The sequence below is a fragment of the Abramis brama genome (assembly GCF_963993115.1).
Source record: "Abramis brama genome assembly, chromosome: 20".
Lineage (NCBI taxonomy): Eukaryota > Metazoa > Chordata > Actinopteri > Cypriniformes > Leuciscidae > Abramis > Abramis brama.
Window position 1 is genome coordinate 18,169,997 of NC_139982.1, and position 72,089 is coordinate 18,242,085.

At 37.1% G+C, this 72,089-nt stretch overlaps 4 protein-coding genes and 1 long non-coding RNA gene across 7 annotated transcripts; 2 read left to right on the forward strand and 3 right to left on the reverse strand.

Moving 5' to 3' along the window:
- Positions 1-1,976: 1,976 nt before the first annotated feature.
- Positions 1,977-4,739, reverse strand: LOC311071150. The gene is made up of 3 exons (XR_014603772.1): positions 4,255-4,739; positions 3,666-3,745; positions 1,977-2,327 (listed from the first exon to the last, which is right to left on the reverse strand). It is a non-coding gene; the product is annotated as an uncharacterized lncRNA (long non-coding RNA).
- Positions 4,740-6,362: 1,623 nt separating this feature from the next.
- Positions 6,363-29,511, forward strand: trpm1b (transient receptor potential cation channel, subfamily M, member 1b). Of its 3 annotated transcripts, none has more exons than XM_084095692.1 (28): positions 6,363-6,585; positions 7,920-8,144; positions 14,871-14,947; positions 15,375-15,576; positions 15,851-16,064; positions 16,418-16,542; positions 16,695-16,866; positions 17,448-17,622; positions 17,928-18,051; positions 19,635-19,707; positions 19,796-19,896; positions 19,994-20,164; positions 21,010-21,144; positions 21,289-21,339; positions 21,503-21,643; positions 21,728-21,757; positions 21,851-22,143; positions 22,333-22,561; positions 23,811-23,936; positions 24,773-24,904; positions 25,157-25,285; positions 25,410-25,661; positions 25,747-25,939; positions 26,319-26,339; positions 26,489-26,633; positions 26,823-27,025; positions 27,133-27,265; positions 27,369-29,511. In XM_084095692.1, exons 2-28 carry the CDS (start codon positions 8,067-8,069, stop codon positions 28,846-28,848), a joined length of 5,205 nt encoding a protein of 1,734 aa, XP_083951818.1. In that variant the 5' UTR covers positions 6,363-6,585; positions 7,920-8,066; the 3' UTR covers positions 28,849-29,511. The 3 variants fall into 3 exon arrangements, with proteins under 3 accessions (XP_083951818.1, XP_083951819.1, XP_083951820.1); XM_084095693.1 differs by having other exon boundaries at positions 25,747-25,921; XM_084095694.1 differs by lacking the exons at positions 6,363-6,585; positions 7,920-8,144 and adding an exon at positions 13,447-13,568.
- LOC311071334 (ras-related protein Rab-8B) lies at positions 29,512-42,952 on the reverse strand. Its single transcript, XM_084095696.1, has 7 exons — positions 42,750-42,952; positions 38,839-38,899; positions 36,729-36,789; positions 33,952-34,029; positions 33,623-33,712; positions 33,294-33,410; positions 29,512-31,306 (listed from the first exon to the last, which is right to left on the reverse strand). The coding sequence occupies exons 1-7, from the start codon at positions 42,871-42,873 to the stop codon at positions 31,214-31,216; spliced, it is 624 nt and encodes a 207-aa protein (XP_083951822.1). The 5' UTR covers positions 42,874-42,952; the 3' UTR covers positions 29,512-31,213.
- A 1,429-nt stretch (positions 42,953-44,381) lies between these two features.
- On the forward strand, positions 44,382-46,099 carry rps27l (ribosomal protein S27 like). The gene is made up of 4 exons (XM_084095303.1): positions 44,382-44,470; positions 45,428-45,536; positions 45,626-45,736; positions 45,889-46,099. The coding sequence occupies exons 1-4, from the start codon at positions 44,465-44,467 to the stop codon at positions 45,915-45,917; spliced, it is 255 nt and encodes an 84-aa protein (XP_083951429.1). The 5' UTR covers positions 44,382-44,464; the 3' UTR covers positions 45,918-46,099.
- Positions 46,100-46,686: 587 nt separating this feature from the next.
- dnaja (DnaJ heat shock protein family (Hsp40) member A) lies at positions 46,687-55,608 on the reverse strand. Its single transcript, XM_084095291.1, has 8 exons — positions 55,485-55,608; positions 55,026-55,183; positions 51,463-51,637; positions 51,213-51,317; positions 50,873-51,100; positions 50,547-50,777; positions 50,264-50,364; positions 46,687-47,392 (listed from the first exon to the last, which is right to left on the reverse strand). Exons 2-8 carry the CDS (start codon positions 55,155-55,157, stop codon positions 47,177-47,179), a joined length of 1,188 nt encoding a protein of 395 aa, XP_083951417.1. The 5' UTR covers positions 55,158-55,183; positions 55,485-55,608; the 3' UTR covers positions 46,687-47,176.
- Positions 55,609-72,089: the final 16,481 nt, after the last annotated feature.

Below are 72,089 nucleotides of genomic sequence, written 5' to 3' on the forward strand. Positions count from 1 at the left end.
ATTGGTACAATATTAAACGAGCCAATTATTAATTAAATAGCATGACTCTTTTTGTATTTTCTTCTTAGCTCACAGTAAGGCTGTCTTTAAGGTTTTATCATAAAAGTTAATAAGTTATCATTAAAAATAAACTTCCCTAAGGAAAAAATGAATGGAGGTTTTACTTCTGGAACTTGACTGTTTCACTCTATCCGTATAAAGTTTACACACGCTTTTTTTTTATTTTTTATGTTTTGGTATGCTGAAACTTAAAGGTAAAATTATTTACATATGCACAGTTTTAGAAATTCAAATAATCTTTACAAATTCTTTATAACTATATGTATTTGTAGCAAAATGTGTATACAAGCCCATAACTCCATCCCTACCCTAAACCTGAGCAATTGATAATATAAAAAGCTCATAGATACATGTACAGCAATAATAATTTAAGTGATGTTTGAATGTTCACAAGGTTTTCTTACATTTTAAAGCCTTGGGTAAATTTCTGAGTATTATAATGTAAAATTATGTAAATACGTTCAGGCATAAAACTCTAATCGAGCACTGATTGGTTCTTCCAAATGTTCTTCAGTACTTCCTAATTGGTTCTTCAGTAATTCTTAACCCACGTAACCATATATCTTGTACCCTAGCCTGCAGTCTCCTTGCTGTGCGATTATGAAAACTTCTGTCCATCCCTCCTCCTCCCCAGCACCACCTGTAGAGATCTACTATGAAGGTTTTACCATTTTCTTGCAGCAGCTTCTTGCTTGTCCGCCAAAATCAAGCCTATGTATATTCCATGCCCCATGCTAATAAATGCTAGTTGAAATAATCCACTCCGAGAGTTGTCATGACTGAAATGCATTTAATAAATGTGAAAAATGGCATGGAGTATATTTAATGTAATTAAATCTAAGCAGCCTTTTAATTCCAGGTCTCAAGAAAGCCAACTAGAGGCCACTGGCCTCAATTTCAACAAATGTGAGTGATGTTTACCTGAAGGTGAGGATGATTAGGAGAGGCGCGTGCCTGTGATGGTCTCACACTCAAAGTATGCAGTGATGTGGTAATCAACGGGTGCGTCCCTCACTGCATGCGATACTGGGACTTTGTTATGACTGCCAGTAAAAAAGACCAATTGTGCACTTAAGTTCACAGGTTTTTTTTGTTTGTTTTTTGAGTATGAGGAAATGAAAAGAAAAACAAACAAAGTTAAATGAACAAGATTAGTGATTCTAAAGTTCATAACAGTCTCTCCAGTGTGTGTTTTGACATATCCAGTACGTTCTGCTGTACTTCATACAAGATTGACTAGTTGAGCTAGAGCCACAGGTTCAAATCCTCTTGTCTCAAAGCTCTGCTGGGAGAAATTAACATGCCGTGGCATGCCCTGATATGAGCTATGTGTAAAGTTTTCCTTTCTCTCTGATGCTTGTCCAGCCTGTGTTTCCTTTTATCCTGATGACATGAATTTTGAAAGACCCAAACGTCCACCTTTTGTACCTTCTCTGAGATGATTCTCTCAGAACATGAGAGTCTGTGGTGTACGTGATCCACCATTCGTGTCCATCAAGTTACCACTTTCCCGACCCCCACCCCTCATCAAAACACACGTTGTTCAGAGGGTAAGGAGCAGAAATGCACACTTTATGCCTGCTGGGGCTGTTGTCTGTGGCCATAGTAACCAGGTGGGGCTGTCAGCTTCCAGGTAGCACAGACACCTGCTGCATTATTCATCTCTGTAATGCGTACACTGTAAAAAGAATACTGTGAAATTTACAGCAACTTGCTGGCAGCAATTAGCAAGTAAGTTGCTGTAGTTCATTTCACAGTATGCTTACTGTAAACTTAATTACAGTAACTTTAAAAATACTGTAAACTTTTTTACAGTAATAATCACAGTACTGTGTTTCATCACCTCACAAATTTTACTACTGTAATAGGGATTACTGCATTAATTTTGTGTACTGTAAAATGAAGACACTGTTTTTATCACAAAAATGCCATTTATTGACAACTTTTCACACTTTAAATTTCAAAATTCATAAAATAAATAGCAAAAAAAAAAAAAAATTTTTTCAATAGGTAAACATTTTTCTGTTAACATTTAATTTAGTTTTGTATACAACAACACTTTTCGGAACATGCAAATCAATCCTGTTCAAATGTATTAAAATGTTTGGTTAAAATTAGAATGAATAAAAGACAAATTAAATTATTTTAAAACAGCAGGATTTCAAACAGTAGAATTTAGTCCCTGAATGTTGTTTTTCTCCCAGAACTGTATTTTCCTTCAAAACGGGGCCTAAACTAGTCAACGTCCTGGGCTGGAGTCTTCTACCCTGCAGTGGAAGAAATTAATTATTAATGGAAAAGTTTATAAGCAAGACAGATGGGTTGATGACAATATATATAAAAGTTTGATTGGATCATTTGATTTAGCCAATCAACATGTAATACAATGTCCACTTCTCTATAAACCAAAATGCTTACTTAAAACACACATTTTATATATTAGGGCTTGGAGAGAAAAATCGATTAACCTAGCTATCGTGTAGATTCTAAAATCTTTTTTTATTTTTTTTTTATTCCAGAATCGATACCAATTCAAATTCAATTGCTTTATTTTTGTCCTTGCTTGTAGATGAGGTTGAAAGAAGTTAGCCACTTTCTTTCCAAGAGAGGATGAAATTTGTCGTTAAAGTGGCGTAATATCCAGAATGGGTATAAGAGACATGAGACTGAACGCACTGAAAAGCCTTTGCACTGCTCATATGCTGAGAGAGAGATTAGACAATAGAGCGGCACGATTCATCTTCAAAGAATGTGATCTCGGTCATCAAGACCTTTCAATTCGTCTGTCTATTAAACTAAATCATAAAACAACATTCAAATCTGTGTTGGCGCTACCGTTGACCCAGAGAGAGAAACGTTAGTCATGAAACAGCTTCACAAACAGTCTTTTAAATAAATATTTAAAATTGAATATATTTTTAAATAATTGTTAGACATAAAACTTTTATTTTAACTCACCATGCAAATGGTAGAAAAGTTAATAATAAAAAATAAAAGTTTGATGTTTAACAATTACACAACAGTCCATATAAACCCAAATAAACACTTTGAGAATTATTTTACTAGTCGGGTAGGTGGTTAAAGAATGACTACTCAAATATTTGTTCCTATTCCTAGCCAAAAATATATCAATAACAAATAAGTGCTTATCTCTGGATAAATTCTAATGTATGATATTTATTTAAAAGACTGTTTGTGAAGCTGTTTCATGACTAACGTTTCTCTCTCTGGGTCAACGGTAGCGCCAACACAGATTTGAATGTTGTGATATGATTTTGTCAAAGTTTAATAGACAGACGAATGGAAAGGTCTTGATGACCGAGATCACAGTCTTTTAAGATGAATCGTGCAGCTCTATTGTCTAATCTCTCTCTTAGCATATGAGCAGTGCAAAAGCTTTTCAGTGTGTTCAGTCTCATGTCTCTTATACCCATTCTGGATATTACGCCACTTTAACACTTTGGACACTTTGGAATCTAAGTGCAAGATGACGTAAAACTTTGTTCACACACAGTGAATCGATAAAAAAAAATATACTTAACACTTAATATACTTATACACTTAAAATTGGGATCTATTGTGTATGTTTAGTGCCGGGATCTTACCGAGCATGATGAGCCTTGGACTGGAGTGCTTGGCAGGGAAATCTGAGCCTCAACGTAACATCTGCTTGGGTGGAAGTTTCCTGTAACACAAAATAAACAGGAAAAAAAAACTTTTAAAAATCACAAATACAATAAATGGTAAATAAATGAACTAGTAAGATCTCGAAAAATCTTAATACAATGCGAGTATATTATTATGCTTCCACGAGTCATGAATAAAACTTTCGAATCGACCCGCTTAAATGTCTCTTCAGGCGGCAACGTTAGCATTAGCATGAAAAAAAAAAAAACGAGTGAGATTATTCAAACGGCTACCGCGCCAACACATACATCAAATACACAAACAAGTTAATTTTATTCAACAAGGCTACACGTTACTCTTTAATCAAATTGAAGACGTTATAAATCAAATGTAATGTTGCCAGATAAGACAAATCTTTACAGTCGCCTATACGCCTATGCTCCCACATGTGAAGGACATTTGAAGGAATGGCACTTCAAATTAGGCTATCAACAATCTCGTTTCTGCAGTTTGACCTGCGATGAAGTTCAGAAAAATCATGATCCTATGAAAAATGTGTTATCTTACCTCTAGATGCGTTTTCTGTCGAGTCGGCGACTCGGCTGGCTTCACTATTCTGCTTCACGCGGACGCGGTGTCGTCGGCGCGGCGGTGACAGTTCAGTTGACGTTAGCAGGGCAGGCAAGAGAAATATCCAAGCGTATGGGGATCAAATTTCAGTCTAGCGCGCCAACATATACATCACATACACATACACATACACAATTCCAATTGAATTTTTATTCATTATGACGTTATCGAATGTTGCCAGATTAGAAAATCTATCGAAATTATGTGCAAATATATATACATAAATGCACACAAACACGAGTTTAGGAAGTGTGACGCTCGTTTACTTGGTGCACTCTTAAAGTTGAACAAATAGGTAACTTTACAAGAGTAAACTGGAAATAAATCAGCAAAGTTACCTTTCTGAAGTTAAAATTCCAATAAAAGTGTGGAATCTCGTAGCTTTTCAGCTGCATGGCAAAGAAATTGCTGTATTGTGATTCACAGAAAAAATATTTTTACTGTAGAATTTACCCGCCATTGAAAATTGACCATGATGCTTTGCAGATCTACAGTAACATGCTGTATACAGGTTTTACAGTAAGCATTTGCTCATTTTACAGTAATAATGCTGTGAAAACTACAGAAATTTGTTACAGTGTAGCTGCCTGTAATCTGACTACGCAGGCACAAATATCTCTTTACGCTGGTAATATATTGTCTGTAAGGTTACTTTTCCACATTTACTTTGAACCCACTTCTTTTATTCTGTGACTTTGCTTTGTTTTTGACATAAAGGAGGTTGAAAAATGGCCTTGTTATACATTTCTAAGAAGTGTTTTCCATAGATTGCCACATATGGAACTAATTTTGAGGGGTTTAACCTGCCAGCCAGCTGTTTACTATGTTTTCATTCTTTTTGGAAACATGTCAGGGTGAAAACATTTGGAAATTAACAAGTAGAAAACAAAACAATGATTTCATGACAGCTGTTGATCTACAACACAATGAACTTTGTGTCTGTATATGTTTGTTTAGTCGGCTTGATGGTTCGGGTGACTGGTTGGATTCATTTTTCCGATGTGGATCAAGCGGTGATTCGGATTTTCTGAAAGGTTATTGGACCTAAATGTGAGCTTTTGGGTGAATCTGATGGGTCCATATACAGACTATGTACATGACCCACTGCAGTTTGCCTTGACACTGACTCATGGACATGACCACCGGCAAGGTGCTTGTGATAACTGGTTCTGCAAAGATACCTGACATAATTGCCTGAAAACATATGAGTCATTTTCAAACTGTTGACAAGGAGTACAACAGGAGGAGACGTTCAAACGTAAAGCAAATTAGTATCTTCAGTAGCCTGGACTGTTGACCTAAAACTTATGCAAATCAGCCAGACAAAGAGATCAGGAAGTGCAAGTTCATGCCAGCAAGTTCTAGTTAGAATAAGTGAGATATGTGAGAAACAATGCTGTGTGAGCGCAATCTAGTGGTAAGAAATATATCACAACCCCAATGTAATGGGTACAGAGTCTGTTAAACACCTGATAGACAGTGATAATAATCTAAATATATATATACACACAAAATCAAAAGTATTTTATATATTTAATATTTACAAATTATTTTATTGTACTTAACAGTGCCTGTCTGTCTGGTAGACTGTTTCTAAATTAAGGCAATCTTGTACATTAGCTTTATAGAAAACAACTCATTCTGGATGTGAAATTGGACTTGGATGTGTCCCTACCAGCACAGATGAAATGTTCATGTTCTTAATCCTGCATTGTCAATTAAGGTCTCTGGTCAATGTTAGTGTATGGAAATCCAGATTAAGATGATGGATTGGGTGTCAGCACATTCCTGAGAGGGGAGATCATGTGATTTGTCTTCACATATTAAATAAAATAAATAAAAGCATTCTAACATTTATTTTTTCAGGACAGGTCAAAGGTGTAGGGTAAATACATTTACTGTTTCAAAGTACAACCCTGTGGTTTCAGGGGGCAACATGCATTTTTACATTTTTCATGCTAAAAAGCCATATAGTTTGGTTTCAGCAACTACATTCTGTACATGGGAAGCCTCAGTGTTTTTTGGAGAGCTCTGGTGAGCACAACAGGCTCAGGAGTTGTAGGGAATTAGAATGTGCGCCTGAGCCATCTGCGCCCATAAAGCTCATTTGTGTCTGCTTACGAGGAGAAATTATGCATTATCTGTTCTTAAAGCAATGGAAACACTTTGAGTATTGTTTCATGGAGGGAAGGCACTTCTGTTTGAGGAGAAACTTCATTGTTTAGACCACAATATAATCTGATGTGAAGATCACAGAATTCAGCACAGGTAAGAGCTAGAATGACTGCTATGGACTCAGCTCATCTTTAGGCACTTCAGATTTTATTGTTGTGAGTTTATTGTAGGCCTATGTCCAAGATTCAATTAGCAAATGTACTCATCTGTGGCATTTAATCAAAAGTGTTGGAGGAATTAGTAGATGTTTTCATTTTAGCCTGTAAACATATCAGTGTTTGTCCTGGCTTGGTTTAAATCCCCTTGTGCATGAAGCCATTTTTTGGATTGATTTTTATATTAATTATGATATTTGTAATTTTAGTAAGCACAAAGCCTCACAAATAATACAAAATCAAGCTATCAACAAATCACTACTCTTATGTAACTTTAGAAACTTGTTTATTGCTAAAAAGCTGACAGGTTCCACATTTTACCTCTACATAATGCTGTCATTTTATGCATTAGATGAGGCATCTTATAAACTCATATTATACATATATACACTCATAAATATTCTAATATGCATTCTGATATTTATTTGTTCTGGGCAGCCACGACTGGTCAAAGGAAACGAGGAGCATTTTATAGTGAAATGAGATGTAGGGTAATCGATATAGTGTTTATAATACAATATAAAGTGTGTGTAACATGGACACTTTAATAAAAAGGGACCCTGAACACACATAGAATAACAACAATAAGCACAAGGGGGCAGTATTCTATTTTACTTTTTCAAATGTTCACACTGCATTTACAGAAAGGTTCCTCTCAATGTAATTTATTTGAAAGGTTTGGAAGGTGCACATCTGTTTCAGGTTTCATTTGTTTGATTCTTTTATTTCTGTGTGCATGTATTTAGAAAATGAAAAATGAAATTCATTTAATACTTATTTATTTCCAATAATCCCTTGGTTGTAGAGTGCTAGACTCTTGTATTGGACTATTAAGATGGTTCACTTAACTTTAACAAAAAAATATACCAGGACATTTGTAATAAGATCATCATGATCTAAGCAGGTAAATATTGTTATACGGTTTGCAAACCTTTCCGTCCTCACAGACTTTCTCTTCACTTTACAACTATACTGCAGTCCTTCTGACATATCACAGGTAGTGTACCTGTTATCTTCCTGCAACTCAAGTCTTCAGTCCAGGAGACATATCCTCACAAAGTTCTTCATAACCTTTTTGGGCCACAGTGTCCCAAAGTAGAATAACCTTCAATAACCATTTATTAAATCTCTCCCCCATTAAAGTCGCAAGCTCCCAAGAGCTGGCTGCATTAATCCTGATTACAGGCTGTCAAGCGGAGGAAACGGGGTCTATGTGTCAAGCGTGTCATAGAGAGATGTTTTATCCTCATCTGCATCTTTCTGTCTTGTCAGTTAAGGGCGGGAGAACCCAAAGAGTGAACATCAGGAGATGAGCTTTTGCACTGCTAGTGCTGGGACCGCTTTAGAGACAGAGCAAAAGAGGGTCTTAGAGGGTCCAACACGGTTATGAGTCTTTGAGGTGCAGCGTGAACCGGACACATGGAGAGGGGCGGCAGGAGAGCCAGTGTATCAGTCACACGGGCCTCCATTAAACGCACACCATCAGGGTCACAGAAGGTAAGAGTGTCCACTGGTTTTAGTGATGTTTAGGGCTGTTTCCAATAATATGATTTAGAGATCTAGAGGTGATTGAAAAGAGTGAAAGTATGTTTTTCTTTATGAGTGAAGTCAGGAGTATGTGACATGATACTGAACCAGGTATTCACAGCAGGATTCTTATCATTAACTAAAACTTAAACCATAAAAATACATTTTCAAGTACTAAAAAAACTAAAACTAAACACTAAAACTTTAAAACGATTTAGACATAAACTTGAAGGGTTTAGTCTTCGTCCAATAAGAATGGGGCAGAGTGTAGAAGACATTCCAATCAGCTTGGGCTACATATTGTTTACCTTTTTAACCTAGATGTAGAATCATTCTGCTTGTTATTATTTCTGTGCATATGCTTCTTAACTTGTTTTTGAATTGTTAGTGAGGCTTGGTAAACTGTTATCATATTATATTCATACTCAATTTGTACAGTTGAAGCAGTTTAGATCAAAGCCTTCATGAATCAGTGCTGGTGTTCCACAGGGGTCTGTTTTGGGTCCTCTTTTATTTATTATTTATCTTCTACCCCTTGGTAATATTTTAGGAAATTTGGTATTCAATTCCACTACTATGCCAATAATACCCAACTTTACCTGTCCTCCAAACCTACCTCCATCTATCATCTCAGATTGTATAGCTGAGATTAAAGAGAGGTTTACATCAAATCTTGTTAAACTTAAAAGCAGTAAAACAATTTTTTTTTTTTTTTTTTTGGTTCAAAACCCAATCTGGCCAAATCTAAATTTTCCCCTTTGAATATTGATAATTTGCCAGTATCTGTTTCTAAACAGGTTAAACGTTTGGGTGTCATCTTTGACAGTACTTTTTCATTCGAAGCACATACTGTAAACAGTGTAATTCGCTTTGCATATTTCGGTGTTTGGTGTTTTTAGCCCCCAACGGCGCCTTCCAGGAAGCGAGGGGATGGGTAGGTTTAAGGTTGAGGTTAGGGTTAGCTGCCTGGAAGGAGCCATTGGGGGCTAAAAACACCATCGAGCGCATATTTCCACATACGTAATATTAATTGACTTAATCCAGCTCTCTCACTAAAGAGCACTGCAATTCTTGTTCATGCTTTAGTTACTTCCCGTATTGATTACTGTAACACTCTTTTTTTTATGGCCTGCCTTCAAAGCTTCTCTACAAACTCCAGCTAGTACAGAATTCAGCTGCTCGTATTATTTGCAGAACTCCTCTAACTGAACACATTACTCCCATATTACAACACTTGCATTGGCTCCCATACAAATATTGTACTGATTTTAAAATCCTTCTTCTTACTTACAAGGAACTCAGTAATCTTGTCCCTTTATACTTATCTGACCTTCTTCATATCTACACTCCTAGTCGTACTTTAAGATCATCTTCTGCACTCACTCTTGTTCTCCCTCAAACTCGCACAGCTTCTAAGGTTCCGAGCCTTTAGTCACGGAACTTATTTATGGAACTTGTTGCCACAGGATGTGTGAAACAATGAAAGTCTTCTTGTTTTTAAATCTTGCCTTAAGACCCATTTTTTTAGGCAGGCTTTTATGTGATTGCTTTGATGCTTTTGTCCAGTCTCGCTGTAATAATGATTATTTGTTGTTTAATGTTGATTGTTTTATTGTGTTTGTGAGGTGTCCTTGAGTGTCGGCACCTATAAATAAAATGTATAATATAATATAATATAATATAATATAATATAATATAATATAATATAATATAATATAATATAATATAATATGCAAAGGGGTAATGTGAAAAATGAATTTGTAAATTTAAAAAACTGATTTCCCTCTTTAAAACTTGCAGATTATCTCTACAGTTGCACCACTAACCACGGCTGCTCCCATGAAGCTGAAAAGCAAATTTAACTTGTTGCTATGTTGCGAAACATGAAGTTAGAGATACATTATATAAAACAGATTTGCATCTTTTAAATCTCTTACTAATCCAAATCCTAATCTTAACGATCGCATGAGAAACCAAAAGGGCGGCTCTAAGCCCGAACAAGCAACGCAACTTTCTCCAGCAGCACCAGAATGAGCGGCACCTCTGTGGTTTGATGCTCCTCTGCTGCCTCTAATCCCCCATAATGCCCAGTATGAGCACCAGCAGCTAGGCAAGATTAAGCACTTTAACTCCCTACTTTCAAATGTCCAATTTCATGTGATTAACAATGAAGTTATAGCCTTCAGAAGGAATTGAATATATCTTTACAGCGGTAGACTCTTGTGCCAATGCCAAGAGGCACATTTTGGACTCATGTAAAACATGTAGGAGTTGTCAAAGTAAAATCTACTCAGTATCTTCCAGTAGATGGTAAATGAGTCAGAATACATCAATCAAATTCCTGTGAATGTTTATGAATGTGTGATTAGTGAAACAATGTAATACTGCTATTATTGTTTAGCAGTACAGTGAAAAACAAATTTCACAAAGAAAAGTAACTAAAATAATTGGGAAAAGATGACAGCACCTGCAAATAGACTAATGCAGAAAGTTTTTAAGGGGTTGTGTCCAGTCCAAGGATATGGTTATTTAAACACCTCCTTTGACATTTGCATGCATCCTCCAAAAATTCACAATAATTTCTCTTTTCGGTCTCTGTCCCTTCCCCCCTCCCAGACAGAGAAAAACACTCTCACACAAACATAGTTGTCTAAAAAATGTGTCTTATGACTAAGAAATCTCAAGGCTAATCAGTGACATGTTGGTCTCATGTGATGATGGCTAACTGGATTTTCAAACCCACAGAGACAATGAGTCTTTTTAGAGACAGAGTAAGAGGGGGAAAGTACTGGTTTAAAAAGGTTAGGCATGTTAAACTTGCCCAGAACTCTACAGACCATTGTCTTCGAACTTGGTATAACCTCAATAATACTGCATTGGCAACCATCAGAACAAATTACGGCAAACAAAAAAACATATAGCTTTTCAGTTTAAGATCTTAAAATGATGTTAAAAGTTCTTTACAAGCAAGATCTCAATCTCAATTTATTTATAAAGCACAATAAAAAAACAGTAGTTGACCATTGTGTACAACGTACAACAGTATGACAGTAAAATGCAACATAAACACATAAATGAAACTTAGACTAGCCCCATTTAACTCTTATAAGCCTTTTTAAAGAGAGGTTTTGCGTTTTTCTTACTCTCCTTGAGATTTAAGAAATTTAGGGACATCCATGCTTTAATACCTGACAAAAAAAAGAGATTAAAGCACTCAAACCATGGCTGTCATTTTGCGTAAAAGGCACATTGATTTGCATATATAGAGAAAACAAAATAGGGGATAGGATAGATCCTTGGGGAACCTCAGAGGTCAAGACTGATTTAGAGGATGAACACCCATCCACAAAGACCGAGAAAGTTCTACTGTAGTTTTCAAATAGGATTTAGGGCACAAAATTAAATACTCACAAAGTGTTCAAAGATATTTGTCTTTCTCTTGCTAGATGTTCACAAATATAGAGCGAGATAGATAGACAGATAGTGTTTTTTTTGGGGGGGGTTTACAACGTTGTGAGTTGAACTGTGAGCACAAATCAAATCCCACACTGCTCATTAGTTCTAAGGAATGGGTCCCGGACCGTTGCCCTCTCATGTGATCATCAGTGTCTGGTTTTGAAGAAACTCAAACAATGCACGAAGTGTGTTAACAGGCTATGCTATATCAAATTTTAGAAAGTATGTATTTATTTACCATGTCTTTGTGGGTTTTGCCTTTACAATGTGAAAATGCAGACTTGACCACAAACTGTGGGAAAGTTTTGCATAAACTTTTAATCTGATTTCCCCTTTTCAGCTCTCACAAATCGCAGCTGCAATCCTATTTATGAACAAATGCCTTTTTAGTTGAGCAACAATGTGCGAGATGTCTGACTATGTGGAAAAGACTCAATGGTGTTGATTGTTGCCAGGTTTGCTATAGGCCTTGTTAATTTGAGCAAGAAAATCAGGTTTTTCCTTCCAGAGAGCTTTTGTCCGTTTTCCGAGGAAAACTCTAACAAAGCTGATGAGTGCTCAGCAGATTTGAGTTTTAATTGCTGTGGATAATGAGTTTAAACAAGCCGAAATAAGTGCGTCATACTGGCTGAACTACTGCAGTGGCAAGAGCCCTTTGTCTTCAAGAGCTTTAATTACCAGTAGTCCACGTGGGTTTTGAGGACAGTATCAGACTGCTGAAAGAGTGAGATGGTTGAGGAAATAACCCATTGAAAAGCACTTTAAACCAATGATCTCAGCACATCTATTTGACCCATGAAGGGCTAAATGGACATCTTCATTTTGGGTGTAATCTCCCCATGTTTGCAATGGTTGACCAAGCAACCCTGCTGAATAATATAATATGTAACCAGCCCAATGTCGTTAAATAATCTCCCTGCATGGCCAAATTGGTCAGACTGGTCTGTTTTGAGGGCATTTTAAGCTGGTCATGCTAGTAGACCAGCTAAACACCAGCTTAACCAGGTTGGGAGACCAGCCAAAACCACCTTAGAATGATTTACTGATATTCTTTTACCAACTACTGATAGCTTCATAAATCCAAACCACTAGTTTATTTCACAATGTATTATTAATATTTTCACAATTGGATCTTCTTAAATCAACAGATGAAACATCTTCTACTGAGTAGTGTTCCTCACTATGGTTGGTGGTTAAAGACTTCTCTATTTATTTGTATAAAAGATTCTTCCCTAAAATAATAAAGTCAGTAGAGTCATCAATGCTTAGACGTGATTGTTAGTCCGTCAGAACCATTTTCCCTCCACAATATGGTTGGTGAAAATAGAGATTAACAACAATTAGTGTTGGATGACCTTGCCCCCAACTGGAGTCCTGTCATGTTTTAACTAGGCCTCTTTTCAAAAGAATGCCCAATTCTCTCAATTATGCAAATTGGGCTTGAAATCAAAGTGGTCAGAGGAGGGTGACACTTTCAAATGAAAGGCTTGGTGAGTTCCCATTCCTGTCCATTTCTAGATACAAACCTGACTCTCATCAACTTGTGAAGAGTGTTTGAGGTAGAAAAGCCGTCGCAAAAGGTTTTCTGAGCTTAAGGAGTACGTTTCATGGGGGTTGTGAAGCTATCAAAGTAGATTTGTTGTGCTTTGCTCCAGCGAGGGATGAAAATACCCTGTGGGCAAGGAGAGAGGGGTCATGGGACTCCCAAAAGGATTACCTTGAACTGGAGTCATGGGACGTGCCCCGAACAAAGAGCCTGCTCACATGCTCATCATATGAACAGCCCCTCATAAAGTGATGAAGTTTCATGTCCTGTGGGATTCATTGAGCGCTGGCGCTCTGGGAAAGAGCACCCCTTGCCAGCAGAGCTCCAGGAGGGACACGGATGCAGAAAGTTTCCAGTTGGCACTTTCTTAACATCGACTAGAGGCTCCACAGGTAGGACCCCTGCTAGCTAACGCTAGTTGAACAGAAGGAACCCATGGATCCATGGTCTACTGATGCTACTGTGAGGATGGGATAGGAATGATCAGGACTGGGTTTAGAAGATCGTAGTATTGAAATATAAAACTTGAGAATAATTTACCAATATTTTCTTGTGTTTTCTCCCTGCAACAGCAATGAGCAATTTCCAAAAAAACATCTTTGTTAACAATGTTTACATATATATTAGTTTTCATTGCTTTACATTTTTAATTGTGCAATGGAAAGTCATGGTTTGGTGGGTTTCTAACATGTTCTGCCTTTCTTATCTTGACTACTGCCCTGTGACTGATTTTTCAGAGGAGATTTGCCTCAAAAGTTTTCTTCTTAATTAGGGCTGAACCAACAACAAAAGCCCAGACAGATATTGCTTTGAACCAAAAGTTCATTTCTTCCAGAGCAAGAGGACAATCACAAAGCTGGCACGGCAAAATCTGACATGGTCTTTTGCAAAAGCTAAAAATGTTGGTGGGTTTCCATGGCACTGAACAGAAAAAAAAGAGATGAATATCTCTGGTCTGGAACAGGGTTTGAACTCTAATTTGCTATGCACTAATAATTACAAGCAAAACAGGCCACAGGCTAGACTCTCTGGATGGTCTTTCATTCAACTGATATATCTACACATCCTGACCAAAAGCAACAGTTGATTTGCAGTGTTATAACTATGGGGGAACTGTAAATGACCAGCATTATCTGTGTATATTACTAAAAGCACACTGATCTGTGATAATGGTGAACAAATGCATTTCACAAGAAGTGCCCATAGTTATTAATTTTTATGCATTTGCCATGTACATATTTTCTCTTCGATATTTTCTGTATATCTACAGCTTGCGCGTACTGTACCACTCATACTTTAGTAAGGATTATCATTGCAAAGAGGATTTACTCCATTCACTCTAGGCAAACTCAAGGGACTAAAAGCAGTTCTTGCTGTAACTGATGTTGAAATATGAGGTCTGATGGTAAAAATGATGGTACATTAAATACTGTATATGTGTAATGTTGAAGGTTTGTGCTTGTATAATTGTTTCTAGAACCAAACTACTATTTATTTTATTTTAATTTCATAATAATGTGAATTGTGAAACTTTAAAACCTAAATACGAAGACTCTTCCACTTTATTTACTGCCTTCTCTGCTTCTGAGGGTCAGAAAGGTGTTTTATTTTATTGATCTGAATTGTGAAACATTAATGTATATTTTCAGATAATTTTACACCATATTTACTACTTTTTCTTCTCTGTTTCCTAGTGCCAGAAAGCTTGGATTGAGAGAACCTTTTGCAAAAGAGAATGTATGAATATATTTCCAGCCAAGGATCCAACCCGGTGAGCTAAAGAACACGCAACCAAGTACATATAATGACACCATTGTGCAAGACAAATTACCTCTATGACTCATTTTGTTTAGAGCCTTTTTAGTCTCTTATGTAATGAGGGGTGATTGTGTGACATCATAAGCCCTTTTACAGATCACTGTGTGGGCATGTTTCAGGGCTGAATATGAAGGGATCGGTGTAGTTCAGTCCACCACACTTCCTGTAGGTGGAGGGATGCCAGGATGTGCGCTGATGCGTGTACCAACACCAACCCCGGTTTAGACACAGCCCTGATAGGTGGTTTATATGTGTAGAAAGAATAGACGGTACCCTCCAACCAAATTATTTCAATGATGAAATGTCAGCTAATTGAGCCACAACTTGTTGCATGCAATAAAACAAACCTCCAACATTACTTCTGCTGTGATTTTCCTCAGGTGCGCCTGTGGTTATCTAGTGACTCAACATACAGCCATTGCAGCAGGCGCCGCCACCAACAAGCCATCAGAAGAGAACCATCTTGTGCAAGTGGACCCTCCTCAAGAAAAATGGTCGGTGGTCAGACATACCCACACCAACCCTACTGACGCTTACGGCACCATTGAATTTCAAGGAGGAGGATTTGTCAACAAAGCCATGGTATCTATTCTGAACATTATTGGGTGAATTCATTAACTAGTTGCGCTACTTTTGCACCTGGTATTTCAATGGAAAACGAATTTGTTAACTACCTGTAAGTGCATGGCAATAAACAAACTAACTCTATTTAGACAAAGTCTAAATAACCAACCAAACCGCTTTTGTGGTTACATAATTGCAGGAAAAGATTCATGAACCTGCTAGCATAGTTCGAAAATAAACAAGAACGACAGTTAAATTTGCCTTTAATCTTAAAATGCAATCTTTCCTACAGTACATTCGGGTGTCGCATGATACTAAGCCGGACAGCCTGCTGCATCTCATGGTGAAGGAATGGCAGCTGGAGTTGCCCACGCTGCTCATATCAGTTCACGGTGGTCTCCAGAACTTTGACCTGCAGCCCAAACTAAAGCAAGTCTTTGGGAAAGGCCTGATCAAGGCTGCCGTGACTACCGGAGCATGGATCTTCACTGGTGGAGTAAGCACCGGTGGGTATTTATGGTCTACAACAGGGACAAGCAAATCCAGTCCTAAAGGGCCACTGTCTCGCAGAGGTTAGCTCCACCCCCAGTCAAACATACCTGAAAAATCTAACCAAAATCTTCAGGATTACTAGAAAATAAAAGTAGGTGCGTTTAATTTGGGATAGAGACGAACTCTGCATGACATGATCAGTGGTGCCCACTCCTGGTCTACAAGTACGTATTCAATCCACACAGTTGAAATCATCCAACATTTGGATCCATCTTCAATCTGGTTTTCTTAGGGATATGTGATTTGTTTGATATCAGGTGCATAAGAGTGTGTCCTTAATCTGTTTTATGTTACTCTCACAATGTAGGAGTAATCCGGCACGTTGGAGATGCTTTGAAGGACCACTCTTCTAAATCCAGATGGAAGGTCTGCGCTATAGGCATTGCTCCATGGGGAATTCTGGAGAGCAAAGAGGATTTAATTGGAAAAGATGTAAGCATGATCTATCAGTATATAATACAAATCATGATGGTGCTCATAAACTTGTACCTTAAACTAATATTCTGAGGTGTTTTGCTACGTCAACTAATAGTAGAAGCTTCATACTTGTCTACTGACATCCGCAATGTTTTGTTCCTCTTCAGGTGAACAAACCGTACCAGGCCATCTCCAACCCTCTGAGCAAACTTGCCGTTCTCAACAATAGCCACTCGCACTTCATACTATCCGATAATGGCACATGTGGGAAATATGGTGCGGAGGTCAAACTTCGCAGGCAGTTGGAGAAACACATTTCACTCCAGAAGATTAACACGCGTAAGTGCAGTAGCATCAGCGAATCTTATCTGCTTTAGGTCTAATGTACCTCTGATCTCCTAAGAGGGTGCATTTGAAAGCTCGCTAAGGGTTTGAATGACACAAGATATATCCTGATTATCAGTGATGGGGTCGGGGACCAATGGAGATATGCTCCCATGCCATTACAGGTTTGATCAAGGCTTTGCTGTCTGTGACCTGTGGGTTTCCCTTTGTCATCCTATGCCTGGAGCTTGTGATAAGGCAGGGACAGCAAAGGGAGGCTCAGCTGTCACCACTCACATCGTCATCGGCTGATCTAGGATCAGACCCGGGAGCAGCAAATTAAAATGATTGTACTCCCCACATTTCCGACTTTTAAATACCACTCCTTTTGTTAATCACAAAAGGGCTTTTTGATTTTTTTATGTGCATGCATTTGGAGTAATTGAAAATAAGATTTAAAAAACAACACCCAAAAGGCTCAAACATTCAGGCTAATGTTTTGTAATAGTATTATATTGATATGTGCACAATCCCTGTACTAAGAAAATCAAAATATTTAGGTAAGTGAATTGCTTTTTTGTGTGTATGCGTGTTAGGATTGGGCCAGGGTGTACCGGTGGTGTGTCTGATTGTGGAGGGGGGTCCCAATGTCATCTCCATTGCCCTGGAAAGCCTGCGTGAGGAACCGCCTGTGCCTGTAGTGGTTTGTGATGGCAGTGGTCGAGCCTCTGATATTATTTCCTTCGCCCACAAATACTCAGAGATTGAAGGGTGAGTGTTAATAATCATTATTAAACAGATCTCTGGAATACGTTACTTGATTCTGATTTTTCAGTTGCAAAATTCCACAATTTATTATTTATTTATTGATGCATAGATGTAATCAAGATATTGATGCATAGATGTAACCTTTTGCTTCACCCTGAAAGGGTCCCGATTGGCCTTTAGGGGTTTATGTTCCAACAATGACCAGCTACCTGAACATAATCCCTTAAATTTCTAGTACAGACCCATCATTAATAGGAACACTGATAATCAGTTGCCCAATCTGTTCATTATCAAAACTGTATTTTCAGACTGGTAAACGAGGACGCAAAAGAGCAACTCCTGGTCACCATCCAAAAAACCTTTAACTACAACAAAATGCAGTCGGGGCAGATTCTGTTAATGGTCATTGAATGCATGAAGAAGAGGGAGTTGGTAAGTATTTACAATGGCTTAAGATCATGTAACAAATGTAGACCAACATTCATTAAAACAAAACCATTCATTTTCTTTCTTGATGAAATAAAAACTTTTTTAACCAGTCTAAGATGCTCTTAGGTTGTCTCTCAGTCTGGTCGGGTTTTCTGGTTTTAGATTGGCTTTTCAGCTTGTTCTAGAGAGACCAGTTTGGCCAGGCTGGGAGACCAGCTAGATCAGACTAAATATTGAGTGAATATTTTTTGTGCAAACTTTCATCAATAAACATTCCCATTCATTATTCATTTTGTCATGTGTTTTTCTTCATGTGTCTCTCGTGCATTCATCTACATCTGCTCCCTAGTTGTATTAATCAGGTACATCACATCACATCTTTACATTTACATGTAAAGTATTTAGCAGACACTCTTATCAGAAGCGACTAATGATTTTGCTTCACATATGAGACTGTTGTGATTAACAGATGACAAGCATGCAATTTACAACATGATCTGGTAGAAAATAAGTGCTTTCTGAGTCCATTAGTTAGAATGGACTTCACAATCACCAGATATTTACCCAGTGACCCAGTGCTCGGCTAATGGTAATATTTGTGCTGCTGCAGCTTTAACTGAGGGTAAGTGATATGTTAAGTATTTAGTAATACTGCTTCAGGACAGGAGATAATCTGTAGCTCTATACATCTGGACTAGGATCAGTGAAGTGCCACCTGTTCTTGCTTACCAGCTACGCTCATTCACCCTGTTCCTGAATATGAGCAGATGGGGGAGGGAGGGAGGGTGGATCCATTTCTCTCTAATCCACACTGTACATCTCCTGCTTATTACAGTGATATCACATCACGTTGTCTGGCATTAGATAGGCTAATGGCTTCCACAACAGTGTTTTACATAAAATGAGATGCTAATGTATGTTAAGAGCTCAAGTCCATGTACATACATAAAACCTTTGGTTTATATGGATATTAGGGACATAAATGTACTTAAAAATTTCAAGCACACTATTAAAAGTGACTATTGACAGCTTAGCCGATGCTAGTATGAAAACAAGCATGCTAATGTTTTTACACAAAGCAATTTGTGTAAAAAATGGTTTGCTTAAACAGAGATTTTTAACATGAAATTGACATACATTCATTCTCAAAATATTAAGTGTTTAGGTTTAGGTGTTGCAACCCATTGTAGCCATGAGATACTAATCTAACTGCACACTCAACCATACGTTTCTCATTAGCAATGAATGCTAACACTCAGGAGTGTCTTGAAATAAGGCCACTCATCTACGTCAACGTGATTACATTTAATATTACCGTGCATGTGACTGCAGCTCCGAGGTAATTTAATTTGATACCAGACATCTTAAACAAGGAAAGCAGTATTACTTAATTTGAGAGCTATGAAGTTATGCAGAGTTAATACTTAATTCTGATCAAATTAAGCCAAACATTCATCCATGAAAACAGATCTTCCATTAATTTTCATCACCATAATTCTGAATGAGCTCACATCCTTGCCCAAAATAAAGGTATTAAAAAGTGTCAAGTGTTAGTTTTGCTGCCCCATTTAACTTGTTATGTGTAGATAACGGTCTTTCGAATGGGCGCTGAGGGACAAGATGACATTGAAATGGCTATCCTGACTGCATTACTGAAAGGTATTGTGAGAATGCAGACCTTCTAAAATTTCACCACAGTTTTGGTCCATGGTTAAAAATGAGCTCAAATGTGTTCATTGTAATTCAGGAACAAACGCATCAGCTCCAGATCAACTGAGCTTGGCTTTAGCTTGGAACAGAGTTGACATAGCACGCAACCAAATCTTTGTGTATGGGCATAACCTACCAGTGAGTGAAACATGTGACTTTTCAAAATATACCTAAGAAATAAGACAATAATGATTTCCCAGATACTTTTCTTAAGTTGTAAAATGTGTTTTCATAGCCGGCGAGTGCCCTTGCTAGCATCTCCACCAGCACAGCACCAAAAGAAAAGCAGAAAGGAGCAACTCAACGTATCAAAGGAAAGGCCAGAGGAAAAAAGGGCAAAGGAGGCAAAGCCAAACCAGAACAACCAGAGGAAACTGACCCCAGAAAGTTAGAACTACTCAACTGGGTAAGACAGTGTGGTCTCTCTGCACCATATTTTCCACCATCATTAAAGTATTTTGTATAATAATATAATATAATATAATATAATATAATATAATATAATATAATATAACCCATTTTTATATGAAGTCTTGCTGGTTTTCCTCATGAACATTAAGTACACAAAACTTGAAATTAAGGATTTGTCAGACTGATTCAATCCAGTAACTCCAAACTTCTTGAGTCTTTGGCTGCGTCCGAAATCGCATACTCTCTTGAGTAGGTACTTATTTTGAATTTGAGCAATTACTTCAGGGCTGCTAAAAAAGTATATTCTATATAGTAGCCTATCATATGCACACCAGAATCTCGCTGGAAGTAGAAGGTCATCCAGGTACTTCTTTACTCTTTTATCAGTACTGTGAATTTGGACATACTGCTTTTGTCACATACTGTTTTTCATCTATACTATATTAGGGAAGTGTATGATTTCGGACGCAGCTTAGGTTACCAATTCATTAGAAGAGCCAGATCATAATCAAGAGTCATTTGATTGTGAATCAGACTTCACTGTTTGTGCTGTAGGTTTTTGATTCACTAAACAGAAGTGGCTCATAAGAGTCATTTGTTCATGAATTGAATTACATTCATGCAGCTTACTTAAAATACATTTTTTCTTGCCATTATTTTGTCGTACACTATCTGCAGTAATCACTGGTCTTTAAGTGAGACATTTGGAATAGGGTTTATAGTCCACCATTACCAAACTAGATAATCTCACATATACGACATACTTAGCTTTAAGTTTAGTGCTTCAGTGTGTTTAGCTTTTCCTCACTGTAAATTCTTGCTCACTGTCGCCCTCTTCAGGTGAACTCCCTCGAGCAGGCCATGATGGATGCTTTGGTTCTGGACAGAGTGGATTTTGTCAAGCTCCTGATAGAAAACGGTGTAAACATTCACCATTTTCTAACCATCCCTCGATTAGAGGAGTTATACAACACTGTAAGCACCATAACCATTATCATTTTGGAGCTTATCACAAAAGAAGCACAATAGAGGATGAGAGCAATTCATTAATCCACTGGGGGGAAAAATGCAAAATGCTTGAGTGTGTGTGTTTTGTTTTTGTTTGTTTGTTTTTATCAGAAACTTGGTCCTGCCAACACTCTACATATTGTAGTAAGAGATGTTAAAAAGGTAAAGCTATCTGACTTTAATTCTATATTCTCATTAATTCAACTCGACTGCTTATGTTTTTTGAAGAAAATGTAAAAATATAATATTTCGTGCATGTATTTTCAGTAAACTTAATATGACGAACATCTCAGGAGAAATAACATTTATTATTTTGATTTCAAAGGGGAATCTCCCACCGGATTACCAAATCACATTGATTGACATTGGATTAGTGGTGGAGTACCTGATGGGCGGAGCCTATCGCTGTAACTACACAAGGAAAAACTTCAGAGCTCTTTACAACAATCTTTATGGACTGAAGAGGGTGAGACGTAGAGGTTAATAAAACTAGTGAATGTTTCAATCATGTACAAATATTCGAAATAATTTAATGTCCCTTTATTTGTAGCCTAAAGCCTTGAAGCTGCTTGGAATGGAGGTACACGTCAAATATTTGACCTTCTTTTAATTATATTCTCTGACAGAACGCACAATATCTTTATCAATATAAATATCCTGCTCACCTCATTAGGATGATGAGCCAAGGTCAAAAGGCAAGAAGAAGCAAAAGAAGAAGAAAGAAGAGGAAGAGGACATTGACGTGGATGACCCAGAGGTCTGTCGCTTCCATTACCCGTTTCATGAGCTGATGGTCTGGGCAGTGCTGATGAAACGGCAGAAGATGTCTCTGTTTCTGTGGCAGAGGGGCGAGGAGGCTATGGCTAAAGCTTTGGTGGCCTGTAAGCTCCTCAAAGCTATGGCTCACGAGTCGTCTCAGAGTGAGATGGTGGATGACATATCTCAAGATCTCGATAACAACTCCAAGTGAGTTAATGCAAAGTCCCTTTCAAATAAGGTTCACTACTATGTAGACAATAGGCATGCAAGTGCAACTGCTAAATGCATGCTAAGTTAAATGCTAAGTGTTATTTTCCCTACATTGTTTTACAGTGTTACAGTAAATCAAAACAATTGTATTTCTACACTGTAAAATTATTCTTCTGACAATTTTAGGGAGTTTGGAACCTTGGCCTATGAGTTGCTGGATCAGTCCTACAAACATGATGAACAGCTAGCCATGAAACTGTTGACTTACGAGTTAAAGAACTGGAGTAACTCCACCTGTCTGAAGCTGGCAGTGGCTGCCAAGCACAGAGACTTCATAGCCCACACCTGCTGCCAGATGCTCCTCACTGACATGTGGATGGGCAGCCTGAGGATGGGTAAAAACCCAGGACTGAAGGTGAGGCATTTTCTTTGAGCCATTTCAAGTTCTTCATTTGGAAATGTACATATTCATAATAATTTATTTTACTTGTAAATACAAAGTTAAAACTCTAGATGGTGCAGGCTAAACTCAATCTGCTTGCAATCACATCATTCTATATAGGGCACAGCTGATTGGTTCCTGTTTTATCAGTAGCCAATGAGCTCGCTGCTCAGCCTTCAAATACTTGGCCAGCTGTATCAGTTGCAGCATGCTTTCAAAAACCCTCCACCTTCCCCAGCTCCACCTGTATAGATATGCTATGGGTAATTCATGTATGCTATATTACACAGCAACAGCAGCAATTCTTACTTACTCACAGCAGCTTGTCATGCAGTGGCAGCATTTCACAAAAACCTAGGGTATGGCATGACTCATTCTGGCCATACAACAACAACAACATTCCCAAGCTATCATTATATCATTATATCCAAACAAAATGTGGACAAAAGTCAACCATACTAAAATAATGGGCAGAGTCCACGGATTATGCATAGACTTGACAACAATAAGAAATCAATGCAAATTCTAAAATAGCCCTAAGCATACACTGTGTCCTAACCAGACGCGGCACATGAGAAAATGTATATTTTCCATGGTAATCAGAGTTTTTTGTATTAACCAGCCACAACGGAGATTCGCGACAAATCTATTTTCCAAACAGTTTCTATTTCTTCGCCGTTGTGGCTGGAACAACATATAAAGTATGACAATGATAATCTCAGGTGCTGATTATGTGCTTTATTTAATGTAAAAAGAATTTTATGTGAGTTTGAATATCATAGACATAGCCTACTGAAAGCAACAATTGATAGGCTAATTTACCTCAGATCTTGAAAATAAATTAAAGGAAAAAACAATGTTCAAACTGTCAGCTTATAGTGAACAAACAAGTGTATTCTATGATTAAAAAAAAGACTGTTTCAGTCACTCAGTATTTATTTTAATCGTGCTAAAATGGTGTAAGATTTAAGAACTGATAATGTAGCCTATCCATTTTATTGTGAATGCAGTGAGTGCGCTTACAGAGAATGTCTCGGGTCTGTTTAGGACACAGAGAATTCACATAAAAATAAAAGTAAACAAAATGTAAAATAACCATATGCACACCAAAGAATGAAACAAAATAGTTATAAGTTTGATATAATATAAAATATACATTTATAATTGGTAGTAAGCTATTTCTTGTTTGTAATATGCATTTTGCTTCTGTCAACTCTTCCAGGTGATACTCAACCTCTTTTTCCCGCCTTTTATCCTGCTGTTGGATTTCCGTCTGGGTGATGACATGTCTCATCAAGTCACTGTGGATAATGAGGACAAGAACACCAAGGATGATAAGTCCAGCCGGGTAAACTGCACCACTCCTTCTATTCAAACAAACCCATCCTCTATTAGATCAGTGTAGTGTACATAACTGAAAGCACTTGGCCTGACATAATATGAGCCTAACCCATCAGTAAACACACAGGTATTGCGTGACACATCCACACATGATGTAGATAGAAAGCGGAAGGAAAAAATTCAATTAGTTATAAGAAAGCATTTGTGACCCTGGATCACAAAACCAGTCACATGTCGCACAGGTGTATTTGTGGCAATAGCCATCAATACATTGTATGGGACAAAATTATCGATTTATCTTTTATGCCAAAAATCATTAGGATATTAAGTAAAGATAAAGATATTTTGTAAATGTCCTACTTTTGTGAGTGAATGCAGCACAATTACGAACATAAATGGACAACTTTAAAGGAGATTTTCTCAATTTTCTCTCGATTTTTAGACACTCAGATTCCAGATTTTCAAATAATTGTATCTCAGCCAAATATTGTCCTATCCTGACAAACCATACATCAATGGAAAGCTTATTTATTCAGCTGATGTATAAATCTCAATTTCAAAAAATTGACACGTGACTAGTTTTGTGGTCCAGGGTCACATATAGTGTGCAGATACTTTTACAGTCTATTACAAACCATAGATTGTAATTATGTAATTATGGTTAATCTGGGGGGGGGGGGCAGTCAGGGAACTCTAGATGAGAGGTTAATGCTGCATCAAACGGCTTCTTAATCTTATGTTTGGTCTGGTTAAAACAAATCCAGGATGATTTAGTTTTTGGATTTTAGCAACTGCTGTTTCTATGAATCCTACATGTTGTGAAAATTCCTCATGTTTATCTAGGATGCCAACGCAGATGCAGCCTCTAAGAAAGGAGATGAGGAGGAAGGCGATAAGAAAATGAGGCAGATTCCAATTGGGAGAAAAATCTTTGAGTTCTACAATGCCCCTTTCACCAAATTTTGGTTCAATACTGTGAGTAGAATATTAATTTATCCATTTTCCAAACTGCTTGTCCTAAGGTTGCAAGGATGCCTATACCCAGAACAGATTGGGTAGTATATATTTTTAAATATATTATTTTATGTTGGAAAATAATGGTTTTATTTAATGCAGTAAAATAAAATAAATTGTGTATATTTTTGTTATATTATTAATAAAATAAATAAAATAAAATAAATGAAAAAGTTTTTTTTCTAAAATGCAAAATTGCCTTGCATTGGGCAGATTTCCTACCTTGGCTATCTCATGCTGTACAATTACATAGTACTGGTGAAGATGGAGCGTTGGCCATGTTTACAAGAGTGGATCGTCATTTCATACATCATCACTTTGGGGCTAGAGAAAGTCAGACAGGTAAAGATGTAAATATCTCTCCTTAAATCACCAGCTCTAGAAATCGACGCAATCAAGTTAAATCAACTAAGACCCAGTTGTAAAGAATCAGTTTGTAGCCTATTTCTGGTACTCTCTCTTCCAGATCTTGATGTCTGAACCAGGCAAGCTCAAGCAAAAGATAAACGTGTGGTTGGAGGAGTACTGGAACATCACAGATATGGTGGCCATCGCCACTTTCTTGTTCGGGGTATTACTTAGGCTACAGAATGAACCCTACATGGGCTACGGTCGTGTGATCTACTGCGTGGACATTATCTTCTGGTATATCCGCGTGCTGGACATATTCGGGGTCAACAAGTACCTAGGACCCTATGTCATGATGATAGGGAAAATGGTAACGTAATTCATTGTACTAAAGTTATTATACTTTTAGACCTTGTAAACTTGATCATCAACTATATGGACTTTTTGACTTGCAGATGATTGACATGCTGTATTTTGTGGTGATCATGCTGGTGGTCCTGATGAGTTTCGGTGTGGCACGACAGGCCATCCTCCACCCAGATGAGGAGCCCACATGGCGCTTGGCCCGCAACATCTTCTACATGCCTTATTGGATGATTTATGGAGAGGTGTTTGCAGATTCGATAGACCGTAAGACTAGAATTTATAGTAAGATTTTGTTTCCTGCCTCCAGGGTAGATAGATAACAGTCTGATCCACCCTTCTACCACCATCCACACCTCACTAATATCTTCATTACCTCTGTGATCCTGTTGTTTGTTGCAGTTTCCCCTATAACTTCATGCTTAGTGGCTTTCAAACTTATGAATGTTTAGTTATTTCAAACTTAGAGACAGAAAAATGTGTTAGTCAAATTGTTGTTATTTCAGTATTTCAGGCTGTACACACTGCAGCAGTTTTCTAGTTGATTATCCTGCCTGTCTCTTGATTGATATTGTGTTTGATTAATTCTTGTTGCACACATTGGTTTCCAATTGCACTAACTCACTTGTTCGTCTCTATTTTGCCCTTCTGGAATGGCCTGAAGTTTACGCAATGGAAATAAATCGTAAGCACAACGATGAACATTTGACACAATGACAAACGCTGTTTTCAAAAATAACACTACTAATGGTATAATGGCATTGGAATTGTTGTGAATGCAAAACAAATTCATTGCTGGTACTATAATGTAACAAGAAAGCTTTTTCTAAACAGCCCCCTGTGGAGATAATTTATATGATGAGGATGGGAAAAAGCTTCCACCCTGCATCCCTGGAGCATGGCTGACTCCAGCCATCATGGCCTGTTATTTGTTAGTGGCCAACATCCTGCTTGTGAACTTGCTCATTGCTGTCTTCAAGTAAGAATGCTACCATTACAATGTTTTGATGATTTATTTGCATGTAAAAACAAACAGTGTAAGATCGGCTGCAACATAAAGAATAAGTTGTGGCTATTGGTCTTTACCAAAATGTCTTCATTGTTGTATCTTTAGTAACAGTTCAATGATTTTGATTTGCTAGTTGTTATGTGTTTCCTCCCAATAAAGCAACACGTTCTTTGAGGTTAAGTCCATCTCCAACCAGGTGTGGAAATTTCAGAGATATCAGCTCATCATGACCTTCCATGACAGGCCTGTGCTACCTCCACCACTCATTATATTTAGCCACCTCTACATCCTATTCCGCAAACTCTGCTGTCGCTGTAACAAGAAAAAGGAGGGAGAACTGGATGAGAAGGATAAAGGATTAAGTGAGTTTCATCAAATAATTAGACCAAATTATAAAGGATCAAGATGCAGGTGGTCAAACTGAACATGAGATAAATATTTGTTTGTATTCTCTGTTTTCATCATAAAGAGCTTATTCTTACCCCGGAAGAGCTGAAGATGCTGTATGAGTTTGAGGAGCAATGTGTGGAGGAATATTTCAGGGAGAGAGAAGACGAGCAACTGTCTTCAAATGATGAGCGTATCAGGGTTACAAATGAAAGGTAATTGAAATACACTAATACAGGTAAACTTCTTAAATACCCTTTTGCAAACTTCTTTTTTATGTGATCATCACATTAGCATACTCTTCTTGTTCCTGCACAGGGTAGAGAACATGTCCATGCGCCTTGAGGAGGTGAATGAGAGGGAGAACACAATGAAGGCCTCCCTTCAGACAGTGGACCTTCGTTTGGCCCAGCTGGAAGACATTAATGGCCGAATGGTGAATGCATTGGAACGGCTGGTGGGAATCGACCACTCTGAATTGACCCGGACACGCTCAACGGCCTCCTCTATTTGTGACCCCTCTAATCTTCAACGTCACAGTAGCATCAACAGTGCTGATGGGTACAGCCTCTACCGTTATTACCTGGGTGTTGATGAACGTCCACCCGAGGAAAAAGAGGCAGATCAGAGTAAAACAATAATCACTACAAACCTCAACACAAAGGAATATGGCCAGAATCTAGAGGTAGATGTTCCAGGGACAAGAAGACGTCTTGGCTCATGTGTGGACATCCGAATCTTCCCTTGTGAGAAGGGTGTTGAGGATGATGGGACAAAGCCAGAATCACCAAAATCTTCAGTTCCTGACAACCAGACTTCTTCGGATAGTGCCACACAGAAAGAAGTCTTGATGACTGAGAGAAAGAAACTTCAGGCGACTACCTCCTATCCTCTAGAAAAGGTGCAAGCTTTCAGATACTATCCCACAGAAATACAAAGCACATCCCCGTCCACTGTGCGAAAGTATAGGAGCACAATCTCATTTGATCAAGCAAGTGAAAGGGAAGCAAATCAAGAAGGGGAAGGAATGGATGCGTCTCCAGCTACAAGACGTTGGAGTGCTGGTTATGAGTATAAGGTACACCCTAGTCTTTTTGGTCAGATGCCAAAAGTATCAATGGTAAGACCCTTGGTAGACCAGATTGACAAGTTTAGCAACAGTTTCAAGGTAGATCAACATTCTGACCAGCCTGAACAACAGAGGCTGATAGTTTCTACTATAGACAGTAAAGAAGAGATGGGAATGCATGAAGGAGAGAAGACCCTGGACAGTTCGGATGGACCAATGAATCAAGAAATAGTTCAGCTGATAATAGAAGATGGGATGACAAAGGGTGGAGAGCTACAGCCAACAGGGGCAACTGGTATAGAGTCATTGCTGGATGTAGATCAGGTAAACCAGGAAGAAAGAAGTGACGAAGTGGACAAACGCCTGAAAGATACTCAACAGAAGATGGAAAAGGATCCAGATGATCCTAAAGGAAGTCTGGGAAAGGAAAAAAGTTCAGAGAAGCAAGATGGAGAGCAAACAGAGGAGGAAACTACAGCTGCCGTTTCCAGTGATTCTGAAGTCCAAGTTGATGGTAGCCACCTGCCTCTGCCAGAGGACACAATGTTCCTCCCTGGAAGATCCAAAAGCTGGTCCACAAAACCTTGCAAGTCCTTAGGAAACAGTTTGAAAAGAGCCCATGAATCAAGCAGTGAAAGAGACCTTGCTGGAGCCTGTGGAGACTCTCCTGATGATCCAGGGAAACCAGCACAGAAGACAACAGATGATGTACCGTCAAACGAGCCGTAGCCATACACAAAGGGGACACTCTTGAAGGAGTCCAATAAGAAGATACATTCCTCAGATAAGAACGATGCACACATTCAATTCCTTTTATGCACCTGTAACACTAGATACTTACATTAGCATTATGTACTCAGGTGTCATAATCAAGTTAAATGAGTAGCAAATCTCTGAAACCATATCATCAACTGTTCATTAATTGTGTGCTTGCACTAAAAGTATTTTCATCATTATATATATTTAAGGTACAAAATACATTATATTACAGTATGTAACCTTGCTCACTGTTCTGGTCTTCATCATGCCATTTATGTGTTATGGTTTAGACGTTTTGGATTGGTAAACAGTATACAGTATTAGTAACAGTATCCAGTATAATGACAATTAGTGTAAGGCTATGCAAACTGAACTAATCAAGAGACAAAATGAGTCTACCTCAATGCAAAATCTTTGAAGTTAGCAGGTTGTATGCAAGGTGCATTTTGTTTATTGTTGTGATAAGACTGTCTAATAGCACCATCTACTGTTCTGTATGATGTATTGCTGACAAAAAGAAGATCCATGAGCCATGGAAAAAATAAGCTGAAAAGTATAAAGATATGTTTATACAGTATTTACTTTGGTTATATGTAGAATAAAAATCTAGAATTAATAAAACCACACTTCAAATTCTTGTTCACATTTTCTTTTTTAAGGTTTTAACATGTTTAAACAAGTATATTAGGTTTTCAGGTAACTAGTTGCGTTATATGTCTCTTTAAAAAGATCGGTCATACAGTCACAAATATGAAAGAAAATACATGCATAACAATGGTCCCATCTGAATATCAGTGGTCATGATATATGCTACATTTGTCAAAGTAAAATGATAATCATCAAAACATTCTTTCAAAATACTACGGCAGTATCTGTCCAACTCAGATTAATGGATCCAAGGCTTTAAGGTCCCTAATATCAGCACAAGTAGTCGGAAGTAATTCCCAAATAGGGACATTTTATTGCTGTAATCTGTACTACTTCTTCTGACACAGCCTTTAGTGCAGTTTCAATAGGAGACCAAAATGTCTCACACATTTGAAACATAAGTGCTGATTTAACCAGTTGAATTCACCCTGGATCCTTTGACTAAAACAACTTACACACATTAACAGTCAAGCATGAAAATCACATAATACCACTTTTTGGCAACTTTATGTTTCTTTTAAGAGCCTATGGTGAAAAAAAAAGTAAACCGTAACTAAAAGTTGTTTGTACAGTACTAATATATCATGCACTGGATGTTTTCAATCAAAAAATGAAAAAGAGCTAAAAATGTGAGAAATATCAAATTGAAATACAAAAAAGCTCAGTTTCCGTTAATGGATTTACATAAACATGCATCAGTGATTTTTCTTTTTTTTATCATGTTATAAAACATTATACTGTAGCATTAACACAAGGACCCTAGCATTAATTTTAAATGCTAATTAAATAGTTAATGATCATCTTCATATTCAAAAAAATGTCACATAATTTTCACAAATCAGTGCTGGACTGAACTTGAACATAAACCCTATGCTTATAACCCTAAAGCTAAGGATCTACAACACAGGCACAATTTTTCTTATTCCCTTAATACTGATGGTTCTCAGGTATGACTGGCTGTGTCAGACACTCACTTCCAATGGGCGATTGTGATTTTGCCAAGTAAGACGTGTTCCCTTTGATACCCTATTCCTTTACCCATCATGCTCTGCAGCCATCATGTTCTATCTTTGCAACCTTCCAGCGGGTGGATTGATGTCCGTCTGTGCTATACATGGACATGTGCCTGTGAGAAGAGCTCATTGAAAACACATGTAAAGTGCTTTTAACCCACTAGTGTTCCAAAAATTGCATTTTTACAGATCTTCTCAATTACATTTTTTGAACCAGTGCAAGAACAGTGTATATGCAGTATAAAAGACACTCAGGAACATATTACAACAAAACAGACTCGCTCACTACTTAATAAATATTGTACGCGATACATTTAAGCCTTCAGCAGCAAAAGTTTTAAGCCAGCCAGTGCTGTGTCTATATAGAATATTTTACAAAAACATATCAAAGCCAAACATTCATATTTGATCCATTATCTTTTGACACAATCATCACGATTATCACCACACAACAAAGGAGACATTTCCTATTGTGACTCTAGCACAGAGTGAACCATGTAAATCTCTCAAAACGACATCATTCCTCTGTTCCATCTTGAATTTAAGGGCTTGGAAACACGAACCTTCTTGAGCCTGATGGTCCAGCTCTTTTGCAGGGGCTCATGTGATATGTTATACCAGCTGAGCTGCCGCAGAGACACAGCAAGTGAACGTAACCACGCACTGCAAATGAGTTACAGCAGAGCACACTTAAAGATGCTGTGCTTTTTGGTGCGCTTCTCTGAAATCTTCACCGGCCCCCCACCATCTGCTTGACCACCATCATTCTAGTCAATAGAAAGACAGACACATTTTAATTTTGCCTTGTAAAAACTATAAAAAAAGAAATTAAGTTAATAATATCAGGGTTGTAAAAAGATTAATATAGTTAAAACAAGTAATCCTGAGACTTTTTGTACTTAATTGCTGAACTGACATCAAACTAGATGAAGTAATAAAATAATGGGCCTGTTTTTTTACCCCATGATGTGATATGATTCATTGTAACAGTTATACATGTTTTAAATGATTTAAAGTCCCTCTGTAGTCAATCATTTTATTCCTTAAAACTCATCTTTGATCACCAAAATTACATATTTAAGCGTTTTTGCCTAGAAAAAAAACTCTACACCCTTGCCTCTTTTAGTATACGCGATTCTATGAATATGCACAAGCGATTTCAAACCGCGTTTTTGAGACTTTGGTTCACTGCAGTTTTAAGGAGAAATACTCAGCAATGGTGCTGACTTGCTCATAGTTTGTCTTAAACCATATTAAAAACACCACAAAGGTATATACACAACATTAAAAACTTGATTTTCACCACAGGGGGACGAATTGAAGATAAATTATATGAAGTATTATTTTGTATTGCTGAACCGATATAAAACTAGCCTGGTTGACACCAGACCCTTCTCAGCTGTAACTGAGAGTGGGTCTGGGGAAGGTTCATTCACAGCCCATTTCCAAAGGGGTGTCACCAACGGACGTCGCTCAAATGCCTCTGGGAACAATTGGATAGACCTAAAACCAATCAGAGCGATCGTTATCGTGTAAAGCCTGCCTCAACATTTGTGATTGGTACCTCGATTTGGAAAAATTGGAAATGGGCTTGAATGGGCTCTTGGCCAGACGGCCTTGCAGAGCAAATCTCAAATTTGCCGGAAGTTTGTCAGGGTTTTCCTAGCCTGGAAATCCAGACCTAAATCTGAAAGATTAATGGTCTGGTGTCGACTAACGGCCAGCTCGAGGGGCGGCACCAAGCATGCATTTGAAAATCTCACTGCACGCAATTGGATAACACTACGACCAATCACAACAAGCCCCATACGCTTAGCTACCAGCGGAGCTAACTGGTAGATTAAACTCTTGCTGTATCCGGTCGGCAAAACAGCAAAAACGCCCTTCTTGCAAAGGAACAATTCGAGCGGCGTCTTCTGTTCCTCTTTTAGATAAAAAGCCAAGTCTAACTCGTTCATTGTAGTGGCCAAAGCCGTTTCAAACAACTGGTGTTCATTCATAGCCATCTTGCAATGTTTACTAATGACTTTGACGTCACAGCACTGTCGTCATCTGTTTAGCTCGCCTCTGGCCCGCCTATATCAGATAACCCGATGTGATTGGTGCAGCTCGGATACAAGGGCATATTTAATGAGCATCATTACTCGACACCAGAGTAAACTCGCTGAGCAAATTCAACTTGTGCTCTCGCGAGAACTCTGGATTTCCAGGGTAGGGTTTTCCCAGGCTAATATAAAACTAAATGCAGTTAAAATATAAAAGGTCTGTTTTTGGTAACATTTTACAATAAGCTTTTTAATTTGTAACATTAGTTAACTACATTAATTAACATGAATAATAAACAATACTTCTACAGCATTTATTAATCTTAGGTCATGTTTCTACATTTAGTAATGCATTATTTAAAATCTAAATGTGTGTATGTTAACATTTGTTAATGCACTGTGACATTGTTTAACATGAACAAACAATGTATTAGTACTAACTAACATTAACAAAGATTAAGGAATGCTTTAAAAATATATCGTCAGTTCATGTCAGCTAATGCATTAACTAATGTTAACAACTGAGACCTTATTGTAAAGTGTTACCGTTTTTTTACCCACAGTAGTGATTGTTTTAAAACGATTCATAGTAACAATGATTGATGTTTACAATTAAATATTTTTTTAATAACTATAAGACAATTAATCATATATGATATCCAGTATAATGCATTTGTGTTTTGTTTTGGAAGATTTACAAAAAACACACCATTTTTCTGTTGAGTCGAGCCATAATGTCTCTGCCAAGGGTGAAAAAGGCCTCTTCGACATTTACACTGGTTTTTGCACTTGTTTCCAAAAACTTGATCCCGTAATCAATTGCAAGCTGGGAAAAAAAAAAAGGCAAAAATTACAACAGTTATTAACAAATATCCAGTATCACACAAACTAGCTCATTCCAAATAATACACCTATAAATACTGTAGGTAGTATTACAATAATGTAATAATATATATTTTTATTCATTTTAAATGATTTTTTTTATACATATATTTGTGTGAAATACTGTAAAAGCGTATAAGATGTGAGAGATCTCACTTTCTCTCCTCTCTCTTTGGACACCTGTCTCCTGTCGTTCATGTCACATTTGTTTCCGAGGATCATCTTCTCTACGTCAGATGATGCATGCTGAAATGAGTGATTGAGAAGTTCAGCAGTCAAAAGAAATGTAATTCTCCAACAAACCTATCAAATACTTGAAAAATTATATTTGATATGAATTTACAGTGTGGGTAACAAGCCTGTTATACAATGGCCTCCAATTAATTAGACAAGCAGTGTACAAACCAATAAAAAATAAGGACCGGATCTGTTTTATAATGTAAATCATTTTACTTTATCAATTGAACATATTTAATGTCAGCTACCTCCTCAATGTTGCGGATCCAGTTTTTAATGTTCTCAAATGACTTTTCGCTGGTGATGTCATATACCAACATAATGCCCTGAAAACAAAGCCAGCAAAAATATGAAACATCCATCTTCAGCCATCAAAACTTAGACATATATATGTGTACAGTGCAAATATATTCTTGTTTAGTATTTTTGTCTTGTTTTCCAGTACAAATATCTAATCATTCAAATCAAGATACATTTAATTAAATAGCAAAATTACTTTAGATATTAAGGTTGTGTTCACACTTGGCAGGTTTGGTTTGATTAAAATAAACTCTGGTGCGATTGCTCTAGTGCAGTTCATTTGAAACTCTTAACTTGTAAAAACACAGTATACCATCATATGTGCACACATACAACGAGCACGTTTAGCCCAGCACACAGCATTGGTTTAGATGTTTGTAAGTTCTGTCGCAAAATATACGTAAGAAAAGCCCTTTTTTGTACAGTACCTTTCATGAATGTGGTTGCCCATAAGCTATTAAAGGGTAACTCTTGCCAAAATTGAACCTAGGCTCTTTTTGGTAATCTACCCGAGTCAAACTTTCATAATAAATAAAAGCATAATTAGAATTAGAATGGAAACGCCACTTTTAAGTTTGACCGTATTTTCGTTTTAGGTCAAAATGCCTTTTGAATGGGAGTGCATGGGGCACTTCTATGATAGCACCAAAATCGCTATTTTTAAAACACTAAGGAGGCTCGACACAACATAAAACTGTGCTCGAAGTATCACCAGGGTCTCTATACATGAACTTGAGCATTGACCACATTGTTTGTGTACACAAAGTTTACTAAAAAGAAAGGTTTTGTACGACTTACTTTATCAGTTGGTGTTTCCGGTGGCTGGATTTTTGTCAGTCAAAAGTAGTCAATCTCCGAATGCAACGTAATGAACTGACTCCATATGAGGAAATGTCATGAACTTGTAATTTCGATGAAAAGCATGATAACTTGGATAAAAAATGATCCTTTAATTTATATGGAAACAAGCTTTAGGAGCTTTCCATCTTTACTCTCCTCATGTTACGTTGCATTCAGAGATCGACTAATTTTGACTGACAAAATTCCAGCCACCGGAAACACTAACTGATAAAGTTAGTCATACAAAACCTTTCTTTTTAGTAAACTTTGTGTACACAAACAATGTGGTCAATGCTCAAGTTAATGTATAGAGACCCTGGTGATACTTCAAGCACAATTTTATGTTGTGTCGAGCCTTCTTAGTGTTTTAAAAATAGTGATTTTTGATGCTATCATAGAAATGCCCCATGCACTCCCATTCAAAAGGCATTTTGACCTAAAACACAACTGTTCAGATCGGATTTGTGTGTCCATGCTGCTCTTTCGTTTTCTGGGATATATGCATTGGTTTCTATGGCAATGATTTACGTTAGTATAGCCTGGCAAGCCAGACCTACATCAAGATGTTGGGTCTGGCAACTCACCATAGACACGGCTCAATCCGGGATAAACGGCTGCCTTTCAAATTCCCTCTGCACGCAATAGGACAGCGCTACAACCAACCAGAGCGTTTTCCCAACAGCGGAGCTAACGTTAGTTGATAGATTCAACTTTTGCCATATCTGGCCGGCAAAACTACGAACACATCTTCCTTTTTTTAAGAATGACTTAAGTGCCGTTATTTGCTCTTTTCTCAAAAAAAAAACCTAACTCCAAGTCCTCCAGAGTCGCGGACAAAGCCGATTCAAAAGATGTTCGCCAGCAGCAGCCGTCATTCTTTGTTTTCAAGTGGCAGGTAACCGTCGCAACTCTGTCGTCATTATGTTAAGCCCGCCCCGCCTACTCTATACACAACGTGATTGGCCTGACCCAATTTAGGTTTTTGCAGCTCGAAAAAGTCAATGGAGAGTTGCTAGACTGCCCTGGCTGCAAAATACATTTTGCTGCCGCTAGGGTGCGTCTAGATTTCTAGGCTAGCGTTAGTAGGCATACGCCAAAAACAACAACAACCGCAACATGGAGGGTTTTGCAATGTAGATGCTGCCTTCTTTACAACATGACTATGTGAAGCCGCTGCGCTGGACTACTTTGTCTTATGAGGCAACAGCAGAGGCTGGTTTGTGCGGATTTATTCCATGCTGTCGTCTCCGCCAGTTTTAAAACATGTCTCCATTTTATTGTCATTTTCTGCTTTTCCCGCACTTTGCAACAACACAACATTGTTTCTGCAGCGACTTTCGGCAGTCTGACCTGTTTACATTTAAGTGGCGTGAAAAAAAGTCACATAAACCACATGAAATCCGATCAGAGCGTTCAGACCGAAAACGATTTACAGTAATGAAATTTGAATAGGATTTCAAACCACATATGAATGTAGCTTGAAACGGATTTGTACAAATTTCATGTGACTTTTTGCCATTCACACTTGCTAAATCTGCTCGGATTTCAATCAGATATGCACAAAAATCGGATTTGGACTGACAGTCGGAACAAGGCTTTAATCCGGACCAAAAGAACCAAGAGAACCAAACTACAAGTGTGAACACACCCTTGTCTTGTATACTAAAAACTATTTTATATTATATATAAATAAAATATAGAATTTAAAATTATACTTAATTTTTATTTTATTTACTTTTTGTTTAGAAAACAATATAATATCTCAAGTAATTTTGCTTCTCAAGTAAATGTATCTTGATTTAAGAATTTTAGATATTTGTACTGGAAATCAAGACAAAAGTACTGAGAAAGAATTTTTTATTTTTTTTTGCAGTGTAGTACTTACCATAGCGCCTCTGTAATACGCCGTGGTGATCGTCCTAAATCTTTCCTGCCCTGCAGTGTCCCTGTAAAACAACCAGACAGTCACAAGTAAATATGCACCCTCACCTCGTTCCTTCCGTCTTTTGTCACCTCGCTCAACCTCAACACTTTACATTGGTTTGGGGTGAATCCCACCCTGTTCTTTCCTATATTTTTATATAAACATCCTGTAGAATGTGCAGATAGAGGGCACGGATGTCCATGACACTATTGTCTGCACGTCTCATCCTTCATTAGTCTGCTGGACAGGGTGTGTGAGTTTATGACAGTTACCAGGAAGAATAGCCACAGTGTGTGATGTCATTTCCTTCTTACTTATCAAGTACACTCAAGGACCTTTATAATATCAGCACTTTCCAAAAACCTTCGTATAGTGCCTAGATATTAACTAGCATATTGCTAGCAAATGAACTGGTTTCTTTAACTGTTTTAAATTTTGTTTTGACATATTTCTAGTTTTTAATAAAAAAAAGAAGTTTGAAGGGATTATCCAGTTTTAGAGCAGAAAAAGTGCAAATGTATGAGTGTTAGTGAAACCAAAAATAAATTAGCTACTTGCTATTGGTAATCATAGGCAAGTTAGTTGTAATAAAAAGAAAGTACACTTCATTGTATTGAATGTGCACTTGTAGTGTTCTTCAAATCTTAAAAGTGTTTTTAAAAGACAGTACTTTCAGATAATATAATTTTAATTAAATACACACTTATTTACTGTACACTTTTCAAAAAGTGCACTTTGTAATAATGTCGCATTCAAAGTTTTTAAATAATTTAGATGTGTTGCCTAACATGCTAAAGCACACACATATTTTAAATGTACTAAATTGCAACTACATAATTACAAATGTATAATTACAAATATATTTCAATACAAGTTTCAAAAGAAATTACATTAAAAGTTTATTTTAGTACATTCAGAAGTACACTTTAACCATATTTCAAAGGCAACGTATAATTATGAAATTACATATAAAAATGGACTTAAGTGGGCCAAATAAGCAGTCTTAAGTTTTACTAATTGCATTTAATAAAAACTATATAATACAATTCATTTAATTGCAAATGACATGCACTTAAAGGATTAGTTCACCCCAAAATGAAAATTTCCTAATAATTTACTCACCCCAATGCCATCCAAGATATCCATGTCTTTCTTTCCTCAGTGGGAGAGAAATTATGTTTTTTGAGGAAAACATTTCTGGATTTTTCTTCTAACAATGGACTTCATTGGTTACCATCGATCACAGCTGAAGAAGAGGTTGTTATCTAGCGAAACGATAAGTCATTTTCAAAAGAAAATTATAATTTATAGACTTTTTACCTTCAATAGTTCGGATTGAGCTGATCAATAAACGGACAGGGAACTACGTCATCACATTGAAAGGTCACGCCTGTGCCGGCAATACTATTTGAACTACTATTCATATTCATCAGAATGTTATTCATATACTATTCATATTCATGGTAACCAATGAAGTCCATTGTTAGAAGAAAAATCCAGAAATGTTTTCCTCAAAAAACATAATTTCTCTCCCACTGAGGAAAGAAAGACATGGATATCTTGGATGGGATTGGGGTGAGTAAATTATTTGGAAAGTTTCATTTTGGGGTGAACTAATCCTTTAAGTGTCTGAAAACATATTCAGTTCACACTTAAGTATATTATTTTTAAATATATATTTTTTGTAATAAGTAGGCTACTCCTTTTAAAAGTATGCTAAAGTGTACTTCTATTTTCACAAGTGCATTGTCATTCTAGAGAGCATTTTATTGGACAAAAAATGTGAATATTTGTGTGCAAGATGAATAAAATGTTGGTATGTGCTTTTTTTTAGCATAATAGCCTTAAAGCTAACTGGTATAATGTTTAAAAGCAACAAAACTCTAATTAGGCTAAGTGTAGAATCTGTTCCCTATATTCAAAAGTCTGTTTAGGGTGTGAGTATCTCTTTAAACAAACCAAGAGTTTACACAGCTTTAAATATCTGTAAAGACGAAGTGTAAATGATGAAATAACAGGATATATAAAATACAACTTGGCACTGCATATTAATGACAAACAAAAGGCTCACCATATCTGCAGCTTGATTTTCTTGCCGTTCAGCTCGATAGTTCTGATTTTGAAATCAATTCCTGGCAACAGAGAAAAAGAGAAACATCGTCAGATCTTCAGTGACTGGCACCACATGGAATCAATGGTACAATCAATGTTACACTGCAGTGGTGAAGATATAATGAGCTATTTCCAGTTCCTGGGGTTAAACTGCTCCTCTTGCTTTTTTTTGGCCTGCTGGTTAGTGGAAAATTGCTTGTTGCTTGTATCAGGCAACAAGTTGTGTACTTTGCAACAAACCTAACATTTTAGGTTGTTCTCTGAATCTCTGTATATCTGACATCTTAAAACTATTAACGCTGTAGAAAGATGATTTCTATTCAAGAAATAAATCAAGATTTCTAAGCTTATTTATGAAACAGATTCAATAGCAATTCAAAAAGATGCCTTACACTCAATATAACTAGTCAAACGGGAGGTGATGTGGTTTTCCTGTGGAAAAATGTCTAATGCTACAACAATATAGTAGTTCAACTTCAAGATCTGGGCTAGTAACTAAGAGGTTTATACTAAAGAACAGTTCTTGTTTTACGCATAAAACTCATTAAATTTAGTTTGATTTCTCTGACAATAAGATCTTTATCTTATGTCATTTTGGCATACAAATACATTTATCTTGTTATATGTATACTGGAAAACAAGACCATAATACTGACTAAAGGCCAATTCACCTTAAAAACCATTACTATGAAGCTAACTATAACAATTCACGTCGACACCAATGCACAATAACGTTCTGTTTATTATAAGCACACGCTGCAGTTTTGTCATCTGACGCTTCAAATGCTCGAGCTCTCTCGGGATGGATTCTGATTGGCTGTCAATGTTTTTATCGTTCATCAGCTGGAAAAGAATCGTGAAAGTGATTCCAATGATATTGTGCCGTTATTGTTGTAGTTGTGGTGTGGAAATATATATTTTTTTAAACTATATCGTTATCATTACAGTTTTCATCCTTGGTGTGAACGGTCCTTAAAGAGGCTACATGCGATTTTCTGAAATTTAAACTCGCGACTGACACCTGTGGCCAAAAAACGGAACTGCTCTTCCTTTCTGCTCGCTCTCGTACGTGCACACTTCACAAGTCATCCGCTGCAAAGAAGTCAACATTATGTTTACAGAGGTAAGAAAAGTCAAATACATATATTGTTTGAGAAACTAAGTTTGTTTGCTGACTAGCGGTGGTGGCAGAGTGATCTGAAACGTTTAACATGAACGCGCTTGACGTCACATCCGCAGACAGCGCGCGAAAAATCCGACCCGACAGAAAATAGGAAAAATAGGATACAGGCTTATAGGTGCACCCACTGTGAGCTGACAAGGTGTCAGTATGCTCATCAGGAGATGTTTGAGTCATAAATGGTCAAATAAAAAGGCTATTGTTACGTTTATTTTGGGGAAAAAGTTCCATGTAGCCTCTTTAAAGAGACACGCCGACTTTTTGGGACTTTAGCTTATTCACCGTATCCCCCAGAGTTAGATAAGACCATACATACCCTTTTCATCTCCGTGCGTGCCGTAACTCTGTCTGACGCACCCACCGCTAGCCTAGCTTAGCACAAAGACTGGAGGTAAATGGCTCCAGCTAGCATACTGCTCCCAATAAGTGACAAAATAACGCCAACATTTTCCTATTTACATGTTGTGATTTGCTTCGCCTTGTGAGAATATAGTTCCCAGTATGTATATGGTTAGAAGATGGCTGTGTCTCATGTGACTTTGCTATTTGTACACGCTGTGACTATACCAATCACAACATGTAAATAGGAAAATGTTGGCGTTATTTTGTCACTCATTGGGAGCAGTATGCTAGCTGGAGCCGTTTACCTCCAGTCTTTGTGCTAAGCTAGGCTAGCGGTGGGTGCGTCAGACAGAGTTACGGCACGCACGGAGATGAGAAGGGTATGTATGGACTTATCTAACTCTGGGGGATACGGTGAATAAAATAAAGTCCCAAAAAGTTGGCGTGTTCCTTTAAGAAATTTGTTTTGTTTTTTGCAGTTTAGAGACCAGAATATCATATTTGGAGACTTGGGTGTTGTCTGAGAACACCCAAACACCACTTGGCATTTCAGTCAATGAAAGTTTGTATATTACAGTTACATACAGTAATTTACCAGATGCTAAGCTACAGTTAAAATAAGGGACATGACAAGCAATTTATCAAGCAATTAAGCAATATCACAACCCTGAGAGAAACACACACACACACACAGTCACAGGAAGTGGAGGTGGACAGCTCAGAGAAGTGTGGGGAAGTATGCAGAGTGGCCACAACTGGGGTCATGGACGTCCTGGCACAAGAAAGCAGATGCCAGTCAAATGCTCCACTGCATTGGCGGAAGAATGCTGAGATGGGCTGAGTGAATATCACGAGAACATGATGGGGATTCAAACAGTACAGCTCTCTGTTCACGGTCAAGTCTACTATGACCCCGCACAAAGGAACCATACTTTCCCCAGCACTCCGTCCTGACATTGTCATCAAAATATTGTTTATGCAGAGTGGTCGTGATGATTTCTAACATCAAAAAAAAAAAAAAAAGCTACTTTTTTCAGGGAAATTGCTGTTTTGCAGATAAATGGGATGTAAATACAAATGAAGTCTGAAAGAAAGTCGAGGCTCACAGACCCCATTGCAAGACAGCATTGCAAACAAAGGCAGAGGGGGGCGGTGACGTTTTAATCAGATGGAAAAACTGACAAAGGAAATGACTAAACTCTCTGTGCAAGCAGACGAAAGACGACTGTGCAGCTTTCACACACACAATGCAAAAAGTATCTTGTCTAAAAAAATCCTTAAAGCAAGATAAATGTGCATGAGAATTTAAATTGTATAAGAAATTAACACCTGTTATAAAAAATATATTTTTTTTTTTATCGTATATGTAGCAAAATGTTATGAGGTTGATGCTGACAGGGAAAAACAATTATAGAAAATCTATTTGAGAAAAGCTGATAAGGTTATTTAAGCATTTGCAATTCATCCTGTACGCATATGAACATTATTTTACAGCATCTTAGGTTTTCTGCATCAAGAGGAAGCATGTTCCTTGTTTGTCATCATATGGAAAACAGCATATGGTCATGGGTTTTAAACCTGAACAGTGAACACTACAGCAAAACATCCAACAGCAACTTACTAAGTGGCTTGAACTCAATAATACAGTTAATGTTTCTCTTGTGTAGACTCCTGTATGAACTTGTAAGGCCATTAGTGAGCAGGGTTTGACAGGTTAAAAGTAGATACAGCTGTGGTCAGCAAAATATGACTCTCACACCTTCACCGACAGCATTGTTTTCAGAGTATCTCTGTGGATCTGTATCAGATATAGATAGCACTCTATCCATCTACCTATCTATCTATTTATTCATCTATCTATCTATGATTATTTACCTACATATTTTATTAGTTAATACTAGTTTTTAATATTAATACTGATTTGTATAGAAATAAAAACACATTATACATTTAAATGATATAAAATATTAAAATAAAAACAATTTATACTATATATATACATATATATACATACATATATATATATATATATATATATATATATATATATATATATATATATATATATATATATATTAAACAAAACATTATGAGAAATATATATTTTAATTTGTATACACGAGCTATGTAGGATCAAAGGCCTATGCATGTCTAAATAAATCTAGATGTTTTAAACATAATCATATAATTAACTGGGAAAAAAACACATGTGCTTTTCAAACCTACTTTATCAATGCAAATTAAACTAGAAACTTAATTATTACAGTTTTACTGTATCTGAACACTATATTCCTGCATATAACGGGACACCGTCCAATACCTTCTACCCAGATCACCGGTGAACTGACCGATTGTGGAGATGAAGGTGGTGTTAAACGCGTCCTCGCTGAATCTGAACAGCAGACATGTCTTTCCCACTCCACTGTCTCCAATTAGCAAGAGTTTGAAAAGGTAATCGTAAGTCTTCGCCATTTACCAAGCCAGTATTTCCTTAATGAATGACAGTGCACAGTTTCCCTTGTTCATGGCATTGACACAAAAATCATAGGTTCTCGAGCGAGGGCGGGGCCTCGTTGTGTGACGTCAGCGCGACGGCACGTACGCGATTGGTCAATGTAGTTTCTAGGAGGACAGTTTTTTCCTTTTAGGAGGACAGTGACACGGTACTCTAGGAGCCCATAGACATAATTATGTCTATGTAGGAGCCCCCTAGATACATCACGGGTGGTTATAGAGAAAGCACTGTGCATATATAACAAAAAATAATTAATCTATTGTGTGGCTTAACACATTTTTGTAAGAAGGATTTTTGTCTTTAGAAAGTCACTTTTCAGAAGAAAAAAATCAACATCTGTCATTTGGTATTCAATAGACCTATGATATCAGCGTTTTTTCCAAGCCCAGTTAGTAGGCTAATGGTTTAGTTTTGAGAAAAATATCTATCTATCTATCTATCTATCTATCTATCTATCTATCTATCTATCTATCTATCTATCTATCTATCTATCTATTTATCTATCCTAAAAGGATGTTCCTGGTCGTATTGTTAGGGTTAGAAAAACCCTGGTCTAGAAAAGAATTGTATACAGTGGTAATATATATATATGTGTGTGTGTGTGTGTGTGTGTGTGTGTGTGTGTGTGTGTATATATATATATATATATATATATATATATATATATATATATATATATATATATATAATCCTACCATTTAACAGCCACTAGGGGGCATAGTCACTCGACCAGATTACTGTAAACAGATTGTACATAACAGATAGATTAAATAGTAGATGTACGTCTACGTTCGTTATTACGCTTCAAACAAAGATAAATAAAGAAGAACAACAACAAGTAAACTAAATCAAACAATGAAATGTGTTATGTAGTGGAGGAAGCTGCTAAGAATAAAGGAATGAACTGCATCTTAGGAGCTCTGAGAAATGTCAGGGTTGCCAGTACAGGAAATATCAACCCAAAGGGTCTATTTGTTTCATTTTATTGCAATTGGGAAATTATACAGCTTTATGATTTTTTGATAGATGGATGAATGGATGGATGGATGGATGGATGGATGGATGGATAGATAGATAGATAGATAGATAGATAGATAGATAGATAGATAGATAGATAGATAGATAGATAGATAGATAGATAGATAGATAGAATCTGATACAGATCCACAGACTCTGGAAATATATAGATGGACGGACGGACGGACGGATAGATAGACAGACAGACAGACAGATAGATAGATAGACAGTTAAGGTCCTTGCACACTGAGTCCGAAATTGAACCCTAACCCTAACCCTAACGAATACGAAAAAACGCATACGAAAATTTCGGTTCAGACTCAGTGTTAAAGAACCTTTAGACAGATAGATAGTTTTACAGGGGCCAAATGTACAAAGGAGTGTTTTATTGTTGAGCATGCCTGGGCATGTCTGATCAGATTTACTTTATGAAGCTGCGCGTGGCAACCCTGCAGTTACCCGAGCGAGGAGGAAAGCACCAGACACACACACACACATCCACACGAATGCGAAAATCAGCTGCTCTCGACAATGCCTGTAAGTGGATTTGTTCAGCTAGACAACGAATCTTGTATTTGACAGTTGTTAATATAGATTATGTCGTCTGCCGTTTTAATATTAATCCAGCTGTTTATTTTAACCGTGCGATACACATGGGGAAAGTTTTTTACTTCACATGGCGCTGGTTCAGTAAGGCCTAATGTTTCACTTTACACGAGGAACATTTCAACTGTTACATTGCACCGAGCAAAACGATAGATTGAATCAGATTGATGTTTCATTTGTTTTTTTAGAAGTAAGCCATTATAGTTTTCAGACTGACAAAGAGGGAAGTGATCAATATGGCTGTTAAACAATGTTGTTTTTGTGTGCTAAAGCATGAAAGAAGCATGCTTAGAATAGATTGCAGATTTTCTAATTAAAAGATTAAAGTAACTGTCATATTGTTGAAGGAAATGTATATAGTAACATTGTGTGTGTGTGTGTGTGTGTGTGTGTGTGTGTGTGTGTGTGTGTGTGTGTTTGTTTGTTTATGTGTGTGTGTGTGTGTGTGTGTATATATATATATATATATATATATATATATATATATATATATATACATTTTGTAGTGTCCAAAATTAGCATTGACTACATCATAATCAGTTATTAATATTTTGTTGGTTCTCTGTTGTTTTTTTGCATGTTTATAATTTCTCTGTATGATAGCCTGGCCAAAAATCATGATAACTCAATTTGGCATGTTTCACAGCGTTATTACAAATAAAACAATTGACTCTAAGCACAACTACGCAATATGCTTAACACAACCTTTCACACATTTTTAATATTAATAATGTTTAAATAAAAGGTGAAGATGTCAAATGTCCAAGGCCGGACATTACTTTTGGCCACTACTGTGTTTGTGTGTGTATAATGTATAATATATATATATATAATATATTCATTTGTATATTTATTTGTATATTTATGAATATATTCTTATTGTAACAGCTGGCCAAAGATCTACTCAACCCGTCCTTTGATTTTGAACGAAGGCAGCATAAGAAGAAAAGGCTTGTGCAGAGTCCCAACTCATACTTCATGGATGTAAAATGTCCAGGTTTGAGATCTATAGAAGAAACTTTGTTTGCCTTATGTGTAATATTTCACTTGTAGAAAATGTAATCTTTTCTGCTTATTTCCATGTAGGTTGTTATAAGATCACAACTGTGTTTAGTCATGCGCAGACAGTTGTGTTGTGTGTTGGGTGTTCAACCGTTCTCTGCCAGCCAACAGGAGGAAAAGCTAGGCTGACTGAGGGTGTGTATTTATTTACTGTATGATTGTAATATGTCCAGGGTTACTGTTGATTTTGTATTTTTGCATCAGAAGTTACTGAATATGTTATCCGATGATACAGCGTCTCATATTGAAATATGATATGAAGCTACATTTTTTCTTTTTCCAAATAGGTTGCTCTTTCAGAAGAAAGCAACACTGAGAAGGATGAAAAAGGAATGATGCTTTGAATACAAAGAAATTGTGCAACTTCTTAATGCCTTACTTTTTCATTGATTACAATGAATGAACTTTAAATGTGATTATGAATGGTGCATGGCAGGTTCTTTCTACCATGTTTATCAATTCAGTGGTTCTGAATAAAGATTCTTCTGCATGATACAACTGCATCCTGCAATTTAATTCTGTGTGATGTTTTACGTTTAATTTCTCATCTTGTGCAATAATTAGTTTGTTCATGTTATGTCATTTTTACCCTCAAAGCTTTCAAAGTTGTTGAGGATATTATCCTTGCCGTTAATAACAGTTTGGGATCAGAAGATTTTTAAAATGTTTTTATATTATGAATTCTTATGTTTGTTTATTTGACCAAAACTTATATTGTCAAAAGATCCTTCAGAAATCATTCTAATATGATGCTGCTCCAGAAACATTTGTTGAAAACAGTTGTGCTGCTAAACAATTTTGTGGAAACTGATACATTTCTCAGGATTATTTGATGAATAGAAAGTTCATGCTAAATAAATGTATACATTTATTTAAAGACACATCTTACTGACCCTAAACTTTTGATTGGTACATGTGTGGGTCTTGTACAGCAAAAAATCAGCTAGAACACCAACAAACTAAATGTTTCACCTTAGATTCTTATGGTATCTTCATCTAGAACTTTTTGCTTAAAGAATTAAAAATATACCATTCCTAAAATGCTTCCATTCACTTGCGATTATGTATACAAGTAAACAAAGGAGGAAATGTAATGAAATGTTTTATTTGTGAAAAATAGAACACATTCAAGGGAAGAAACTTGACAAGTAAAACATACAGAGTCACTTTCTTAGAAAATGTACAAATACCGTTTCTTTTTTAACTGGCAAAAAAGTGCACCAGCACATCTAACAGATAAACATAAAAGTGAACATACTCACACAGGATGAATAATTTACATGCAAAAATGAAGTTACTATTAAATCTTACATGGATGATATTTTTATTCAAAATAATTCCTTTCTCTGTTAATACTTACTTGGATGTTACAAAACATTCCTGGTTCCTCCTCATCAGACACTTCAGAATTAAGAATTCCAATGGTGACAAGAAAATGATCAATTTTGTAAGGCTTTGGTAGGGGAAAATCCTTGCTGTACGCATTGAATAACTAAATTTAACCGCCCTAATATTCAGTGTAGACTTGAGTCATATTTCAAGAAGTATTGCACTAATGTTCCTGATCTATGACATTTATTGAGTCTGGCATTGGACGCCACTCTGCCTGGGGCCTTCATCTTCATCATAGGCTTCACTGCTGTAGCTTCTCTTTTGTCTTTCATAATCTACTTCACAGAGGTCAACCTCTTCCATATCCTCTGTCATCATGACGTAATCTCTGTCGGGAAGCAACCTCTCCAGGTCAGGCAGCATGTGCTCAGGTAGCCAGTGTTTATCTGGGAATTCAATCTGAGGGAACAGAAATGTTTCTCTGAGATGTGATCATCCCAACGCAAGATAAAGATAACAATTGTTTGAAAGAAAGGAAAAAAAAAAATATATATATATATAGTTTTGTTAATTCGGTCCCATGTTTTAGTTCAATCAGACTCATTCCCGTTTTAGGGGCCGTTTACACAACGCTGTTTTCAACTAAAAATGGAAACCTTTTTATGCGTTTTGGCCGTTCATTTACACAACAACAGCGTTTTGGGGGCCCTAAAAAAGCTATTTCTTTTAAACTGCAGAAATGTACATTTGTGAAAACGGTGACATATACGCATGCATATTACGTGCTCGATGCTTTCACCATCTTGACTGTTTGTATTAATTTCTCTGTACTCATACATAATATAGTTTTTGTCATTTTCATGGATCCATGTGAATGGGGAGCGTTTTGACAACGTTGTCGCCTGTACGCAAAACTTTTCAAAAACGCAAAGGAAAATCTTTTCAGTTTAGTACATCATTGCCGTGTAAACGTACCCTCAGTTAAGTCGAAACGATGTAACGTGTTAGTACAATGTAGCCACGATTTACTAAAATAATGAAAACATTTAAAGGTACAATATGCAAGATTTTTTGCACTAGAGGGCGCTACATTCCAAACAACAACAACGGCGTAGCTTGATGACGATGTGAAGGAGCGTGGAATGATGGGAACTGTCGTTTTAAACTCCACCGTGGATGTAAATCAGTCAGACGGGAATCGAAAAATCATGTTCATGGATGAGGTTAAGTTCTATTTTTATAAATGTTGCATTTAATGACATGCTTTTTGTGGCGAGGGGGGCGTGGTTCAGCGCGGTCTGTAACGGGAGAGAGAGAAACGAGACGAGCGGGACGCAAGTAGGTCAAGTGCAAATGACGAACACCTGTGTCTTATTGCAGTGATCGGCGTGGAGAGACCGCTTATAAGCCGCGTGCTGGAACGAGAGAGAGAGAGACTGAAGAGAAAAAAAAACGGTGGATCCGAGCTCTCATTTTTTAACTGTTTTGTGCGGTCGCGGTTGCCACAGTGAATGCGCGTTGTGCGCGACTTTTGTTTGTTTTGCTTTATTTTAATAATAGTACCAGTCACACCGACCCCTGTCTTCTTCCTTCCTGACTCTTGAACCTTATCACACTTTTATTTCATTAAAATGAATTAACAGCAAGAAAAGTAAGGTTTAATACTAAATTGGTTATCATAGATGTTACTGTATTTGTCGAATTCATTGTTGTGATAACGCTGCGTAGTTTTACGTGTTCTAAACAATTGTTGTAAAAGTACATTCGAACATACCCACATCATTTGCCAAAATACTGATTAATCTTTATGTATAACACATGCTATGTTTATTTACATGGCCATAAACACCAGACGTGATAAACAATGTCAATAGACTAAACACAAATCTAAAGCAATAATACTTCCCTTACATAAACATAACTATTACTGAATGCTACATTTGGAAAATATAAAATTAAGCATGCTTTGTCAACGGAACCAGCTGCAATCGGTAAAGAATAATTGTGTTCCATAACGACTGCAAGAAACAAGCTAACGTTTGTTGCTTGATAGACGCTACAACTACAACTTCCGCATTTGTCCAGGACTCCACGCAGTACGAGCGGAAACCGAGGGTAACGCGGATATGACGCACTTGACTGGCGACTCCCAGCTCACCCCTGCTCTAACGCCCCGTTTCCTTGGTTAAAATCGCAATTTTCTCACGATTTAAAAATAGTTGGAAAAATTTGGGATATTGTAAGTAATCAGCTTAACAAAATATATAACACTGGCCTTGAGATTTTGGGATATTTTAATGCAAAATTCTTACGTATTGTACCTTTAATATGCTATGGGAATGAATTCTTAAAGGGTTAGTTAACCCAAAAATGAAAATGTTGTCATCAATTACTCACCCTCATGTCTTTCCAAACCCTTAAAGGTGCCGTATGTAACTTTATCACTCTACTAAAGCATAAAAATACCATAATATGTTTGCATATATTGAGGAAACACGCTAAGTTCACATACTCGTTTCTCTGAAAAACACTTTTACAGCCAGTTATTTTACTTTATTTTTCCAGGCTGGAATATTTGTTATTGTTTTGGTCTGTGATACTGCACGTTGCCAATTTGCATTGTCCATTGCGCTCGTTCCTGTTGCGTGTGCTCAAACTGGCAACCCGTGTGAGTGCCGTCCAGTCTGAGGATCTCCGAACGAGGTTCAGTCTTGTGTTACGCAGTGCGTTTGAGCTTCCTCAGGAAACAGTGAGGTTTGTTCTTGCGTGTCAAGCAAGTACAATTGAGCTTCTGTTTATGTCCACTGATCAATGTTTATTTGTGAATATGTCCGCTGATCAATGTTTATCTGTTCATGATATAAAACGATTGAGTCTCTTCAGAAAATTTGGACTAAACCGCTTGATTAATGTGGATTAGTTTTACAATCTGTGTATAAACCTTTTGAACCGACAAAGTGGTAGTTGAGTGGACTGTCAATGGAGAGACGATTCATTTAAAAAATCTTCATTTGTGTTTCAAAGATGAGCACAGGTCTTGCATGTTTTGAACGACATGAGGCAGAGTAATGAAAAAATAATTCTGTGAACTTTTTTTTTTTTTTGACCACAATTTAACTAAAATGAGGGAACAAATTAGTAAATTATGACCACAATTTACTAAAATGAGAGAATTAAATCTTAATTTGTGACCACAATATATATATTTTTGACTCTATACTTTCACAGATTTTTTCTCCATATTTTTATTTAATTTCTTTTTTACAAAATATCAGAGAACTATTTTTTTTATTTAAAACTAAAAACTTATAACACAGGGCACCGACTTACCTCAAATATTATGATGAGAAGACCTTTCTCACAAGGGTCTCTGTACAGAGGCATGCCCTCGTTATGAATACATTTTAGTTCATTAGGTTTTATTACTTGACCTAAAACAAAAAAGACAATACAAATTCAAACTGAATCAAAATGAAACTAATTAATTAAAAAATGTATGTTCTAAATGTCAATTGAAATATTTACACAAATGAATAGTATGTGGGATTTTTATTTAAATATTATTTAAAAAAAATCTAATTTTATACACAATTAAATGGTACATAGTAAATACCTGGAGATGAACTGATGAGCAGCGATCTGTTATCTAATGTGCGGATTGTTTTTTTAAACCCACAGAGTGCCTCCACCAGCTTGATCTTCATCTTCATGGTGAGGTTTTCATCTTGCCTTTGGAAGACAGGGTGTTCTTTCAAATCCAGTACGATTAAAACATCACCAGGCTCCAGTCCAGGCTCTTGATCTCCTTCTCCATGGAATGTGATTTTCTGGCCATCCTTCATACCTGTGACAAAGACCATTATTCATATACTTCTGGAACGCTTGCTCCAAATAATTGAAACAGAAGCTTTCTAAGAAAAGTTTGTGTTGTATACATACCTTTGTCAATGTGAACTTCAAGAATCTTCTTCTTGCGCTCTACTTTGTGTCCATTGCAGTTTTTGCAGCGGTCCTTGGAGCTGAACTTCTCTCCTTGTCCTTGGCAATCTGAGCACATGCTCTGAATCTGCTGGATCATTCCGGGTCCAATCTGTTGCACCTGGACCTGAACCCCTCGTCCTTTGCAAGTTGAGCATTTTTCTATTGTGCCTTTTTTGCCACCATAACCTGCAACCATTCACATCTTAAATCGATAAATCAACATTGGGTATTTAAGAATAATATTAATATAACAAGTTTCCCAATAAAGGTGCACAAATTAAATAATAACCCTTCTTACCGTCACATTTCTCACAGATCACATTCTTCTGAAGACCAAGTTTCCTCGTTGAGCCATTGTACAATTCCTCCAGTGTGACCCCAAGTTGGTGAACCACATTTTTACCTGAATAAGGGAAAATAACAACATACAAGTTATGAATGGATATTACTAAACTTAAACATTGAAGTGCATAAAATGTATGCAAGACCCCCCCAAACCTTTTTTTTTAGACTTTCAATGGGGGGACAAAAGTGCACATATGTCTCACCTCTCCTTTCTCTCTGCATTCTGCCTCCACCACCAAAGAACATGTTGAAAATGTCCATGGGAGATTCTCCTCCTGCCATGCCTCCCTCCTTGATGGCTTGTTCACCACCTTGGTCATACAAATCCCGCTTTTTGGGATCTGACAGGACATCATAGGCTTGTGATATGAGTTTGAACTGGAGAATAGAAAAGATCCTAATATTACTAATTTTAATAATGCATGAACTAACACATCCCAGGAAAAACACTTCCTTGATCAGTGTCCATGCATTTAACAGATCAAATGAGTTCCGGAAACTCTAAATGCCTTAGTGCCTGTCTTAGTCTTTTTTTCTTTATCTTTCTGTACTAAAATAACTTTTTTTGGTAACACTTTAGTTTGGGGTCCAATTCTCACCTTTAACTAGTTGCTTATTAGCATGCATATTACTAGGATATTGGCTGTTTATTAGTACATATTAATGCCTTATTCTGCATGACCATATTCTGCATCCCTTAAAGGGTTAGTTCACAGAAAAAAATAAAATTCTGTCATTAATCCGTAAGACCTTCGTTCATCTTCGGAACACAAATTAAGATATTTTTGATGAAATCCGAGAGCTCTCTGACCCCGTCCATAGACAGCAATTTAATTACCACCTTCAAGGCCCAGAAAGACATCTTTAAAATAGTCCATGTGACTCACCCTTAATTGATTCACCCTTAATGTTATGAAGCGACGAGAATACTTTTTGTGCGCAAAAAACCCCACGTAGAACCCAGAAGCACTGCACTGTGTTTACTACGTGAACAGCGTAGGAGACTGACAGGGAAGAGAAGAAATTGTTGAATAAAGTCTTTTTTTCTTTTCTTTTTTTTTTTCCCACAAAAGGTATTCTCATCACTTCATAACATTAAAGGCCCGTGCACACTGGGACGATTATCGTGCGCGCTTATCACCAACATTTAACGCCTTGTGACTAAACATAGTATGTGAGTATGCACACTGACATGCAAAACGGCAGGCGTAAAAGTTTGGTGCGCCGCGCTAAAAACTGGCCGACCAATGAGATTGGCGGTTTTGTTCACGTGCCCGGAGTTGCTGAAGTTACAGTACTTGGTGGCGCTCAAGCACAAAATGGTATTGCCGAGCACACATTGATAGAAGAAGACGACGACGAAGAAGAAGATGCAACCAGGCAAGATGAATGTAGAGCTGCTGGTCTCTTTGGCAAGCACATAAATGCTGGCTCTCTTCTTCTGTGTGACAAGCGAGTGTCAGAAGCGTAAAGTTGCACAGTGCCACCTTGTGTACCGGGGTATTTCTGCTTTTCAATAAGCACCGTCTACTGTCAGGGAGTGAATTTGCACGTTCATTCGGTGCATCACCAGTGAAAATCGCTTGGGTATGAACACAAAGACGCGCACGATAATCGTCCCGTTGTGTACGAGGCTTAAGGTTGAGCCACTGGAGTCACATGGACTATTTTAACTATGTCTTTACTACCTTTCTGGGCCTTGAAAGAGGGGTCAGAGACCTCTCGGATTTTATCAAAGATATCTTAAAGGATAATTCTGGTATTTAGCACTTTGAGTCTCTTTTCTGGTTTGTTTTGGATGAACTAGAGTTGTGGACACAGAAATTTTGACGATGGGTCCTGTCTCGACTTTTTGACTCGATAAGAATCGCCTTTGACCGCTTCCGAGTGGCTGGCTACGGGCATGCACGAACATGTCCTTAAAACAACCCTTAACGTTCGTTTTCAAGACTGTGAAACTCACCGAGTGGTTAGTGATGTTCGTTGATGTTCCAAAACAAGTAGAGTAGCGAAATACAGTTTCTGTCGTGTTTTATTTGGCATTTTGTAAAATCCCATTGATTTCCGTTGGAGGACTCATTGCTCATTGATATTACTGCGCTACCGGGAACGGAAAAGACGCTTCAGACTCAAATATCGAGCGGAAGTTTATACACGGTTGCGAGGTATCTGAAAAAATAGTTCCACTATAACAAATAACACGGATTGAAATCATACATTGCGCCGATATATTTGTTTTTAATCATCAACGAACACCACTAACCACTCTATGAGTTGCACAGTTTTGAAAACGAACATTAAGGGTTGTTTTAAGGACATGTTTGTGCATGCCCGTAGCCTAGCCAGCCACTCTGAAGCGGTCAAAGGCGATTCTTAAACATTGAAGTGCATAAAATGTATGCAAGACCCCCCCCAAACCTTTTTTTTTTAGACTTTCAATGGGGGGACATAAGTGCACATATGTCTCACCTCTCCTTTCTCTCTGCATTCTGCCTCGAGTCAAAAAGTCGAGACAAGAAACATTTCTGTGTCCACCACTCTAGTTCATCCAAAACAAACCAGAAAAGAGACTCAAAGTGCTAAATACCGGAATTATCCTTTAATTTGTGTTCCGAAAATTAACGTAGGTCTTACGGGCTTGGAACAGCATGAGGGTGAGTAAAACCCTACATGTCGAACGTCGCATGACCAAACCGGAACACTGGTCTCATCACATCCGCTTGTCAGAAAAAGTGTTAACAGCAGTATGAACTGATACCAATATCTATGGGGAGTCAGCTAACCTACCTATTAGTTCCCTTTGTTATTGGCTTTTTATTCTATTTAAATATCTAAACGTTAGTGTGAAAAACCTTTAGATATCAATCTGCATTTGTGAGGGACATTGGTTATGCTCATCTTTGCTCGCTCCTTTTCAGTTATCTTGAGTAAAACAGCTAATTTTTTCACGAAGCACATACAAAAGACCTGAACCGGAAGCGATACGATCTGTTTTTCCAGAATACGGAAGTTAAGTTGCACATAACCCATATTAATGACAGAATTTCATTTTTGGGTGAACCCTTTAATCCTACCCAATACCTAAACTTAACAACAACCAAACTAACTATTAATAAGCAGTAATTAGATGTTTGAGGCAAAAGTCGTAGTTAATAGGGAGAATTGGGCCTTAATCTAAAGTGGGATCCTTTTTGTTTTTACACCTTTCTTCTTTCCCTAGGCCATTTTTCCCTGCATTTTTTACTTTTCTTTTTTCACATTTTTCTGTGAATTTTTATGTTTGTTTTCTTTTTTAGGCTCTTTTCTTTGGCTTTTTAACTTTTATTTAGCCTATTTATTTGTTAGGCCTATTTCCTTCCTCCAAAATTTTTATTTGTGTTTATTTGTTTTTGAAAATTGGCAGTTTGGTCTATTCCCTTCAAAAAAAATACAACAAAATAAATATATAAATAAAATAAAACAACATCATAAAATGAAATGAAATAAAGCACCTATAAATCCACTCGTGTTTTATCGCCCGTCTGTTCAGGGACAGGGTTTTTTTTTTTTTTTTTTTTCTGCTTTATTCAAAACAAAACAAAAATACAAAGCATTCACTATTTGCATCAATAAATGTGGATAGATCCCATAGCAATGCAATCCTTCGCCGGCTCACACGAGTGTTCGGGACACTTCCAGAAAGTTCCTCTCGTTTCTGTCGCTGTCATTTACAAGGCAACGTGAAACACTACACTGTATCTGCATTTGGCTCAGCACCTCCACTTACTTTCTCTCCTTCATTCGGGTTCTTATCCGGGTGATATTTCAACGCCAGTTTCCGATATGCCTTTTTGATCTCGTCCAGCGAGGCTTTGGGACTCACGCCGAGCAGGTCGTAGTAACCGGTTTCTCGAACCATCTTTGATAGGAATCAACTACAGTAGCCTATAGAAAATAATATCAACAGTCCTGCTCACTTCAAGAGTATGCAAACTATGCGTATGACATTGTATTAAGCTTTAAATTATGTTTAATCATGCCACGAGACATATGTTTGTTAAATTAAAAAACAACAACATTAGGTTGGTTAAAAAAACAACAACATTGGTTCTTGAGAGAAAGCTAACGTGTAACACACCATTCCTCAAAACTGTCCCATAAATTCGCGAATAAGTCTAGAGAACACTTCAACTAAGCCTCGCGCTTGTAGCATACTTGTGAATGTTATAAGTTTTATAATACTCACACAAATAAAAGAAGAGGAAAAGCCGGTTCCCTGTGTCGCCGGGTTCGTCTCTCTATCTGTGACTGTTGTTCTTCTGTGTGAACGCAGCGCGCGCTGTAGCTCTTATATAAACGGTGGCGCTCCAGAACCTTCTCGAGCTCGCGCGCCGGAACCTTCGATGCGAAGTGGGATGGGTTGAAAGAAGTGCAGGCCGATTCCTAATCCCATGCGATTTGAGTCGAGACTAATGTGTATGATTTTTATGCTGCCAAGAATAAATCTATGCTTCCAAGGATAAATGCTACCAAAATTTTTATGTAGGCTATAATGAATTTGCATGATGTTTTAGAGCAGGTTTCAAACTGGGTTCCGGGGATCCCCAGGGGGCACAAGGAAGTGTTAGGGGGTCCGTGGAAATGTTTAGAGAAAAACAGTGTAAACAAAATGTAACAAATAAATACATAATAATCATTTTAAAATAAATAAATAAAAATAGTAGGCTATATGAAAAAATAGATTAAAATACAAATGTAGTGCTATAAATAAATAAAAAACACAAAATATTAGATTAAAATAAATAAACAAATAAACAATACACCGTGCAGTAGGCTAGGCTACTATAGTGGGTAGAAGAAGAAGAAGAAGAAGAAGAAGAAGAAGAAGAAGAAGAAGAAGAAGAAGAAGAAAAAGAAAACCTTCGGTCCCTGTGTCCCTCTGGTCGACACTCGACAATCGAGCCGGCCCCTCACGCACACACTCTTGCACTGCAAACTTTACATTGTAGCCTGTTCATTATCAAAATAAAATATATTTTGGAGGTCTGTTCTGGCAAACACCCAGCAGAGGTCGCTATTTAACAATCTAAAATTTTCTGCCAGCTAATAAATGAATATGATGGATCTTGTAATAGAGGATATATGAATATGTTATATGTTCCTTATTATCGATGTCTGTGCATTAACAACTATAGGAGTAACAATATATTAATTATTTAGCTACTGTATTTTATGGATTTAAAAGGATTTAAAAACAAGTTTTAGTAGATTCAGTTGATTTTGTTTGTAGATTCAGTTGATTGAGTTTTTTGCATGACTTTGTCAAAGATGTAAATATTAATAAATTAATATTGAATAAAAGATCATAAAGTCCTGTATATCTCATCGATTTATTTCCAGTTGAAAACTTTATTTCGGTATCACTTAAGCCTTTATATATAATGCATTATAAAAGTATTAATAATTAATTATGCCTTGTAATACACCTAGCCTACTGCATTGTGTTCACATGAATAATTGTGATTGTAATACGCCTTTGGAAAGAATAATGAAAAACTGCATGACAAACAGCCATTTTCAGATGTAATAAGGAATCTGTAAATAATGCATTTTAACTTTTGTTACAATTATTTATGAAAAGATATGATGAATTATAACGTATACCTTTATAATGCATAAAGGCTTTATGTAAAGTGTAACCAAAATGTATTTTTAGATGGTAGCCAAACAATATAATAACCAAAATGTATTTTTAGATGGTAGCCAAACAATATAATATCATGAGAGAGAGATAGTGTACAACCTCTCACTTTTGATTGATTGAGTGAATGATTGTACCCATAAAAAAATTCCAATCACCCCCACCCTTCCCTCCTACTTTCGGACTGGATACTTGTACCGAACCCCTGTTCTGTTTATCACCCCCACTATAGGTCTGCCTATCCCTATAGGTAGGCTACAGTATCTCACAAAAATGAGTACACCCCTCACATTTCAGCAAACATTTTAGTATATCTTCTCAAGAGACAATACTATAGAAATGAAACTTGGATATATTTTAGAGTAGTCATTGTGCTGCTTGTATAGCATATATTTACTGTCCTCTGAAAATAACTCAACATATGCCATTATTGTCAAAATAGCTGGCAACAAAAGTGAGTACACCCTAAGTGAACATGTCAAAACTGTGTCCACAGTCAATATTTTGTGTGAGCACCATTGTTATCTAGCACTGCCTTAATCCTCCTGGCCATGGAGTTCACCAGAGCTGCACATGTTGTTGCTGGGATCCTCTTCCACTCCATTATGACATCATGGAGCTGCTGGCTGTTAGACACATGGCGCTTCTCCACCTTCCGCTTGAGGACGCCCCACAGGTGCTCAGGGTTCAGGTCTCGAGACATACTTGGCCACTCCATCGCCTTCAGCTTCCTCAGCAAGGCAGTTGTCATCTTGACGGTGTGTTTGGGGTCGTTGTCATGCCGTTCGGCCCAGTTTCTGAAGGGAGGGCATCATGTTCTGCTTCAGAATGTTGCAGTACATGGAATCCATGTTTCCCTCAATGAAGCGCAGCTCCCCAGTACCAGCAGCGCTCATGCAGCCCCAGACCATGATGCTACCACCACCATGCTTTACTGTAGGCAAGACATAATGTTCTTGGTACTCCTCACCAGGGTGTCGCCACACATGCTGGACACCATCTGAGCCAAACAAGTTTAGTCTCATCAGACCACAGGACATGGTTCCAGTAATTCTTGCTCTTGGACAAGTTGCTTTAAGCAAACTGTTTGCTGGCTTACTTGTGAGCCAGCTTCAGAAGAGGCTTCCTTCTGGGACGACAGCCATGCAAACCGACTTGTTGCAGTTTGCGGCGTATGGTCTCAGCACTGACAAGCTGATCTTCCGCTTCTGCAACCTCTAAAGCAATGCTGGCAGCACTCATGCGTCTGTTCTGCACCTGATGCACAGCATGAGGACTCGACTTCTTTGATTGACCCTTGCGAGGCTTGTTCCGAGTGGAACCCATCTTGGAAAACCTCTGTATGTCCCTGGCCTGCACTGTAACTCAGTTTGAGAGTGTTACCAATTTTCTTATAGCCTAGGCCATCTTTGTGGAGAGCAACAATTCTCAATTCTCAAATTCTCAAATCCTAGAGAGTTCTTTGCCATGAGGTGCCATGTTGAACATCCAGTGGTCAGTATGAGAGAATTGTACTCAAAGCACAAATTTTAACTGCTCTAATACAAGATACACATATTTGTATGGTCCTGTCAAGCAGACAAAAACATGAACATGATGAATAGGACATGTGTCTTTGCATGGTTAAACGATGTAAAGCTATTATCACTTAGGGTGTACTCACTTTTGTTGCCAGCTATTTTGACAATAATGGCTGTATGTTGAGTTATTTAAATACAGTAAATATATACTGCTATACAAGCAGCACATTAACTACTCTAAAATATATCCAAATTTAATTTCTATTGTCCCTTGAGAAGATATACTAAAATGTTTCCTGAAATGTGAGGGGCGTACTCAGTTTTGTGAGATACTGTATTTATGACTGTATAGGGATGTGAGTGTGTTTTTGAAGTGTAAATGTTCCAAAATGTTGGAAAAAACAACAACATTCAAAACAATGTATTTTAAACTTTTAAGAAGCATTATATAAGGATGACAGAGTCAGAGATGAGATCTGTGTTTTTATTAAAGAAAGATTTTTTTCACTTACATTTGAAGAAAGTTGTACTTACATCACATATAAAAAGTCATTAAAACAATGTATATTATTAAAATACAACGGGTTATACATACATTTTAAAATGTAAAAATGTTTAAAAAAAAAAAAACTTTAAAACATCAATGAAAAAGTATCAAATGCATTTTCTAAAAACAAAAGTTTTCAAACATTCGCTAGTATTCAAAATCTAAAATCTTTTTTAGCCTACAAATATTTAAAGAAAGTTGTACTTTCACAATCACAGTGTTTAAAGACATTAAAAACCATGTATACCGTTCAAATAAAAAGAGTTTGGAATATATTAATTTAAGATGTTACAGGAGAAGTTAGAGAGCTTTTTCTTCACATACAACATCTAAAAACGTAAAAATTCAGTCATTTAAATGTTTAAAAATACGTTAAGATCATTTCTTTCACAAGCGTTTGTAAAAAAAAGCAGAAAAAAGTTTAAATTCTAAAACATATCAAACAACATGTTTTAAAAAAAAAACATCAAGCAAATAATCCTAAGTTTTATAGTATTACAATTATCTGAAAAAGTTTTAGGGAAAACAAATCTCTTACAGCACCGTGAAACAAGTCCGCACGCTTCTAATTCAAAAGTTAGAATGAGACTGGAATAATGCGCAACACTTCCCACAGTCTCCACCGACGCCACCATCAAAGCCAAGAGGCATAACAATTATTTTTACCCCTCCCAACTGACCCCCACCCTTCCCTGCCACGTTCGGACTAGACGCCTGTTTCGGCCATTTGTTTATCACCCCCACTACCCCTCATCCTGAGGTATTTACAACTCTATAGGAAATGCGAGTGTGTTTTTGAAGTTTAATGTTCGAAAACGGCGAAAAAACATTCAAAAACAATGTATTTTAAACTTTTAAACAGCGAAGCATTGTATAGGGATGACAGAGACACGTAAGATCAGTGTTTTGTTTTTTGTTTTATTAAAGAAAGTTTTGTTTTGTTTTTTCACATTTGAAGAAAGTTGTAGGCCTACTTTTATTTTTAAAAAGACATTAGAACAATGTATATCATTAAAATACCATGGGTTGGTATACATACATTTGTAAAATGTTAAAAACGTTAAAAAGTCAATTAAAAAAGTTTCAAATGCATTTTCTAAAAAGTTTTCAAACAAGCACAAAGTCTCTTGACCAGAAAAAGGTTAAATTGCATTTTCAAAAAGTTACCAAAATTTGTTAGTGTTAAAATTACATCAGAAATAGCCCTGTTTTCTAACATACATTTAAAGAAAGTTGTACTTTCACAATCACAGTGTTTAAAGACATTAAAAACCATGTATAGGCTACTGTTAAAATAAAAAGAGTTTGGAATACATTCAATTTAAGATGTTACAGGAGAAGTTAGAGAGCTTTTTCTTCACATACAACTTTTAAAAACGTAAAAAAATCTGTACTTTACAGAAAAGTAAAACAAGTTAAGAGAATTCCTTTCATAAGCGTTTGTAAAGAAAGCAGAAAAAGTTTAAATTGCCTTTTCTAAAACATATCAAACAACATGTAAAAAAAAAAAAATCAAGCAAATAAGTTGTATAGTATTACAATCATCTGTTAAAGTCTTAGGTAGAACAAATCGCTTTACGCTGCTCCGTGAAAAAGTTTTAGGGAAAACAAATCGCTTACGCAGCACCGTGAAACAAGTCCGCACGCTTCTAATTCAAAAGTTAGAATGAGACTGGAATAATGCGCAACACTTCCCACAGTCTCCACCCACGCCACCATCAAAGCCAAGAGGCATAAAAATTAATTTACCCCTCCCAACTGACCCCCACCCTTCCCTGCCACCTTCGGACTAGACGCCTGTTTCGGCCATTTGTTTATCACCCCCACTACCCCTCATCCTGAGGTATTTACGACTCTATAGGAAATGCGAGTGTGTTTTTGAAGTTTAATGTTCGAAAACGGCGAAAAAACATTCAAAAACAATGTATTTTAAACTTTTAAACAGTGAAGCATTGTATAGGGATGACACAGACAAGTAAGATCAGTGTTTTGTTTTGTTTTTTTTATTAAAGAAAGTTTTTTTTTTTTAAGTTGCCAAAATTTGTTAGTGTTAAAATTACATTAGAAATAGCCCTGTTTTCTAACATACATTTAAAGAAAGTTGTACTTTCACTATCACAGTGTTTAAAGACATTAAAAACCAGTAGCTACTGTTAAAATAAAAAGAGTTTGGAATACATTCAATTGTCTCTGTCTCTGTCTCCATTACCTCTGGTGTGGGTGTGTTAGGTGGGCGGAGTCTGGGTGTGCCAGCTGTGCATTCATTGCAGGTGTCATTTTAAGTTTTGACTGGGGTGCGTTTGGACCTCTCTCTCTCTCTCTCTCTCTCTCTCTCTCTCTCTCTGAGCTGCGCGTGGGAATTTGGTTCACCCCCTCTCGCCTATTCACCAGCTGGTGTGGGAGTGTTATGGGCGGATCCTGCGTCTAGCCACTTACTTCAGCCAAAATCTGCCATTCTTGATTTTGGGACAGAAGGGTATAAGCACGTTTAACGCTACTGCTGCGCGAGGACTTTGTAACTTTTGGAGTTAAAAACTCTAAACCTTTGGAGATGGATAAGAGTTTTGTTCTTCTTTAACAATGGAAATGTAAAACGTAAGTCTATTTTTGATACTGTGATTTTTAACACATGTTTTAATGTTAGATTGTGTTTGAACATTTTTTTTTAGAAAGATGCGATTTAATCTTTTTCATTTACTTTTTATATTTACAGCCTACCACAGATGGATTCTAATGTAATTTTATTCTCCAAAAAAAAAAAAAAAAAAAACTGAAGAAAATTAGGCTATATAGGACATGGACAACTTCAGTGTTAAAGTGGATATAACGAATGATGGGCGTGGACTTCAGTGGAGAGTGAGCACTACCTTTAACTCTCCAACTCAGTTCCGTCTGAGCACCATCTTCTACGCGCTTCGGCGTGTTTTGCAGTGGATGCGCATTAGAAGAGCTTTCTGAAGACATTTGAAAGGACGATATTATGAGAGCTCTCATCATCACTGCGTCCATGCCTACACGTGGTTTCTTCAGTTTCTTTTGAGAAAAATACCATTCAAATCCATCTGTGCTAGGCTACCACACTTATAGACCTTTTTTGAAACCGAAATTTTTTAGCCGAAACCTTGTTTCCGAAGTGGCGGAACCCCCGGAACGAGATTTCAACCGCGGGGAACCACGATTCGGAACTTAATTCCGCCCTTGCCCCAGCAGAGGTCTGTGCATGCCGTGAAGTGTTATGGCCGCGCAAACTAACTCCTGAACGGATCCGCAAAACAGGTCCGGAACTGAGGCCACTTGCACAACGCCAACGGATCACGAACAGATAATGATTGCAGATCCAGACCAGATATGGGATGAAAGTCCACCCGAGGGGGCCCCATCCCCAGAACGAGATTTCAACGAAGGGGACCCGCGATTCGGAACGTAAGTCCGCCACTGTCCTAGACTGGGTAAACCCAGCCGGATCTGCCGGAGATTTGATTTCGCCCTGTTGCTCAGTCTGGAAACCTGTACGTTTTTCTATCCTGCTTCCGTTAAAAATCTACGGGGACCAATCACAAACTGGCTTATCCACCTGGCGCGCTATTGGCGGGTTTATGACTATAGAGAAGCAAAGTAGGCCTACGTCACCCGGATCGTTGGTCTGATTGGTTGAAGGACTATCCAATTGAGTAAAGAGTCATTTGAACTATGCCCATTGATTACGCCTCTTGTGCAGTAGAAAATATAGAGCAGACTGCCCAAACTAATGTTCAATCTTAAAAGATTGAGCTTAGTCTGGTGATAGCCAGACTACCACTGCCCCAGAGGAGGTCTGTGCACGCCATGCAGTGTGTAGCCGAAATCTTGCAGCCGAAATGTAAGCCGAAAATCATAAGCCAGACTCAAGTCTATATACTGTAGCACAGATGGATTTGAATGTCATTTTATTCTCCAAAAACCTGAAGAGAACCATATCTACGGCATGGACACAGTTACTTTCAACTTGAGTGTTAAAGTGGATATAACGAATGACGGGCGTGGACTTCAGTGGAGAGTGAGCACTGCCTTTAACTCTCCAACTCAGTTCCGTCTGAGCACCATTTTCTACCTGCTTCGGCGTGTTTGGCAGTGGATCATACTCACAACCCCATACAGAGTTGGAGATAACAACTGATTGGAACAAAGATGTGGCAGAAGAGATTTTTCCTTCCATTCATCCACGATCCACACTCAGTGAGTCTGATGATGGGACTATGGCGAAATCTGCAAAAGTGGATCAACAGACAATCTATCAGCCTGTCACTTTGACCAAGACGAGAAACCCACGACTGATCTGATCTCATCTCCTGAACTTTCACAACCTCGTCCGAGTCGTCCCGGGCACTATTATTCTGTAAAACCATTCATTTGTGTTTTGCGGCTCATCAACGATTATGTGATTTTTTTTATATATATATATTTTTTATATAGGCTATAGGCCTATATTTTTTTTAAAAAAATTTTTTTAACGCAATTATGATGAGTGACCAGCTGCAGTTGGATACCAACTGTGTTCAAGCCTGGATGGATAATACCAACTGTGTTCAAGCCTGTAAATGTAGCACAGATGGATGCAAATGTAATTTTATTCTCCAAAAAAACTGAAGAAAATCATATACCACATGCAACTTCAGTGTTAAAGTGGATATAACGAATGATGGGCGTGGACTTCAGTGGAGAGTGAGCACTATACTCTCCATTTCAATCTGAGCACCATCTACGCGCTTCGGCGTGTTTGGCAGTGGATGCGCGTCAGAAGAGCTTTTCTAAAGACATTTGACAGACGATAATATGAAAGCTCAACCATCATCATCACTGGGTCAATGCCTTTACACATGGTTTCTTCAGTTTATTTTGAGAAAAATGTAATTCAAATCCATCTGTGCTAGCCTACCACATTTATAGATTTTTTTTTTTTTTTACCTAAATTTTGCAGCCGAAATCTTGTTTCCGAAGTGGCGGAACCCCCGGAACGAGATTTCAACCGAGGGGATCCGCGATTCAAAACTGAATTCCGCCCCTGCCCCAGCGGAGGTCTGTGCATGCCGTGAAGTGTTGTAGCCGCGCAAACTAACTCCTGAACGGATCCGCAAAACAGGTCAGAGATTGCAGCCGCAATTAAAGCCGAAAATCGAAAGCCATTAATACTGGTAGTACAGATGGATTTGAATGTCATTTTATTCTCCAAAAACCTGAAGAGAACCATACTGGACACAGTTACTTTCAACTTGAGTGTTAAAGTGGATATAACGAATGACGGGCGTGGACTTCAGTGGAGAGTGAGCACTGCCTTTAACTCTCCAACTCAGTTCCGTCTGAGCACCATCTTCTACCTGCTTCGGCGTGTTTGGCAGTGGATCATACTCACAACCCCATACAGAGTTGGAGATAACAACTGATTGGAACAAAGATGTGGTAGAAGAGATTTGTCCTTCCATTCATCCACGATCCACACTCAGCGAAATCTGCAAAAGTGGATCGACAGACAATCTGACAGCCTGTCACTTTGACCAAGACGAGAAACCCACGACTGATCTGATCTCATATTCGGAACTTTCACAACCTCGTCCTATCGTCCCGGGCACTATGACCATTCATTTGTGTTTTGTGGCTCATCAACGATTATGTGCTAGATTTTTTAGCATGACTTTGTCAAAGATGTATATATTCTTTAATAAAAGATCATAAAGTCCTGTATATCTCATCAATTTATTTCCAGTTGAAAACTTCGGTTCGGTATCACTTAAAGCCTTTATATATAATGCATTATAAAATTATTAATAATGTATTAATTATGCCTTGTAATACACCTTATACTGCATTGTTTTCTCGTGAATAATTGTAGCAGTTATTGTAATATGCCTTTGGAAAGAATAATAATTATATATGCTATATACACGCTAAAAGCAATAAAACAAACATACATGTAAGAACAAGCCTACATGTTTTAGTGAATGAGTGAGCAGTTTCGGACACACCTTGAGTGTGTGGGCCCAGTTGATTTATTGTCACAGATGTTCTACTGATTTGCAATTTCATTGATCTTGGTGTCAACTGAATTGAGGATTCATATTGGAATTGTTTAATTTTGTATTGCATATTGTGTAACTGTTTTCTAACTTTATACATATTTAATCACATATACTGAATACTTTATTTCCCCTTTATTTCAGTAAATTGTATATAATTTTTCCCATTCACATTTCGGTGTGTTATTTGGATTTAATACTGTGAGTAAAAAAGTCTACGTTCTTAGTGGGATAACTGGAATTAAAGTTAGAATTACAAAGTGGAGGCACTGTCAAAGTAAGTGTTTACAAAGTTTTGTTTAAACAATTAGTTATAAAAGAAACCAACACATGCGTTATTTGTTTTATTATTCTCTATTTTAGAACCAGACCCAGGGCCCCCCATGTTAAACTAAAGTGGGTTTGCTACATAGAGTACAATACTTAGCACAGGGACAAGGGGTTACAGATGCTTGAAACACACCCCTGGTTGGTCCTTCTTGTTGCAGCGGCACTGGTCCTTCTCTTACTTTTTGCGTTCGACTTCAAAGCTCATTTAAAAGCCATTTGAACTCAATATACAGTTTGGATAATACAATTTATTACAATAATAATATTTTATTGCAGAAAGTTATTTAAAAAAAAAATCATTCAGGACATAAAGAACTAAAGAATTTTAACAGACCATTCTGTATTATTAGTCCATGGGCCAGACCAGATATTGGTACCATCTATACCACCTATACTAAATTGTTTATGGGGTTAATAAGTTCATTATAATATGATAACCTTTCCACAGGCCCAGCTTTTTATCCTTTTTTTAGAATTAGTCATTTTCCTACTTTTATGCATTATAATTATTTTTGAAAAATACACAAACATCCAATACCGTAATAACAGTGATCTAATATTAATCCCAAGCAAACTAAAATATTTTGTAAATATTAATAGGCATTATAAAGTCGATATCTCTGAATTCACACTGATATTTTGTTGTTTTGAGATGTAAAAAACATAAAAGAAAAGAAAAATAACATGTATTGTCGATTCTACACTGTCTACTGGTGTCACAGTCACCAGCTAACTGTCACTGTCTCTGTCATCATCACTGTCATCTGTTAGTCTAGGGCTGCGTTCGAAACCGCATACTCAATGAGTAGGTACTTAATTTCAATAAGTACTAACTTAACGAGCGCTAAAAGAGTAGGTACTTTATAGCCAGATCTCGTTGAGTATGAATACGAACCGGACTTCTGCCATGTTGACGTTATCATGTGACCTACGACGCGTTATCACACGCGCAACAACTTAAAAGATTTGAACGACACGTTTAATTCATCTATCTGTAAATATCTTGATATTGATTAAACTTGCTCATTTTGTGGTCTTTTTGAAGAAACTGCTGCCCATTTATTTTGTGAATACATTTAGGGTTGATTTAAGTTCTTATATTTAACCCTACTAATGTGACCCACCGTTTTATCCTTAACGATATTATTTATTTGTATTACGAAATCTCAAAATTGTCATCTCTTGAATATGTTGTTAATTTCTTTATTTTATATCCAAACATTTTCAACCACAAGCAAAGGTGGCAATTACTGCATTGTTGTCCTCTTTTTCTTGTTGAATTTAACTCTTTTCATCCCTCAGGCCTATAAATAACAAAAAATGAATTTTTTTAAAATGTATTATAATGAATTATTTAAGAAAATATATTTTTAAGATATTCAACCTTGTAGGTTATTTTTTCCTGTGTATAAAATTTCATATTATGTATGCAAACCCATGAGATATATATATATATATATATATATATATATATATATATATATATATATATATATAGATAGATAGATAGATAGATAGATAGATAGATAGATAGATAGATATCTCTCTCATAACATCAGTAACTTGACAGCTCTACCTAGAATGGTTTTCCTCAGCATTTGGAATGTCTGCACAAAGGGCAGCTGTGCAAAGATTCGCCTTTGGAGAAAACTGTTGATTTTATATGCGAAAAAATTATCTTTGGTAAAGTATCATTTATATGTATGTCATATGAAATAGCTATGCATGAATACACTCTAGATGTGTATATAGTGAACATATCTACATTTTCATTCAAACAATAAATAAAGCATTAATTAAATAATTATATTTTATTTACTGACAACAATGTTTTTTACAGTAAATTAGTAAAAGAATGAATCAAAGTCACCATCACCCAATAAACAAATGCATAAACAAGTCAACACATGAAATAAAGCTTTATTGAAACTACAATCATGTATGTAGGCTGAAGGCGCTGAGGTTGTTGCGTGATGTGTTGTGCTTCACAATCTGAGGCAATAAGGGCAGGTGGAGTGACGGAGGGACTCGTAAGGGCTTGTTTAAAAACAAGTTTTAGTAGATTCAGTTGATTTGTTTGTGTAGGCTTTGTGTTTAATTTAGAAGTTTAGCCTATATATTAAACACACACACAGTCAGAACTTTCTATTGACTTCTATTGTTTTTATACTGGGCCACATGTTATATTTGTTAAATTATGTGTATCAAGCACGTTACCGCTCTGCGGGCTCGGGGAACAGTGGCGGACTCGGGGACTGCTCTCTTTTGATGCTTTATCCATACCGACCCTTTCCCTAAAACTACCCTTAAAACTATGCAAACATAGGCTATATATATATATTGATAAATAGCCATCACAAACTCGTCCGAGTTGTCCCGGGCACTATTACTATTCTGTAAAACCATTAATTTGTGTTTTGTGGCTCATTAACGATTATGTGATTGAGTTTTTTGCATGACTTTGTCAAAGATGTAAATATTAATAAATTAATATTGAATAAAAGATCATAAAGTCCTGTATATCTCATCGATTTATTTCCAGTTGAAAACTTTATTTCGGTATCACTTAAGCCTTTATATATAATGCATTATAAAAGTTTTAATAATTAATTATGCCTTGTAATACATCTAGCCTACTGCATTGTGTTCACATGAATAATTGTGATTGTAATACGCCTTTGGAAAGAATAATGAAAAACTGCATGACAAACAGCCATTTTCAGATGTAATAAGGAATCTGTAAATAATGCATTTTAACTTTTGTTACAATTATTTATGAAAAGATATGATGAATTATAACGTATACCTTTATAATGCATAAAGGCTTTATGTAAAGTGTAACCAAAATGTATTTTTAGATGGTAGCCAAACAATATAATAACCAAAATGTATTTTTAGATGGTAGCCAAACAATATAATATCATGAGAGAGAGATAGTGTACAACCTCTCACTTTTGATTGATTGAGTGAATGATTGTACCCATAAAAAAATTCCTATCACCCCCACCCTTCCCTCCTACTTTCGGACTGGATACTTGTACCGAACCCCTGTTCTGTTTATCACCCCCACTATCCCCCATCCTGAGGTAGGCTACAGTATCTCACAAAAATGAGTACACCCCTCACATTTCAGCAAACATTTTAGTATATCTTCTCAAGAGACAATACTATAGAAATTAAACTTGGATATATTTTAGAGTAGTCATTGTGCTGCTTGTATAGCATATATTTACTGTCCTCTGAAAATAACTCAACATACGCCATTATTGTCAAAATAGCTGGCAACAAAAGTGAGTACACCCTAAGTGAACATGTCAAAACTGTGTCCACAGTCAATATTTTGTGTGAGCACCATTGTTATCTAGCACTGCCTTAATCCTCCTGGCCATGGAGTTCACCAGAGCTGCACATGTTGTTGCTGGGATCCTCTTCCACTCCATTATGACATCATGGAGCTGCTGGCTGTTAGACACATGGCGCTTCTCCACCTTCCGCTTCAGGACGCCCCACAGGTGCTCAGTAGGGTTCAGGTCTCGAGACATACTTGGCCACTCCATCGCCTTCAGCTTCCTCAGCAAGGCAGTTGTCATCTTGACGGTGTGTTTGGGGTCGTTGTCATGCCGTTCGGCCCAGTTTCTGAAGGGAGGGCATCATGTTCTGCTTCAGAATGTCACAGTACATGTTGGAATCCATGTTTCCCTCAATGAAGCGCAGCTCCCCAGTACCAGCAGCGCTCATGCAGCCCCAGACCATGATGCTACCACCACCATGCTTTACTGTAGGCATAATGTTCTTGGTACTCCTCACCAGGGTGTCGCCACACATGCTGGACACCATCTGAGCCAAACAAGTTTAGTCTCATTAGACCACAGGACATGGTTCCAGTAATTCTTGCTCTTGGACAGGTTGCTTTAAGCAAACTGTTTGCTGGCTTACTTGTGAGCCAGCTTCAGAAGAGGCTTCCTTCTGGGACAACGGCCATGCAAACCGACTTGTTGCAGTTTGCGGCGTATGGTCTCAGCACTGACAAGCTGATCTTCCGCTTCTGCAACCTCTAAAGCAATGCTGGCAGCACTCATGCGTCTGTTCTGCACCTGATGCACAGCATGAGGACTCGACTTCTTTGATTGACCCTTGCGAGGCTTGTTCCGAGTGGAACCCATCTTGGAAAACCTCTGTATGTCCCTGGCCTGCACTGTAACTCAGTTTCAGAGTGTTACCAATTTTCTTATAGCCTAGGCCATCTTTGTGGAGAGCAACAATTCTCAATTCTCAAATTCTCAAATCCTAGAGAGTTCTTTGCCATGAGGTGCCATGTTGAACATCCAGTGGTCAGTATGAGAGAATTGTACTCAAAGCACAAATTTTAACTGCTCTAATACAAGATACACATATTTGTATGGTCCTGTCAAGCAGACAAAAACATGAACATGGTGAATAGGACATGTGTCTTTGCATGGTTAAACGATAAAGCTATTATCACTTAAGGTGTACTCACTTTTGTTGCCAGCTATTTTGACAATAATGGCTGTATGTTGAGTTATTTAAATACAGTAAATATATACTGCTATACAAGCAGCACATTAACTACTCTAAAATATATCCAAATTTAATTTCTATTGTCCCTTGAGAAGATATACTAAAATGTTTGCTGAAATGTGAGGGGCGTACTCACTTTTGTGAGATACTGTATTTATGACTGTATAGGGATGTGAGTGTGTTTTTGAAGTGTAAATGTTCCAAAATGTTGGAAAAAAAACAACATTCAAAACAATGTATTTTAAACTTTTAAGAAGCATTATATAAGGATGACAGAGTCAGAGATGAGTTGTGTTTTTTATTAAAGAAAGATTTTTTTCACTTAAATCTGAAGAAAGTTGTACTTACATCACATATAAAAAGACATTAAAACAATGTATATTATTAAAATACAACGGGTTATACATACATTTTAAAATGTAAAAATGTTTTTAAAAAAAACTTTAAAACATCAATGAAAAAGGATCAAATGCATTTTCTAAAAACAAAAGTTTTCAAACATTCGCTAGTATTAAAAATCTAAAATCTTTTTTAGCCTACATATATTTAAAGAAAGTTGTACTTTCACAATCACAGTGTTTAAAGACATTAAAAAACATGTATACCGTTCAAATAAAAAGAGTTTGGAATACATTAATTTAAGATGTTACAGGAGAAGAGAGCTTTTTCTTCACATACAACATCTAAAAACGTAAAAATTCAGTCATTTAAATGTTTAAAAGTACGTTAAGATCATTTCTTTCACAAGCGTTTGTAAAAAAAAGCAGAAAAAAGTTTAAATTCTAAAACATATCAAACAACATGTTTTAAAAAAAAACCATCAAGCAAATAATCCTAAGTTTTATAGTATTACAATTATCTGAAAAAGTTTTAGGGAAAACAAATCTCTTACAGCACCGTGAAACAAGTCCGCACGCTTCTAAGTCAAAAGTTAGAATGAGACTGGAATAATGCGCAACACTTCCCACAGTCTCCACCCACGCCACCATCAAAGCCAAGAGGCATAAAATTAATTTACCCCTCCCAACTGACCCCCACCCTTCCCTGCCACCTTCGGACTGGACGCCTGTTTCGGCCATTTGTTTATCACCCCCACTACCCCTCATCCTGAGGTATTTACGACTGTATAGGAAATGCGAGTGTGTTTTTGAAGTTTAATGTTCGAAAACGGCGAAAAAACATTCAAAAACAATGTATTTTAAACTTTTAAACAGCGAAGCATTGTATAGGGATGACAGAGACAAGTAAGATCAGTGTTTTGTTTTTTGTTTTATTAAAGAAAGTTGTTTTTTTTTCACATTTGAAGAAAGTTGTAGGCCTACTTTTATTTTTAAAAAGACATTAGAACAATGTATATCATTAAAATACCATGGGTTGGTATACATACATTTGTAAAATGTTAAAAAGTCGTTAAAAAGTTTCAAATGCATTTTCTAAAAAGTTTTCAAACAAGCACAAAGTCTCTTGACCAGAAAAAGGTTACATTACATTACATTACAAGAGGCATAAAAATTAATTTACCCCTCCCAACTGACCCCCACCCTTCCCTGCCACGTTCGGACTAGACGCCTGTTTCGGCCATTTGTTTATCACCCCCACTACCCCTCATCCTGAGGTATTTACAACTCTATAGGAAATGCGAGTGTGTTTTTGAAGTTTAATGTTCGAAAACGGCGAAAAAACATTCAAAAACAATGTATTTTAAACTTTTAAACAGTGAAGCATTGTATAGGGATGACAGAGACAAGTAAGATCAGTGTTTTGTTTTTTGTTTTATTAAAGAAAGTTGTTTTTTTTTCACATTTGAAGAAAGTTGTAGGCCTACTTTTATTTTTAAAAAGACATTAGAACAATGTATATCATTAAAATACCATGGGTTGGTATACATACATTTGTAAAATGTTAAAAAGTCGTTAAAAAGTTTCAAATGCATTTTCTAAAAAGTTTTCAAACAAGCACAAAGTCTCTTGACCAGAAAAAGGTTACATTACATTTTCAAAAAGTTACCAAAATTTGTTAGTGTTAAAATGACATCAGAAATAGCCCTGTTTTCTAACATACATTTAAAGAAAGTTGACTTTCATAATCACAGTGTTTAAAGACATTAAAAACCATGTATAGGCAGTGGCGGTTCTAGGATTTTTCTGTAACAGGGGCCATTAAG

Bases quoted from the DNA above. Each gene is read 5' to 3' on its own strand.
- trpm1b (XM_084095692.1), top strand. From the start codon at position 8,067: ATGGAGAGGGGCGGCAGGAGAGCCAGTGTATCAGTCACACGGGCCTCC. The intron at 14,948-15,374 runs GTGAGCTAAAGA...GATTTTCCTCAG, and splicing joins CCAGCCAAGGATCCAACCCG to GTGCGCCTGTGGTTATCTAG. The intron at 24,905-25,156 runs GTGAGTAGAATA...TGCATTGGGCAG, and splicing joins CCAAATTTTGGTTCAATACT to ATTTCCTACCTTGGCTATCT.
- LOC311071334 (XM_084095696.1), bottom strand. From the start codon at position 42,873: ATGGCGAAGACTTACGATTACCTTTTCAAACTCTTGCTAATTGGAGAC. The intron at 33,411-33,622 runs GTGAGATCTCTC...TTTTTTTCCCAG, and splicing joins CCAAAGAGAGAGGAGAGAAA to CTTGCAATTGATTACGGGAT. The intron at 31,307-33,293 runs GTGTGTTTTTTG...TCTATTGACTAG, and splicing joins CTCGACTCAACAGAAAAATG to AATGATGGTGGTCAAGCAGA.
- rps27l (XM_084095303.1), top strand. The intron at 45,537-45,625 runs GTTTGAGATCTA...ATTTCCATGTAG, and splicing joins CATGGATGTAAAATGTCCAG to GTTGTTATAAGATCACAACT. The intron at 45,737-45,888 runs GTGTGTATTTAT...TTTTCCAAATAG, and splicing joins AAAAGCTAGGCTGACTGAGG to GTTGCTCTTTCAGAAGAAAG.
- dnaja (XM_084095291.1), bottom strand. From the start codon at position 55,157: ATGGTTCGAGAAACCGGTTACTACGACCTGCTCGGCGTGAGTCCCAAA. The intron at 51,101-51,212 runs GTAAGAAGGGTT...GAATGGTTGCAG, and splicing joins GATCTGTGAGAAATGTGACG to GTTATGGTGGCAAAAAAGGC. The intron at 50,778-50,872 runs GTATGTATACAA...TCTTTGTCACAG, and splicing joins TGAAGTTCACATTGACAAAG to GTATGAAGGATGGCCAGAAA.